Genomic DNA, 72,089 nt, shown 5'->3' with positions numbered 1-72,089 from the left:
AAATCTGTGTCACCAAGCCTTATCCACCACCTTGTTTAAGGAATATCTTTTATTAGAGCACACATCTTATAAGAACATAGTATATATACTATCATCTGAAATATTTCTTTATTTAGAACATTCATTAGGACGATCATTCTCCTTTTCCTAATTCAAAGATCTATAAATGGGCACATTTAAAGAAATTTATATGAAAAGAAAAAGTCTGAGAGCTATTTTTACCAATAAGATAATATATAAACTGAGGGAAAGGAGAAACCATTAACAGAAATACTGAGCATGTTTTGGTTTTGAAATTTTTTTATTGACTATAAATTTTCGTATGCTTTAAAAAATTATATTAGCTGGAGGGATCAAGTTTTAAAGAGTGAGAGAGCGTCAATACCATTAAAAAACTTCCTTTGACCAGACTTCCTTTAAGATGTTTCATATGATATTCCTGCAATTACTCCAATCGCATTATATTGCTTATTTTAAAAACTGGAGATCGTGGTCTGATTGAGTCAAAAGAGGAAGACGTAAAATCCTGGCTACGGAGCTGAGATCCTTTAAAAGTGTACTACTTTCTTATTTCATTTTTAATGTTCAGATCATTTCCTCTTTTAGACTGTAAGTTTAAGGATGCCTAAAGACTGCATAACAAATCCACTCAAAACCAATGAGTAATCTCATAAAATATATAAGCAGTTTGGGTAAGGTATCTTATTCATTTTATATTTCCTTCATGATTCTATAATATATATAAAATATGGTTTATTATCTAAAATTATCTATAAAAGATTTAGATAGGAAAAGAAATTGTAATTGGGTTCCAAAACCTTTCATCTCCAGATCATTAGTAACCAATATCTCAAACTCAAGAGAATTATGTATTTACCATCTACTTATCATATCCTCCAGAAAAGTAGTACTTGTGTGTGACAGAGTCACTGGTGTATCTTAAATTCACTGGTTAACTGAAAAAATATGAACTATTATAAACTTTGGTATCTCCACAAATTAAAGCAGTATGTAACTCAGTTCAAACTACCAAACAGTAACAACAGGTATTGTTGGCTGGCAAAATCAGAGGCCTTTTCCTTTTTACTGTATTTTCAGATGCAATTTGTTCTGGTGTTTGTAGTAAACTATAGCTACCTTTTAGTTTGAAATTTATGTCTATATTGTAAATTCCCATCCTCTTTATTTTATAGAGTTAGATTAATTTTCATCATAAGTAATATGATGACAAAATGTAAACAGAAAAAACACACAAATATTTAAGGAAATTCTAAATTCTATGACTGTTTCAGGTATGAAGAAACTTGCTCCTTCAAAGGTAAATTTGTTCTCCTAAGAGAAGTTATAATACCTCACTGGAGTTTAAATAATTCATTTCCAGTGGGAAAGGACCCAAAATGTTACTTTGGAACAGCTCACATTTAAGTTAATTTAATTATTAACTTCGATACAGTCCAATCTAACTTTGAATCAAAGTCTGTGAAAGACAACAATTAAATACCAAGTGCTAGAATGGGGTGCTCAGTAAGAAAACATGAATTTTCCCTATTTTCAGAAGAAAATTGACATATTCCTAATTTACCACAGACTTTTATAGGAAACAAGAAAAATACAAAAATAGACTACAAGGCAATCAATGTTAATGATTAATATATATCCTCATTCATTATGATTGCATAGAGCCAAGTATGTTATAGGAAAAATTAGAAAGAATATCTACTTAATAGGCCTATTTGTTAATTGAATCACTCTTGCTGATTTCTTAAATTTCATTGCCCTTATGTTGTGACCATATGCATATATATATATATGCAAGAAAACTTAATACAAATGCATGTATCTATACATATGTGAATGTATATATCATGTATATCAAGTTAGTTCTAGCTTTCCTTGAAATTCTCTGAATCCTTTTGAAAATCAGTCCTGCTTTTTCTGAATTTTCTGAAAGGTCATCTTTATTTTGTGCTCTTTTTACACAGAATATAGCAATATAGACTTGACCATGGTTATTAAAAAGTCCCAATTAATTAAAATACACACATACAAACACACATCACCCTTCTTGATCATTTGATAACAGATACTATTTTTATCTGTTTCGTTAGTCTGATGACTTGGAATAAAACATTTAAATGTATTGTATAAATTATTCTTAAACACAAATTACCCACAAATCATGATGCATGAATTTAGAATTAAAGACTCAAATCTCTTATGATTGTGTACACTTCCTCCAAGCATGAATAAGATGAATGTGGCATTCCTGAAGGACATTCATATTAAAAAAATTTATGAGTCATATAAAGTATGACTATATGACTATATGACAGTCATATAGTATCGTGATAAATCTATGCTTATCTTATGTTGTAATTCTTACTAGGACTATGACTGGTTCTTTGTGCTATGTATCCTTGTTATTAGTTCCTTTCTGATTGCTTTTATCTGGAACAGGAATGAGTAAAAGAAATACTTTGCTTTTGTGTTTCTGGATATTTCAAATTAATACGTTGGGCCAGGTGTGGTGGCGCATGCCTGTAATCCCAGCATTTTTGGGGGCCAAGGCAGGCAGATCACTTGGGGTCAGGAGTTTGAGAGCAGCCTGGCAAACATAGTGAAACTTGGTCTCTACTAAAAATACAAAAAAAATTAGCCAGACGTGGTGGCACACGCCCGTAATCCCAGATACTTGGGAGGCTTAAGCACGAGAATCATTTGAAACCAGGAGGTGGAGGTTGCAGTGAGCAGAGATGGTACCATGACACTCCAGCCTGGATGACAGAGTGAGACTATGCTTCAAAATAATAATAATAATAACAACAATAATAATAATAATAATAATAATAATAAATACATGATAGGTGTGCACTGAGATTTAATCAAAGGTGTTTATTGATCTGCTTAAGGCACAATCACTTTTGGAAGCAAAGTGTTGTAATGGATGAACCATAGAAAATATGGAGCAAGCTTTATTGTAGCTCTGCCATATACTGCTAGGTATTGTCATGAACAGTACTTACACTCTCTGAGTATCAGTTTCCTGATGATCCAATTAAATGATACCAGCCATGCAATCAGAGAAAATTGGACAGTAACTACACTTCATATTATTTATTGAGTACTGTGTTATATTATTGACATGAAGTACCCTATTATTTTTTCAAAAAAAATCTTTGAGGGAAAGATATAATTCCATTTTTCCAAATAAGAAAAATGAGATTTGGTGGCAAAGCGAATTGGGGATGGTGGTTTAACCTGTAAGATTGTCAGACTCCAAAACTTTTAAATTTGTATGTGTACTTCCAAGTGTTGCCAGCAAACCCCAAAGTTGGGACTCAGCTTGGGAGGGTACTTGGCTTTGCCAAGAAAGACTTCATGAGTGAGCTAGCAAAGCAAAGTGAAAGTGAGTTTATTAGAGCAACAGAATACAGGAAAATGGATGCTCCAGAAACAGAGTAATAGCAGCAGCAGCCTTCATGGATTGCTGGCTAGCTACATATATATATGTATATATATATGAATGACTATTCCTTGCTTATATGCTAAATAAGGGATGGGTTATACATGAATTTTCTGGAACAGGGACAGGGAGTTTCTGGAACCTAAGGTTCCTCCCCCTTGAAACCATATAAGGTAACTTCTGGGGGTTGTCATGGCATTTGTAAACTGTCATGGCCCTGTAGGAGTTTCTCTTAGCACGCAAATACACTAAAATTAGCATATAATGAGTAGGGAGGGCAACCTGAGGTTGCTTTTGTCACCATCTTGGTTTTAATGAGTTTTGGCCAGTTTCTTTGCTGCATCCTGTTTTAGTCAGCCCCTCTTGTTCAGCAGTGTCTTGTGACCAGAGCTTGGAAAACAAGTCCTCCTGATCTACCTCACAAGCTCTGTGTTCTTAAATACTATGGTAGTCTAACTACTCAATGATGTTAACTAGAATGCACATACTTTTACTATACACCCAAATGCACCATTTTGACAGTGATATTAGATTCATATTTGACTTCTTAACATCTGGGTCCTCTCTTACACCTACCCATCTTAGCGAATTATACTCCATTCATTTGGAGTTTTTTAGTCCCAAACCATAAAGCCAGTCTTTACTCTTCTTCCCTAGCACTCTAACTCCAACTCCAGAGTAAATTCTGCCAATGTACCTATAAAATAACTGGTTAATGTTTTCTCTTATATATTAATGATTTCTCTTATATTAAAAGTATATTAAGTACTTTCCATTATTGTTTTTAGTTTGCATTTAGACTCTGATATAATGCTTTATATTTTGTGATATGAGTCAAATGAGTTAGGTTACTTATAAAAATTCCTTTATTGGCTGGGCGTGGTGGCTCACACCTGTAATCCCAGAATTTTGGGAAGCCAAGGGAGGTGGATCACCTGAGGTCAGGAATTTCAGATCAGCCTCACCAACATGGTGAAACCTCGTCTCTACTAAAAATACAAAAATTAGCAGGGCGTGGTGGTGTGCGTCTGTAGTCCCATCTACTCAGGAGGCTGAGATAAGAGAATTGCTTGAATCCAATAGGTGGGTTGCAGTGAGCCAAGATCACACCACTGCACTCCAGCCTGGGCAACAGAGTGAGACTCTGTCTCAAGAAAAAACAAACAAACAAAAAAACATTCCTTTATCAAGAGTCATTTGTAAAATGATATATTAGGCATGTATGGAAATCAAACTCCTAAATCATAAATAAAATGGTGTATGCACATGGTTTTTGTATTGTGAGTGTTTCTATTGCAAAAACGGCCTTTCTCAAATAGTTTTGTTCTTTTTTTTTGAGACGGAGTCGCACTCAGTTGCCCAGGCTGGAGTGCAGTGGCGCGATCTCGGGTCACTGCAAGCTCTGTCTCCCTGGTTCACGTCATTCTTCTGCCTCAGCCTCTCCAGTGGCTGGGACTACAGGTGCCCACCACTAAGCCCGGCTAATTTTTTTGTAACTCAGATAGGTTTTTTTTTTTCATACCACAAAAGTAATTACATTTCTTATAATGCATTCTACCAAGCTCCAAATATAGTAGGAAAATAGTGTTGTTATAGAAAAGTAATGAAATATTTTTGCAAGCTATTTCTCACCTTGTACTCCATGCATATCAATGCTTTTACTTAAAAGTGTGGAAATACATATTTTGAGATTCTATAAGTGTGACAGAGCTAGGAGAGTATACATTTAAAATTGTGTGTCAACTGTAACAAAGTAGTAACAGCTGCTTGAAGTATTGTGTTGAAAATTCCTGCCTATATTCAAAGTCAGAATGAAGATTACTCTGACTGCTTAGTGCATCTGCCAGAGGTATAGGAGGGGAAACTGGCAGCAAGGCACAGATTCACTATCTGTGAACACGGAAGAACAAAGTTCTGACTTTTCTTTAAAACTCCTGAGTAGCAACTTCCATGAAAGAAGGGGTATATCTTACTCACCTCTGCTTCTAAGGAATTTAGCATACGGCATTGTACATAATATACTCATAATACTACTGAATAACCAAATAAAAGCATATAATAGTAAAAATAATTTACCCATTTAAAAATATGAATTTTAAACAATGTCACAAATGTTTAAAAAATTCATTATAAGATAAAGCAAAATGTGTCAACTAACTTGATTAAGAAATGACAAGCTACTTGTTTCTCCCAATTTGTCCCCATCCCCAAGGGTAACATTATTGTTTATTATCCTTTTATATTTGTTTATATTTGTACCTCTTTTGTTTTTGTTTATAATTGTGTTGCATTTATATGCAAGTTTTGTGTCCTATTTTATAAGTATTTGAAATGCATGTGACTGTTATAATGTGTATCTCTGTATGTTATACTGTTATTCTGGGCCATATGTGGTGGCTCACCACTATAATCTCAACACTTTGGGAGGCCAAAGCAAGACTGCTTGAGGCTAGGAGTTCAAGACCAGCCTGGCAAACATAAAGAGACCCCGCCTCTCTTAAAAAAAAAAAAAAAAAAGAAAAGAAAGAAAAACAAGCAAACAAAAAAATAAACTAACTTTGATGTCTTAAATACATATTCTCTTCCAGAATGTTCCAAATTTTGTTTCCTTTTTAACACTTAAATCTTTAATTTTCTCTGTCCAGCTTTTTATGTGTGAAGTGAATTTAGAATCTGCAATAGCCCAAGTAAACTCACTGCTGCAATTAAAACACACACATACACACACAACTTCAGTGGCTTTGCAAAATAAATGTTTATTTATTCTTCATGGAACAATTTAATGTAGATCAGCAGGGGCTCTACTCCATACACTGATTCAGATATTCAGGGTCCTTTTATTTTGTGGCTATATTATCCTCTGAAGTCCTCAGTATTTTATCCATTCAACTGACAAACAGATGAAGAGAATGAAAAATCACACATGGGAGGGTTTTATGGACCAGGCCTGAAAATGATGTAGGTCACATCTACTCATATTACAGCGGCCAGAATTCAGGCACATGGCTATGCCTAGCTTCAAGAATACTAAGAAATGTAGTCTTCACGTGTGCCTAGTAGGAAACAAACAAACAAACCAAACTTGATAAAAAGTTAGGCATTTTCTGTTATAGAATCAAATTTAGATTTTTTTCTATTAGATACAAGCACAAATTAAAACAGGAAAAACCTCACTCAGTTTAAGAATGCAATCATGTAATTCATTCTAAGGGATGTGTTTCAATAAACAGTGGAATTTCCTCATTCTCTTACAATGATATAGGGAAACCTTACAACTGAATTAAAAAATTATGAAGCTATTACACATTGAAGATAGTACTAGAGTAAGAATTCATCCCTATATAATTATTATACAATTAATGTGGTGTTTTAAAACATTGAAAAAGCTAAATATAGCAGGCCTTTTTAACATAAAATTTAAAGATAAAACATTTCTGATATTGAATGAAACACTAGTGTTTCAATTTCATTCCTAATACCTCTACAAAAGTAAAAATCATATTATATCTATTCCATGCATAGCATAATGTTTTAAATACAAAACGTTATTCTATATAAGATATTTTCCAATATAGCTGCATTATTACTATTTAATTATTACAAAATGTTTAAGTTATCAAGAAGTATAACTGTGCTTTACAAATGTCCTTCAAAGTGAAATCATCTAGACTTTATTCTGAAATAAAAAATAAATTCAGAACCAATATAACATTAATATTTTATACATATTTTGCTTTAATATTGCATTAGAAGCAAATTGGAATCCAAGCCCAGATTACATGTTTTGAATATTAACTGTTGAAGCTTCATGGAAATTTTCAAGAGTTTGTTAAATCTTAAGTAATCATTATTATATTATAAAAGATAAAAAAGTCTGTTAAAAACTAGTATTCTATTAGGTCAATATAAGAAGTTACAAATGCCTCAGAATTAAGATAAATAAAAAATTATTGATAAGCTTACAGGAAAAAAGGACTTTTCGGTTTTAGCATGAACCTTAGAATCATACTTTTCTGTTGAATATTTTTGCTTTAATATAAATACTTTTGTTAGTAGGCAAGGGAGCTACATATTTATATAATCAATAAGCTCCATTGTTTTAAAAGAATGTTTAAGACATGCATTAGGGTGGCTGGCAAGATGGCCAAATACGATGAGCTCTGGTCTGCAGTTCCCAGTGAGATCAACGCAGAAGGTGGGTGATTTCTCCATTTCCAACTGAGGTACCTGGCTCATCTCATTGGGACTGGTTAGAGAGTGGGTGCAGCTGAAAGAGGGTGAGCAAAAGCAGGGTGGGGCATCACCTCACCTGGGAAGCCCAAGGGGTTGGGGAACTCCCTCCCCTAGCCAAGGGAAGCCATGTGGGAATGTGCCATGAGGAAAGGTGCACTCTGGCCCAATTACTATGCTTTTCCCATCCCATGGTCCTCACAACCCACAGACCAAGAGATTTCCTCTGGTGCCTACACCACCAAGGCCCTGGGTTTCAAGCACAAAACTGGGCAGCCCTATGGGCAGACACCGAGCTAGCTGCAGGAGTTTTTTTTTTTTTTTCATACTTTAGTATGAACACCAGTGAGACAGAACTGTCCACTCCTCTGGAAAGGGGGTTGAAGCCAGGGAGACAAGTAGTCTAGCTCAGTGGATCCCACTGCCATGGAGCCCAGCAAGCTAAGATCCACTGGCTTGAAATTCTCTCTTCCAGCACAGCAATCCGAAGTTGACCCGGGATACTCAAGCTTGGTGGGGGAATATCCACCATTACTGTGGCTTGAGTAGGTGGTTTTCCCCTCACAGTATACAAAGAAGGGCATTATATAATGATAAAGGAATTGATGCAACAAGAAGAGCTAACTATCCTAAATATATATGCACCCAATACAGGAGCACCCAGATTCATCAAGCAAGTTCCTAGAGACCTACAGAGGGACTTAGACTCCTACACAATAGTAGTGGGAGACTTTAACACCTCACTGTCAATATTATACAGATCAATGAGACAGAAACTTAAAAAGGATATTAAGGACTTGAACTCAGCTCTGGACCAAGCAGACCTAATAGACATCAACAGAACTCTCCACCCAAAATCAATATAATATACATTACTTTTAGCACCACATCACACTTATTCAAAAATTAATCACACAATTGGAAGTAAAAAACTTTTCAGCAAATGTAGAACAACGGAAATCATAACAAACAGTCTCTCAGACCACAGTGCAATGAAATTGAACGCAGGATTAAGAAACTCACTCAAAACTGCAAAACTACATGGAAACTGAACAGCCTGCTCCGGAATGACTACTGGGTAGTCATACTGGGTACATAACGAAATTAAGGCAGAAATAAATAAATTCTTTGAAACCAATATGAACAATGATACAACATATCAGAATCTCTGGGACACAGCTAAAGCAGTGTTTAGCGGGAAATTTATAGCACTAAATGCCCACAAGAGAAAACAGGAAAGAACTAAAATCGGCAACCTAACATGACAATTAAAGAACTAGAGAAGCAAGAGCAAACAAATTCAAAAGTTAGCAGAAGACAAGAAATAATGAAGATCAGAGCAGAAGTGAATGAGATAGAGACACAAAAAACCCTTCAAAAAATCAATTAATTCAGGAGATGGTTTTTTGAAAAGATCAACAAAATAGATAGACTGCTAGCCTGAATAATACAGAAGAAAAGTGAGAAGAATCAAATAGACACAATAAAAAAATAATAAAGGGGATATCACCACTGATCCCACAGAAATACAAACTACCATCAGAGAATACTATAAAGAGCTCTATGGAAATAATCTAGAAAATCTAGAATAAATGTATACATTCCTAGACACATCACCCTCCCAAGACTAAACCAGAAGAAATCGAATCCCTGAATAGACCAGTAACAAGTTCTGAAATTGAGGCAGTGATGAATAGCCTACCAACCAAAAAAAGTCCAGGACCAGAAAGATTCACAGTCAAATTCTACCAGAGGTACAAAGAGGAGCTGGTACCATTCCTTCTGAAACTATTTCAAACAATAGAAGAAAAAGGACTCCTCCTTAACTCATTTTAAGAGGGCAGCACCATCCTGATGCCAAAACCTGGCAAGACACAACAAAAAAAGGAAAATTTTAGGCCAATATCCCTGATGAACATCAATACGAAAATCTTCAAAAAAAAAAAAAAAATACTGGCAAACCGAATCCAGCAGCACATCAAAAAGATTATCCACCATTATTAAGTCGGTTTCATCTCTGGGATTGAAGGCTGGTTCAACATACACAAATCAATCAACTTAATCCATCACATAAACAGAACCAATGACAATAACCACATGATTATCTCAATAGATGCAGAATAGGCCTTTGAAAAAATTCAACACCTCTTTATGATAAAAACTCTCAATAAAATCGGTGTTGATGGAATGTATCTCAAAATAATAGGAGTTATTTATGACAAACACACAGTCAGTATCATACTGAATGGGCAAAAGCTAAAAGCATTCCCTTTGAAAACCAGCACAAGACAAGGATGCCCTCTCTCACCACTCCTATTTAACATAGTATTGGAAGTTCTGGCCAGGGCAATCAGGCAAGAGAAAGCAATAAATGTATTCCAACAGGAAGAGAGGAAGTCCAATTGTTTGCAGATGACATGCTTGTATATTTAGAAAACCCTATCATCTCTGCCCAAAATCTCCTTAAGCTGATAAGCAACTTCAGCAAAGTCTCAAGATACAAAATCAATGTGCAAAAATCACAAACATTCCTATACACCAATCATAGACAGAGAACCAAATCATGAGTGAACTCCCATTCACAATTGCTACTAAGAGAATAAAATATCTAGGAATACAACTTACAAGGTATGTGAAGGACTTCCTCAAGGAGAGCTACAAACCACTGCTTAAGAAAATTACAGAGGACACAAACAAATGGAAAAACATTCCATGCTCATGGATAGGAAGAATCAATATCATGAAAATGGCCATACTGCCCAAAATGTATTGATTGAATGCTATCTCCATCAAGCTACCATTGACTTTCTTCACAGAATTAGAAAAAACTACTTTGGATTTCATATGGAACCAAAAAAGAGCCCATATAGCCAAGACAATCCTAAGCAAAAAGATCAAAGGTGGAGGCATCACGCTACCTGACTTCAAACTATACTACAAGGGCTACAGTAACCAAAACAACATAGTACTGATACCAAAACAGATATATAGACCAACGGAACAGAACAGAGGCCTCAGAAATAATACCACACATCTACAACCATCTCATCTTTGACAAAACTGACACAAATAAGCAATGGGGAAAGGATTCCCTATTTAATAAACGGTGTTGGGAAAACCGGCTAGCCATATGCAGAAAACTGAAACTGGACCCCTTTCTTACACCTTGTACAAAAATTACCTCAAGGTGGATTAAAGACTTAAATGTAAGAGCTAAAACCATAAAAACCCTAGAAGAAAACCTAGGCAATAACACAGGACATAGGCATGGTCAAAGACTTCATGACTAAAACACCAAAAGCAATGTCAACAGAAGCCAAAATTGATAAATGGGATCTAATTAAACTAAAGAGCTTTTGCACAGCAAAAGAAACTATCATCAGCATGAACAGGCAACCTACAGAATAGGAGAAAATTTTTGCAATCAATCCATCTGACAAAGGGCTAATATCCAGAATCTACAAGGAACTTAAATACATTTACAAGAAAAAAACAAACCCATCAAAAAGTGGGCTAAGGATATGAACAAACACTTCTCAAAAGAAGACTTCTATGCAGACAACAAGTATATGAAAAAAAGCTCATCATCACTGGTCATTAGAGAAATGCCAATCAAAACCACAATGAGATACCGTCTCACACCAATGAGAATGGCAGTCAATAAAAAGTCAGGAAATAGCAGATGCTACAGAGGATGTGGAAAAATAGGAATGCTTTCACATTGTTAATGGGAGTGTACATTAGTTCAACCATTGTGGAAGACAGTGTGGTGATTCCTCAAGCATCTAGAACCAGAAATACAATTTGACCCAGCAAACCAATTACTGAGTATATACCCAAAAGATTATAAGTCATTCTACTATAAAGACACATGCTCATGTATGTTTATTACAGGACTGTTCACAATAGCAAAGACTTAGAACCAATCCAAATGCCCATCGATGATAGACTGGATAAAGAAAATGTGGCATATATACCCCATAGAATACTATACAGCCATAAAAAAGGATGAGTTCATGTCTTTTGCAGGAACATAGATGAAGCTGAAAACCATCATTCTGAGCCAACTAACACGGGAAGAGAAAACCAACCACTGCATGTTCTCACTCATAAGTGGGAGTTGAACAATGAGAACACATAGACACAGGGAGGGAATTAATATCATTACTTTAGCAGATATAACAGCATGAATAAGTATCTTGATTTAGTCTGTGAGATTGTCAGAAATACAATTCTAATAATCAAACAGAGAGACTTAAATGACTATTCTTTAAAATGAAGGTCCCTAGTGTAAAGTTAGCACCAATTTTGATAAGGATATGCTTAATGTAATTAGAGTATCATGTAATGGTAGAATACTTTGTTTTTCAACTAATAAAATATTACTGTATGTGCAACTAATTACTGATACATAATTTTTATCTTCAAATATTGATATATTTTATAATAGAAATTAAAATTATAAAACAATACTAAAAATATGATGCTTTATTAGAACAGATACAGCTAAATTTACAGCAAATGTTCAGTTCCTGATTTGATGACCAAGATACATTTCACAGGTGATACACTGTATAGTAAATACAATACAAGGGTAAATATTTTGAATAGAGATAGACCTGGATTAAATCTAGAGTTCATCTTGTATTTACTGTATGACTGTGGCCTAGTTGCAAATTTTTGTCAAAGCAAAAATTCTTCACCTGTAAAATGAAGATAGATTATAACACCTATCCAGCATAGGGTCGCTGTAAAGAATAAATAAATTATGTAATATGCTTGGTTCAGGCTTGGACATCACAAGTACCAAGTCTGTGTACATTTACATAATACTTGAACATTATTTCAACAAACATTGCTACATCTAGTAACAAGTATGTGGTATATTGATATGAAGGTATATATAGATTATATATGCTATATATATCATGACGGCAGGGAATTCATTAAAATAATAAATTTGTTAGAATTTATCTGTAGTAATAATTATTTTCTTAACAGTGATTACCTGAAGAGTCCATCACTGCTAAAAAATATGACTGTAGTGATTCTATGATACTTCTGCACACATGGAAATCCTCAAAGCTAACAAATCTGCATTATTTTAAAAGATTTTCTAAAACTGATAAAATTATTGTTCCATATCAATAAAAAAATGGAAATTTTGTTTATGTGTTTCTAATAATGGCTTCTAGTTTTGAAGGTAAATCTAGGCAGGAAGACGTGAGAAAGGAAAGTTGTCACTGAATTGTGGTATTATTTCCTGACATTGGTGTACTGTGGAATAGGTATCTATCTATATGGGTTTCTTTCTCTTGTAAATGGTGTTGTTTCTTAACACCACAACTAACATGTCTATTTTACATATCCATATTCATGCTTAATCACACAAATACCTGAAAATTCTATAGATTTGCTATTTACTTCCCTCAGGACAAATTAAATGTCATTTAAAGTTTTCTTCTACATTTCAATGTACAATTTGAACTAAAATTCCATTAGGAACCATTATTTCATATTCCACAGGTTCCATATGCTTTTTTTTTTTTCACATATTTGATGTTGGTCATCACTTTGCTACTCAATCTTATCTTCTCTATGTTCAATGTATGCACAGTCTTTAATTTTGGTTAGTTTTGTGTCAAGTCACTTCACAATTACAGTACCTTTACCATTTTTTACTTCCCATGTGAGATATGAATATAGCATAATAGAGTGGATAAAAGCATTCTCAGGCTATTTTCCTTCTGACATTTACTGACTGGGCAACCCCAGACCAGCTAAATTCTTTGTCTCAGTTTTTCCATCTCTGCCATAAGTATACAAAAATCTCACAAGATTATTGTGAAGTTCACATGAGATATAAATCAAATTAAATATTTTTTGTTGTGAGATGCTCAGTTCTATATTTATTCAATATTAATTATGGTATTATAAAAAATAACTTAAAGGGGTAAAAAAAGTGGAAGGCATCAAGGTTAGGGTTACGAAATGAGTACATGAGAAAGCACACAGGAAAAAGCGGGAGAGAAGACAGAAACAAATAAGAGACTATCTCCCGTAAACATTACATCTTAGCTTTATGGGGAAGAAAAGAGAGAAAAAAATTACTGTTTTTTACGTAAAGGGAATCCTTGGGAAATTTGTCACTGACCTCAGGATGAGAATTGCTGGAAGTTTGATCCCTTAGTACAGTTTAGAGGTCCATTCTTCAGTGCTTAGCTATCTTGCCTTTTCTCACCATAGAACTTATTATTCTATGTAGTAACTTCTTGTTCATTTGTTGGAATTCCCAAAGATCATATGCACTATGTAGATAGGAGATAGAAAATGCTGGATAAAATTTTCTGAATGAATTTTAAGTATAAACACACTCATATATAGGGTTGAAGTTATATTGTTTCTCTGGGCTATGGGCTATCTATGCAATGATGAAAACTCCTCACTCAATCTCAACTTTGCCAAATATTACAAAATTTTACTGTTTACCAGAGTAAAAATAATACAGTTTGAAAGATTTAAGAAAACACTTCAAAAATAAGAAATTTGAGCAGAAAACAAAATTTAGGTGCAGAAATCAACACTTTGCAAGAGAAAGGTAAATATGTAAAGGAAATACCTACTAGTAAATGGGATTAATTCATTTTCTTACATCTGGATGGCTCAAGACAAATTATTGTCTACTTAATGCTGGTCTATGCTTTATGTATATAACAATGGTTACACAAGGAGACTTATTAGAGAAAGAAAAGAGAGTTATGCTAATTAGTAATTTTTTCATCTTTGAGATTTTTCCTATTCACATTTATGAATACTGATGTGAGCTTTTTAACAAAATAGTCAGAAATTGTAATTGCTTGAGTATTTCACTCTTTTTCTGGCCCCTTTCATCTTCCAAATTAATGGACTGTGTTTATCCTTTCCCAACTATCTAACTGCCTATCAAACAAAACAACAACAAAACAGATGGGCGAATAATATAATTCTCAGGAGATTTGTTAATACAGTGAGTTCTCCATATCCGCAGGTTCCACATATGGAGGATCAATCAACCGTGAATCAAAAATTTTCAAGGAAAAAAAAACACAAAGAACTATAAAAAATAATTTAAATTTTGAAAACCAATATAGTATAACAATTATTTGCATAGCATTTGCATTGTATTAGATATTATAAGTAATCTAGAGATTATAGTATATGAAAGAATGTGTGTAGGTTATATGCAAATATTATGCCATTATATATCATTGACTTGAGCATTTAAGGATTTTGATATTTGAGAAGTGTCCTGAAACCAATCCCCTATGGATACTGAGAGACAGCTGATAGGAATGGGATGGTAATATCAAATCATGTGAAATTCCAAAATTTAATAGTGACAACCTGGAAGAGAATATACGGATGCAAATAATTTAGGTAGAATAAAAGTTACATTTTTATATGAGTACGATCTAAATGAATATTTCCCAAACATGGTTTATTTTCACACTCATCTGGGCAGTTATTTAAAATGTCATTCATAGCCTTGGCTTCAATCTCCTGCATTTAAATGTTTGAAATTAGGTTCTAGAATTGATAGATTTAACCAGCTTTAGGTCTTAGACAATTATAAAACTGCCAGCAGATGGACATGTGGGAGCTTTTACTATAAATACTTGGCCAGATATAGATCATAAAACTGAGCTGCAAAGAGTCAACGATACCATGGGGACATTCAAATATCAGTAAAGTACTGTGGTAAAACAAGAAATATATTTGGTCTTTTTTCAGGCTTCCTGGCACAGAGCACCAAAAATCCTTGGAATTTCCTGAGTGATAGAAGTATCTTTTGTTATTTATAATGAGCCTGTTTTGATCATACCTGAGCTTATGCTAATGAGGTGACTTGTGGTAGAATTCTAGGTAGCCTCAGGCTAGGTTCAGTCCCCCAGAAAGATCAAGTGATTAGAAGATTGGAACTTTAAGCCCCACCCAACAACCTCCAGGAAAGCAGGGTGGGGCTGAAGATTAAGCTCTATAAAATCTCCTGAGCAATGAGATTTGATGAGCTTCCAGGTTGGTAAATACATCAGGGTGCTGGGAGGGTGTCTTGCCCTGAGAGAGCATAGAAATTCTATATCCCACTTCCTTCATACCTTGCCTTATGCATCTCTTTTATTCAACTGTTCCTGAGTTGTACACTTCATTATAAACCAGTAAACATAAGAAATGTTTCCCTGAAATCCATGAACTATTCTAGCAAATTATGGAAAATAAGGAGAGGATCATGGGAACTGTGAATTCATAGCCAGTCAAAATTGTGATAAGTATCTTCAGCAGGGGAAGACTTATGAGACTAAGCCCTTAACTTCTGAGATCTGACAGTAACTCCAGGTAGGTAGTGTCAGGATCGAATTGAATTGTAGGACACCCATCTAGTGTCAGAGAACTGGTCAGTATCAAAAAAGCCCAAACTTCTGGTGCCTGAAGTGTTCTGTGTTAGAGTGCAGAGAAACAGTGACTATATGTTCTAAACTTTCTGTAAACTTGGGACACTTTCAGGTACTGAGAGAAAATAGTGATTTTTTTCCCCCTTTGCAAGCCACTTTATATCTCAGAATATTAAAAAAAAGAAACAATGAGAACTGCTAATATAGATTTAAATTAACCAATATAGAGAATCTATTTTGTGAAATGGCAAAGATGTCACTTATGGATAAATTAATTATATCATATGTGGTTATGTGTGCTGTTTGAAGTGCTATTCTCAACACTTATTTTAAGGGAATAAATGAAGTAGTAAAATGTTAATATTCATGTCATTAATATCAGACTTTGGCAAGAATAATTCAATATATTCATAGAAACCACGCTTTAACTCTACATGGGGAAATGTTTTATAGGAAACTTTCAAAAGGTATTTTGACCATGGAATTCTGAATGACCTTGGTAAAAAAGAACAGAGAGTTATCTAGGAAGATCAAAGTGCTTTCTATAAGGTTCTCTGGTAAGCACAGATTAAAAACAAAAATATACGAGAAAAAAGCAAAGAAAGAGAATTAAAGAATACCGCAAGACATTAGCAGGTCTATTTCAGAACAGCAATAGGAACGCTAAATCTCAAAGTGCACTAATATTTTCAAAACCTCTAAAAAAACAAAGTTTGTACTTATGTTGTGAACCAGATTGTGAAAGTTCTCTCCTCAGGTCAAATACTATGATAATAAATAGGTAAAGAGGAAAAGATGATCTTTTTAACCTCAATTTCGTTTTCATTTTTTCTTTCAAATGTAATAATCTTCATATTGGAAGGATGAAATCAAAATGATGAAGAGAAACTAAAATTCCAAATAGTTGAAGAAATATGAACAGAGAAAAGTATAACAAATTCTCCAAATGACTTACTTTTCTGGCTTAGGAAGTATCTAATTTAGGGTGCTGAGTAATTTTGAAGATAAGATCGATGTCAGTAATCTTTGAGGAGCTATTGATAATTGGGGAGCTGCCAGGAGAGTAAAGAAAGGAAAATGTCCCAAGTTTACGAAAAGGTTAGGCAGAGTCTTAAAACTATAGACCGGGGATCTTGACATTTATACTCAGTAAAATATTTGAAGGAAATGGATGGATGATTTTTGAGTACTGGGAAAGGTCATAATTAGCAGCAGTGAGCACGTGTTCACTAAGAATAAGATATGGTAGGCTGTCTTTATTCCTTATTTTTGACATAATGACTAAGTTGGTATTCCAGAGGACTGATATAGACATAGCAAATTTGAATTAGACATAGCGTTTTTAATCTTTTGTACAAGATAGAAACGTGTGAACTGTATGATAATAGCAATAAGCAGGCTCACCACTTGTTTAGTATATTACCTAATGAATATTAATTACTAAAGTAACATCATCTTAGAAAGAAATAGATCTATCCTCTTTTTAAAAAAATTTTTTTTAGCTTTTTTTTAATAACATGAAGAAATGTCAGGTGTTGCAGTCTTAGGTGTTTTTAACTGCATGTCACTAGTCCAAGCAGCAAAGATTTTATATATTTACAAATATAGAAGTGAATTAGCAGTAGACCAAGAACATGTGACATTTATAAGTTTGAAAGACAACTACTTATGAAGTAGACAGCTGCAACTGAGAAAAACAAAGGATCTCTTTATGGTCTAGGAAAGAACTTTAAATCTGGAAACCTTCAGATGTCACAGCTGGTACATCAATGAAAAAGATGCAAAGTGGTCACTACAGTTCAAGTCCAGAGATTAAGCAGAGAATTAGCATCATAGGCGACAACACTTTAGCTTGAAACACTCTTGAGACAGTCGGAAATAAGAACCAGGGCAGCACTGTAACCAAAAACATCCAAATGGAATTAGAAGATCTTTGTACTTCTCTGTAACTTTGTACAGAGCCAAAATAAAATTGCAAAAATCTCAAAGCCCAAATTCAGAATATGCTTAGAAAAAACTTTACCATATCTGAGCTTCTTTTGAAATATGGAATTTCAGGCTTTGGTGAGCTAGAAATTTACATATATTTTATCTATCTACTATCTACCTATCTATCATCTCTATCTCTATCGATCGATCGATCTATCTATCTATCTATCTATCTAATTTTTGTATCTATCATGGTAAAAAAAAACACATAAAATTTGCCATCTGAACCATTTTATACATACAATTAAATAGTGTTAAGTATATTCACATTGTTGTAAAACAGACCTCTAGAACTTTTTCATCTTGCAAATTTGAAACTTTATACCCGTTGAACAACAACTTCCCTTTTTCCTTTCTTTCCAGCCTCTGGTGACAACTATTCTACTTTCTGTTTCTATGCTATATTAAATATATCTCACTTGTAGTATCATACAGTATTTGTCTTCTTGCAACTGGCCTACTTCATTTAGCATAATGTCCCCAATTTTCATCAATGTTGTAGCATATGACAGGATTTCTTATGTTTTAAAACTTAGTAATATTCCATTGTATGTGTATACTGTTTGTACATTCCTCTATTGATGGGCATTTGGGTCACTTCTACATCTTTGCTATTGTGAATATTGTGACTATGAACATGGGAGTGCAAATATCTCTTTGAGATCCTGCTATCAATTTTCTTGGTTATAACCCAGAAGTGGAACTGTTGGATAATATGGTACTTTCATTTTTAATTTTTTGAGGAAGCTCCATACTGTTTTTCGTAACAGTTGTGTTACCAGAAAGGGATCCTGATCCAGACCCCAAGAAAGGGTTCTCAGACCTCACACAAGAAAAAAATGGGGGCAAGATCATAGAGTAAAGTGAAAGCAAGTTTATTAGAGAAGTAAAGAAAAGAAAGAATGATTGGCTACTCCATAGTGGGAGCAGCGGCATTGGCTGCTCTCCTGAGTATACTTACATTTATTTCTTGATTATATGTTGAACAAGGGGTGGATTGCTAATGAGTTTTGGGGGAAAGGGGTGGGAAATTCCTGGAGTGGAGGGTTTGTCCCCTTTTTAGACCATATAGGGTAACTTCCTGATATTGCTATGACATTTGTAAGCTGTCTTAGCTCTCGTGGGAGTGTCTATTGTTAACATGCTAATGCATTATAATTAGCATGTAAAGAGCAGTGAGGACAACCAGAGGTCACTTTTGTCACCATCTTGGATTTGGTGGGTTTTGGCCAGTTTCCTTGCTGCAACCTGTTTTATGATCTTTATGGTCCTACGGTCAGCAAGGTCTCCTATCTCTTATCTCATCCTCTAAGAATGCCTGACCTCCTGGGAACGCAGCTCTGTATGTCTAAGCCTTATTTTACCCAGCCCCTATTCAAGATAAAGTCACTCAGGTTCCAACACCTCTGACAGCTGTACCATTTTACAATCCCACAAGCAGTGCACAAGGATTCTAATTTCTTCATATCCTTGTCAACACTTTTTATTTTCTGTTTTTTTGATAGTAGGTATTCTAAAGGGTGTCAGTATTTTACTGTGGTTTTGCCTTGCATTTCTCTGATGATTAGTGATGTTGAGCATCATTTCAAATGCTTGTTGACAATTTGTATATAATCTTTGGAGAATTGTCTGTTCAAGCCATTTGATCATTTTTAAATTGGTTTATTTTAATTTTGTTAACTTGTAGGAGTTTTTTATCAGATATATGATTTGCAGATATTTCTATCATCCATAGGTTGCATTTTCCCTTTATTAATTGTATCATTTGACTGTTTTAACGTTTGAGGTAATCTCATGTATTTTTGCTTTCATTCCCTATGCTTTTGGGTGTCATATTTAAGAAATCATTGCCATATTGAATGTCATTAAGTTTTTCCCCTATGTTTTCTTCTAGAAGTTTTATAGTTTCAGATCTTTAATAAAGTTTGAATTAATTTCCATATATGTATGATATAAGATTCCAACTTTACATTTTTGCATATGGGTATCCAGTTTTTGCTACACAAGTTTTGAAGAGACAGTTTTTTTTTCCCGTACAGTAGTCGTGGCACTCCTGTTAGTGATCATTTGATTATACATGCTTGAGTTCATTTTTGGACTCTCTATTCTATTCCATCGGTCTATATGTCTGTCTTGACATAAGTACAACACTATTTTGTTTACTAAATCCATATTAGTCAGAGTTCTCAAGAGAAACAGAACCAATAAGCAATATAAGTATATATAATTATTGTAAGAAATCGTCTCAAGTGATTATGAAGGCTGAGAAGTCTTGCATAGTTCCAGCCTGTGGCTAAAAGTCTGAGAATCAGGAAGGCCAATGGTATAAGTTCCATTCTTAAACCTGGCAGGTTGGAGACCCAAGAAGCGCCAATATTTCAATCTGAATTCCAAGATCACAAAAGATCAATGTCTCAGCTCCAAAGTCGAGCAGGAGGAATTTCCTCTTATCATTTTTGTTCTATTCAAGTCTGCAATTGATTGGAAGAGGCCCATCCACATTAGGGAGGGCAATCTGCTTTCATCAGTGTATGGATTCAAATGTTAATCTTATCCAGAAACACCCTCACAGACATAACAAGAATAATGTTTGACCAAATAACCTGAGCACACAATGACCCAGTCAAATTGACATATAGAATGAACTATCATAGTACCTTTGTAATATGTCTGAACTCAGGAAATATGAGCCTTCTTTGTTATTTTTCAAAAATGTTTTTGGCTATTCTGTGTCTCTTGAGATTAGATATAAATTTTAGGATAATATTTTTTCTATTCCTGAAAGGAAAAGGCCATTGACAAAATAGTAGAAATTGTATTGAATCTGTAGATTACTTTGGGTGCTATTGCCACCTAAACAAAATTAAGTCTTCCACTCCATGAAAATGGGAGAGTTTCCATTTGTTTGTGTCTTACTAAAGTTTTTATAGCAATTTGTGTGGTTTTCGTTGTATAAATATTTCACTTTAGTTAATCCGTGTTTTATTATTTTTAATGCTATTATGGATAGAATTATTTTTAAAATTTTATTTCTGTATTTTTTATTGTTTGATACGGAAATACAACTAATTTTTGACTGTCAATTTGTTTTCTGCAGTATTGCTAAATTCATGTATTAGTTCTAGCAACTTTGTGTATATGAGTGTATGTGTGTAACCTTTATAATTTTCTATATATAAGATCACACCATCTATAAACAGAGAGAATTTTACTTCTTCCTTTGCAATTTGAATGACTATATATTTTTCCTTTCTAATTGCTCTGGCTAGGACTTCCAATACTATTGAACAAAAGTGCTGAGAATAGGCATCTTTGTCTCATTTCTGATCTTAGAGAAAAAGCTCTCATTGAGCATGATGGTAGCTGTGTGCTTTTTATAAATGGCCTTCATTGGGTTAAACTAATTTTCTTCTATGTCTATAAAGTAAGTGTTTTTATAATGAAAGGGTTCTTAATTCTGTTATATGCTCTTTCTGCATTAATTGAAATGATCATGTAGGTTTTCACCTTCATTTTATTAATGTGGTATATTACCTTGATTTATTTTTTTGTATTTTGGACAACATCCTTGAATTCAAGGCATAAATCCCCTTTGGCTGTGGTGTATATTCTTTTTTTTGTTTTTTTGTTTGTTTGTTCATTTTTTGAGACAGAGTCTTGCTCTGTTGCCAGGCTGGAGTGCAGTGGTGGCATCTTGGCTCACTGCAAGCTCTGCCTCCAGGGTTCAAGTAATTCCCCCGTGTCAGCCTTCTGAGTAGCTGGGACTGCAGGCACATACAACTACACCAGGCGAATTTTTTGTATTTTAGTAGAGACAGGGTTTCACCATGTTGGCCAGGATGGTCTCAATCTCCTGACCTCGTGATCCACCCGCCTTGGCCTCCCAAAGTGCTGGGATTACAGACATGAACCACCGTGCCCAGCCGGTGTATAATCTTTTTAATGTACTGTTGAATTTGATTTGCTAGTGTCTTGTTGAGAATTTTTGCATCAATATTTATCCAAGATATTGATCTTTTTAGTTTTCTTTTTTTTTGTTGTGTCTTTCTATGGCTTTGGTATTAAGGTAATGCTGATCTCATAGAATGAGCTTGCAAGTATTCTTTATTGTTCAATTTATTGGAAGAGTTTTCAGAGGATTGGTGTTAATTCTTCTTTAATAGTTTAGTAGAATTTTTTCAGTGAAAATATCTCATTCTGATTTTTTTTTTTATTCGGAGGTTTCTGATTACTGTTCCAATCTCCCATATGTATTACTGGTCTATTCAGACTTCCTATTTCTTCATAATTTAGTTTTGACAAGTGTGTGTTTCTAGGAATTTGTCCATTTCTTCTAGGTTATCCAGTTTGTTGGCATATAATTTTTCACTGCATTCTGTTATAATTCTTTTTAATTTTTGTGATATCTGTAGTAATACCCACTCTTTTATTTCTGATTGTGAGTATTTGAGTCTTCACTCTTTTTCCTTAATCTAAGGATTTTTCAGTTTTGCCCATCTTTAAAAAAATTATTAGTTTTTTTATTATTTTTATAGTCTATTCTGTTTATCTTTGCTGTAATCTGTTTTTTATTTCTTCCACTGGATTTTAGGTTTAGTTTGTTGTTCTTTTCCTAGTTTCTTGATTCCTAAAACTAGTTCTTTGATTTGAGGTTTTTCTTATTTTTCATGTATGTAATTATGAGGCAGAAATTTAAAAATAGATATGCATTCATTCACTCCAAGAAAAGTAACAGGCAAGGCAAGGGTTAAAATTAAAAGAACAAGTTTTCCTCTGCCTAGCAAGCTCACTTCAAGGACAGTTACAAGATAATACTCTCCGCTGTCTGGAAAGCCAAGGCCAAAGGAATGGGCTCCAAACACCACCCCATTCCAGAGCAAGGTTGAAGGGAAAAAAGAAGAGAAAGACAAATTATTTTACTGTTACTCCTTTCCCTGGCTTCTTAAACATAACTATGTTTTACAAATATCTGTATTAAGGCAGTTCTTGTTTTTCTTTTGAGGCAGCTACAAGGTCCCTAGCTATGCAAGGCCACAAGTTATGCCAAGTCCACAGTTATGCTGTTGATTACATGACCTGTCACTATATGATTAACTGCTTTTTTGCTTCTGTAAGTTTGCTTATAAAAACCCCGCTCATTCTTTGTTCAATGCTCAGCTTTTTGGATGTGAATCCACTGAGCTGGTGAGTACCTAAAATAAACAATCCTCCAATTCTCCATATTGGTCTCTCCAGTCCTCAGTTTCCCACAATAATTATAGCTATAAGCTTCCTATATCTCATAAGTTTTAGTATGTTGTGCTTTTATTTTAATTTTCAATTTTCTCAAGGTATTTTCTAGTTTCTGTTGTAATTTCTTTGACTCATTGGTGTTTAAGAGGGTGTTAATTTTTACATACTTGTGAATTTTTCTCTTTTCTTCTTGCTGTTTTCCTTGTACTCCTGTTTTCTTGTGCTTTGATGTTTAGTTTCATGTCACTGTGATCAGATAAGATACTTCACATAATTTCAATCTTCTAGAATTGGTAAGGGTTGTTTTTTGTCCTACCGTGTGGTTTATCCTATAGAATGCTTCATGTGCATTTGAGAAGAAAGTATATTCTGTTGTTCTTGGGGAGTGGTCTTTATATATCTGGTAGGTTCAATTGTCTATAATATTATTCAAGTCCTTTATTTCATTATTGATCTTTTGTTTAGTTTTTATTTGATTATTTAATGTAAGGTTTTGAAGTCTCCTACCATTATTGTGCTGTTTTCTATTTCTCTGTTGAATTCTATCAAAGTATGCTTTATATATTTAGGAGTTCTAAGGTTTTGTGCATAAATGTTTACAAATGCTGTGTCTTTTTAGAGAATTGACCCCTTTAACATTATATAATATAATTGTTTCTTGTGACAGCTTTTACTTAAAGTCTATTTTTAAATATTAAGATAGCATCCCCCACTCTGTTTTAATTGTCATTTGCATGGGATATATTTTTTTATACTTTTATTTTCACCCTCCATTGTCCTTAGAGTGTCTTGCAGACAATATATAGTTGGATCCTTCTTTTTAATCCTTTCAGCAAATCTCTGTCTTTTGATCAAGAAATGTAATCTAGTTACATTTAAAGTCATTACAAATAGGGAAGAACTTACTATTGCCTGTTAGTTCGTTGTTTATGTCTTACAGTTTTTCTGTCTCTTCTTTCCTCCCTTGCTGCCTTCCTTTACTTTTAAATGATATTTTGTAGTGAAATGCTTTGATTCCTTTCTCATTTCCTTTCTAGTATATTTTATAAATATATTATTTGTGACTATCATGACAATTATATAAAATATCTTTAAATTATTGTATCCTATTTTAAACTGATAACAACTTAGTTTCAATTGCATACAAAAACTCTATTCCCGTATAGCCTCACCCCCCACTTTGTTATGAATTTTACAAATTGCATCTTTATGTATTATATGCCCATTAACATAGATTTATAATTTTAAAAAATATTTTTGATCATTTTAATTATATGTTTCAAAATTGTAATAATACATCTCATAAGTGCCTATGTATTTACCTTTATCAAATAATCTTATAATTTTGTAGGGCTTTGTGTTGCTGTCTACTGTACTTTCATTTTATTTGGAAAAAAATCCCTTTAGTATTCCTGCAGAACAGGTCTAGGGATAACAAGCTGCCTTTGCTTTTATTTATTCGGAAGTCTTAATTTCTCCATTTTTGAAGAATGGTTTTGCCAGATACAATATTCTTGGTTGATAGTATATTTTTTCTTTTAGCACTTTGTATATGTCATTCTATTTCATTCTAGCATTCAAAGTTTCTGCTGCAAAATACACTGATAATTTCATGAAAACTTCCTATGTGATGGAAGTTTTTTTTATCATTATTTCTTCATATAACCTCTTCTTTCCTCTTTCTTTTCTCCTTCTGGGATTCTCACAATGCATATGTTACTCTATGTCATAATGTCTCTTAAGTCTCGTCTTTTCTTCATTTTTTTTCTTTTGTTCCTCTGACATAATGATTTCAAAAGAACAGTTTGCAGTTTTGCTATGTTTTTCTTCTGCCTGAACAAGTCTGCTGTTAACCCTCTCTATGAATTTTTTTAGTTCACTTACTGTATTTTCTTCAGCTCCAGAGTTTGTTTGGTTCTATCTCACAATTTCTCTCTTTGTTGATATTCTTATTTTGTTCATGCATCATTTTTCTAATTTTATACAGTTGCCTGTCTGTGTTCTCTTTTAGCTCGTTGAACATCTCTTTGAACAATTATTTTAAATTGTTTGTCAAGCAGCTCATAGATCTACCTTTCTTTATGATTCATTTATGGCATTTTGTTTTTTTCCTCTGATTGGGTCACATTTTTCTATTTCTTTTATGCTTTGTAATCTTTTGCTAGGATTTTGGAATTTAGAAAAAGAAATATGTTCCATTATTTGCATATCAGTTTCTTGTATTAGCAGGGTTCTCTAGAGAGACAGAACTAATGGAATATATATATTATATATATAAATATATACACACACACACATCACATCACATACATATAGGAATTTATTAAGTATTAACTCACATGATCACAAGGTCCCTCAATAGGCCACCTACAGGCTGAGGAACAAGTAGAGCCAGTCCGAGTTCCAAAACTGAAGAATTTGGAGTCCAATGTTCGAGGGCAGGAGGCATCCGGCACAGGAGAAAGATGTAGGCTGGGAGGCTAGGCCAGTTTCTCTTTTCACATTTCTTTGCCTGCTTATATTCTAGCCACTCTAGCAGCTGATTAGATTGTGCCCACCCAGATTAAGGGTGGGTCTGCCTTTCCCAGCCCACTAACTCAAATGTTAATCTCTTTTGGCAACATCCTCACTGACACATCCAGGATCAATACTTTGTATCTTTCAATCCAATCAAATTGACACTCAGTATTAACCATCACATTTCCTAAAGAGGAAGAATTTTACCAATGAGCAGAGCAAGTTTCTAGGACTTCTCAAACCCTTTTTATTATCTTGCTTCCCCTAGCCTGTGCCTTTGGAGCTATAGGTCTAATGTTCTTTGTTCTTACCTCTGTTTTTAGTGGCTTTCAGAATCTGATGCTGGATCCATGAACACTCCAAATTAGATAAGATAGAAATCAGTTGTTTTGGCAGTTCCCAGATGGTCTGGAATGTTGGAACTGGGCCACTCTTTTGTTTCAATTCCAAGAGAGAAGCCTAAATATGAGGGTTTTCTTGCCATTGCTCCACTCTATCTTCATAGAGGGAGGGTCATAAATACATGTGCCAAAGGCTAATATATATAACACACACACACACACACACACACACACACACATATACATATGTATATATGTATTTTACCCTTTTACTTGAATTCCTTATTTATTTTACAATGACCTGGGTGATTCTCAACTGCTCTCTAGAGTTCTCATAGAGATATTTTGGTCCGTATATTATTGCTAACTCTGCATCCCTGTGGCAGAAGGAGGTCCTGTAGCTTGCTAGTCTTCCATCTTGCTGACATCTCTTCAGAACTCGAATTTTGAACATCATTCACCAAGAACAAAGCAGGTAGTTATCTGGTCCTGTTTAGGCTACTCTAGTGAAATTTTATCTAGAGCATTACATTTATTTCGAGACAGTACATATTAAGACCTACAGAGAATAACTAGACCATGTTTAAATTAGAGAATGCAGAATTATAAAAGGGTTAAAAATTATGTGATGTAAAAGCAGAGAAAAAGAGCTTGGAACATCAATAGAAATCAGAAAGTAATGGCTTATGTGATAAGATTTGATTATCTGCATCTTTGAACCTTAGTAACTAGTGCATACTAGGTCTCAACAAGTATTACTCTAAAAAGTCATAATATTATGGATTAGTAATATATAATATTACCTTCAACCAGTTGAAATAATGTGTCTGTTCCATTGTCACAAATTAGCATTTGCATATGTGTGTGTAGGACAATGTAACTACCTGATTTTATATCTAAGAATACTAAGAAAGCAGAGAGGCTGAGCAGGTTGCCTGTATCACTTAGCAAATAAAAAAAATTTAGAATTTGAATTTTGAAACTAATTCCATCCTGCAAAATAGAACTAAGCACATCCTCCTAATCTCTTTCATTTATTAAAAATATATATATATAAAATTTGTTCCACATGTGGTATTGAGAAGCTGAGAAACTAGGATGTAATAAAGGCTATTTATATCACAGAATACGACAAAAACTACAAATCAGTGCTTTTTCATTTTAAAGATCCTGAGCTAGCACACCAGTAAATATGTGCCTTAGAAATGATAGAGACATGGAACATGTTTGATTACATTTAAAACTGCTAGTATCCCAATCAGATATTTGAAGGAAAAACTCTATTAAATGCTTTCTATTGACTTGTTCAATTTTTCTATTGAGAATCTAGATAAATCATATTGAAGAGTGGTCCTAGTGGTTAATAAGATCTAATTTTTATATTATAAATTGCAATGGCAACTATGTTTGCCACTAATTGAGGTCCCATTAGATTTTAGGTACTCAATTTACATGTGCTATTATTTTCTTGCATATTTATTTTCATGTATTTATTTATTTTATTTGCTCAACAAATATTTTTCAAGGCCAAATAGCTGAGAAAGATTTTATGTGCACAAAGTGCTCACCACTGGTGAAGAAAATATTAAAAAGTTACAAGAAATCTTTTCAGTACCCCTAGTAACCAGGTGCTAGTGTACCCATCTTAACAAATGAGAAAAATAAAGCCAAGTAATTTGAACAAGAATCTAGTATTAATTAGTGGTATAATTTAGATTCAAATTCAAATATAGATGACTTTCAAGTTACACCTTTCTAATTTACAAACTATTTTTGAAAATGTTTATTATGGCCTTCCAAAAGCTACTAATTTTTCTAATAAATGGAAGCTATTTAGAGTAATTTGAAGTGCCTGATTAAAATATTTCAGAGTAATTCACCAATGTAAAGACAATGATGATTTTAAAATAAAATATGAATAAAATTTGGATTTAAAAATTAAATACTGTAGCTCTTTCTATAGAGAATATTTGAACATTTTGAAATATTCATCTGAATTTCACATATTAACCCCATGAATATCATTGATTTGCCCTTATTTTTGTCAACTTACATACTTTGTTTTTATTCTGAAAAATTTAGTCTTCTTCCATAAAATGCAAAAAAGTCATCCACATAAAGGTGGATGACTACTTGTGGTTAGGAAGAAGCAGGATTTGAACTATATCTTTCTCAAGTCGAGGATAGCAATATGGGAAATGCTTCTCTTTAATGAACATAAGTATGCACCAGATTAGCATTACACTATTTGTAGTTACACACTTGGTCATAAGAAAATGAGTAACCTTGGACTAGTTATTTGCACACTAGGCTTTTCATATTTTATTTGCAGAAAGAGAGAATTGGATTAGATCATTTGTTTTCAACTGATTTCTTAGAAGTATTTATTATGATGCCTAATGTATTAACTCAGTATTTTAAAACATTTTTTATTTACTATCTATGAAGAGGTAATACATTTATTAGGAGATGATTTATGATTGTTTCTCAGCCTTTTGGCTAAGATCAAGTGTAGTATCTATTCTATCCAGTTTAATACTTGATATGTCCTCTATTTGAGGATGCAATATTAAATGAATTTTTGGAACTCAGAGATGGAATAGGAGCTTGTTCAATCCACTTCACATATTGACCTGGCCTATCAATAGTCTCAGAAATGGTACCTCCAAGAGGAATTTTTAAAAATGCATTATTTACTTACTTTTAAACGTAACAAAGTACTGCATAGTATTAAATGAGACCTTTTGATCTGAAATGTAGCTATTAGTTACTACAGTCTAGCTAAATGGAAAGAATCAGCATTTTATTTGGCTTACTGTGGGTAAGTCTCCTTTCTTTGGTCATTTGTTCTACTAAGGTATTTCAAAAATGAGTTGAGATCTCTTGGAGACCATTAAATCCCAGGCAGGAATCCATCACAAATAATGACTGTGAAACTTCTTTTGAATTTTTGAAATCCCGTGAGCCTTTTTCCTTTCTCATTTGAGCACTGAAATAAGAATTTCACATTGTTTTCCTGACTATGAAAGAAATACAGTCCTAGGATTCTTCTGGTAACAGTTAAATTAAGCCAACATTATTTATTTTGTGTTTTTTTTTGTGCATTACAGAAAGCCAAGTAAACAATAAATTTTTTTTGAGGTCTTTTTCTTTCAGTTGATATCTTAATCAGAAATTTTCATTTTCTCTATCACTATTATAGTAGATAGTGAACATTTTAGTATTGCTCAAGAGTCCTTTTCTATGAATATACAGTAATTATTGTCTCATTGATTGTGAGCTCTGGAGTAGGTAAAAAAATGTTTATTTTAGTGTCAAAAAGAAGATTAAAATGCAGAATGGTTACTTTTTATAAGGCAAAATAATGAAAAGCATACCAATGGCTACCAGAAAGTTATTTTTTAAAATAAATTGTTTAATATTAATGAATTTTTTATAGCAATTTATTATTTTTGCTCTTGTGGAAAAGTCATGACTTCTGAATTTATGATGAATTTTTATTATTAGTCTTTTACAAATTCCTCACATTTCATGAATTCCAGATAATACAATACTATTAATTACAGATAATAGAATAGAAACACATACTATTTTATACACAGAGACACATACTCACACATATAGTTATATTTCACCTAATTTCAATAATAATAATTTGCCTCAATAAATGCTTTACAATGTCTAATGATCTAATTTAATGATCATGGCAATTTTATTCATGTTCGTAGTGGAAAGTCTGGAAGCTCAAGTGACTTCAACAAGGTAAACTTAATTAATAGAAGATTTGCTTTTGTAACTTAAATATTCTATTTACAAATTCAATCTTGACTCATCAATTTACTGATTAATCTATTCTATGACTATTTAATGAGACATGTGTAGCAATAAGGACCCACAGAGTTTCTCCTTCATGAGAATATACATTGTAGGGTAGGAACAAGACAATAGCCAGTGAACAAACAAACCAGGAGTTTTCAAAGTGGTATGAAGTAGTATAAAAGAAAAGAGTAGAGTAACAAGATAGAGACTGATGGATTTAAGTGGGAAAGTTGACATCTTTATAGACACACTTGTCAAGGATGATGCCTTTACAGAAATAATATTTTAATTTAGAAATAAAGAATGAGAAGGGGAAAGTAATCTCTAGTGCTAAGTGAAGCTATTCTTTGCAGAATAAATATGAAGGTCAAAATTTCTGAGGTAGGAAACAGTTGAACCAGTGTAATTTACAGGAAGAGTTTGGTTCTATAAGAAAGAGATATAAAGAAAGCTTTATTCTAATAAATAATGGATAGGGCAGAGAGAAAAATGGTTGGAAAGACATTTAGGAGGCAGATCATGCAGTCTTGTGAGTAGTTGGATATAGGGGAAGAGTTTAATGGAATCTACAATCATGCTGGGATGGACCCTTCAGTTTTAATCAGTGTATTGGAATGGACTCAGATCCCTTATGACTAGGAATGAAAAATCTAATGATCTATCTTCCAACTATGTAAAATTGTAGGTGTTTCTCTCATTTTTATTACAATCAGATCCAATTAGATTATAACAAAAAATAGTACAAGACACAAACTGAATGGATTTGCATGAACATGTGAGTGTGTGTGTGTTTAAATCCTTATTATCTTATCCCTCTAGGAGAAGGCAAATTACTTTAATCAATTTTTAATAAAATTTATGGAAAAAATATGTTATATCTCTACATAGCAGCAAGTGTCATGGTTCTTATTTTAAAAAAACACAGTTCTTATATTTAAATATTTTTTCTTTCCTAAATTTAGGGATTAAAATCAGAAACAGTACACTAAGACAACTCAAGCATTTTATGAACTAAATATATATTCCTTATATATTTTGCCTATAGAAGATCATGAAAGATGATACACAGTGCTCAGTAAAGCTGATGAATTTCACCATGAGAGTAGTCCTCAGACTATTTGAATTCAGAACTCATCAACTCTTCAAAAAAAAAATATTCCAAATATTTTGTGTATGTCAGTCATATCTATAAATACTCATATTATATATTAAAACTCTGAATTTTAAAAATATCTCGGTTAATTTATTTGGGGAGTAACAATAATAAGCCCATAACACATTAACATAAATAACATTTTTATTGAAAAAATCTATGTTTTCCAAGCCAAAACAACATTTCAGAGAAGAATAGCATTGTTTATATATTTTCAAATCTTTTAAATATCTTTTTAAATAGAATTTGCACATCTATTTCTACATTCAATCTATTGTCATATATTGTGTGGTTGCCATATGTGAAAGAAATCACACAGATAAGTAGTTGGAAAAGAGAGTAATATTTTAATAGTCTTTTAGATAATTGTGGATATTCTTTTTTGGCATGACACCAAAACCAAGTTGTAGTTTCTTAAAGGTTAGCTGCAGTGTGGAATCTGAAAGTATCCTAATAAACTTTTCTTATTCTGTCTCATTAAAATCCACTGGTTTATCTTAAACTTTAAATGCGTCTTTACCCATGAATTATGCTATACTATTATGCGCTGGTTATTTGGAAAATAATGGTTGACTGAGTTTTGCAGATCCCTCAAATGTTGACACATTTCTTTATATGATATTTTAAAAACAGCATTAATGGTATCTCCTGGCTTATCAGAAAAGTCATTACAAATTAGGAAACTGTCAGGCACTGAGTTTTACACACCATTACTTTTGCTCTGTCAGTGAAAATAAGAACAAGTAAAAAAGGCAAATAACATCTTAGTATTATTAATAAAATAGTTTTGACATTGCAGATCCCCTGAAAGTGTCTCGAAGATCCCCATGGGTCTGCAGAGCACATTTTGATAAGTGCTGCTTTATGACACAGGCCAAGATAAGCTTAGATTTTATTTTTAGAGCATTTTGAAGCTTTTGAAAAATTTTAAGCAGAGGAGTAATATGATCTTGTTTAAGATTTAAAAAAAGAATTTTGGCTACTAAGTGGAAAAGGATTTTTGGGGGGAGTAAGAAGGAAAATAGGAGAGATATAAATTAGAAGGAATCATATGTAATATAAGAAAAGAGTTAATGGTGACTTCGAGTAGAATGGTAACAGTGGAAATGGAGGGAAAATGACAGAAAATTTTGAAGACAGAACCATGGACTTGCCAATAGATTAAATCTGAGATACTTTAAGCTATGGTGACAGTTACTTATAGAAGAGGCTTAGGAGAGGAATAAAATGTTTTGAAGAACAACAAAAGTTCTTTTTTTATATAATATTAATTATAAAAATATTTCATTAACTGTGCTGAGGGGAAAATAGTATATATTAATTATAAAAATATTTAATTCACTGTGTTGAGGGGAAAATGGTATCTTCTAAATATTGCTCTTGTGTCCTGCAACTTTACTAAACACTCTGCATTAGTGTTAGTAGCTTTTTAATGGATTTTTAGGAATTTCTATATTCCAAATAATGTTTGAAGATACAGACAGTTATATTTCATCTTTTTTACTATGAATATCTTTTTTACTTCTTGCCTTATCTCATTTGCAAGGGGAAGCCATCTCTCTGTATTTTTTGCTTTTTTACTGATGCATAATATTTATACATACTTATGGGGTACATGTGACATTGTTTATTTATAGACTGTGTAACAATGAAGTCATGGTGTTTGGGTTGTCCATCACCTTGACTATTTATTATTTCTATATTTGGGAACATTTCAAGTCCTCTCTCATAGCTATTTTGAAATACACAATTTATTGTTGTTGACTATACTCACTCTACTCTGCTATCAAACATTAGAATTTATTTTCTATGTAATGTATGTTTGTACTCATTAACCCTTTACCACCCACTCTTCATAGATACTCTCCTCACTAATCCACATACCTTTCCTAGCTTCTGGTATGTATCAGTCTACTTTCTACCTCCATGAGAACAACTATTTACGCTTCCACACATGAGTGAGACCATATAGTATTAGTCTTTCTGTGCCTGGATTATTTCACTTAACACAATGACCATCAGTTCCATCCCTGTTGCTGCAAATGACATAATGTCATTCCTTTTATGGCCAAATAATATTCCACTATGTGTATACATACCACATTTTCTTTATCTGTTTGTCTAATCAACTTGGGTTGATTCCATCTCTTCTCTATTGTGAATAGTCCTGCAATAAAGAGAGGTATGTAGGCATTTCTTTGATATACTAATTCCTTTTCCTTTGGATAAATACACAGTAGTAGGATTGCTAGAACATATGGTAATGCTATTTTTATGTTTTGAGAATTATCCATACTGTTTTCCATAGTGGCAGAGCTAATTTACATGCCCACCAATAGTGTATGACAGACCCTTTTCCCTGTATCCTCACCAGCCATCTGATATTTTGCCTTTTTAATAATAGCTGTTGTAACTGGAGTCAGATGATATTTCATTATGGTTTTGATTTGGATTTCTCTGATGATTAGTTATACTGAACATTTTTTATATACCTGTTGGCCTCTTATATGTCTTCTTTTGAGGAATGTATGTTTATGCTTTTTCACCATTTTTTAATGGGATTATTATTATTATTATTATTATTGAGATGTCTGAGTTACTTGTATATTCTGGATATTAGTTCCTTGTCAGATGAATAGTTTGCAATTATTTCCTTGCATTAAAGAGGTTGTCTCTTCACCTTGTTGATTGTCATTTTTGCTGTTCAACTTTCTAGCTTAATACAATCCCATTTCTCTATTTTTATTTTTGCTCCCTGTACTTTTGAGGTGTCTTAACCATAAAATCTTTGCCTAGACCAATGTGTTGGAGTGTTTATACCATTTTCTTCTTTTATAGTTTCTGGTCTTACATTTAAGTCTTTGATCCATCTTCAGGTGATTGTTGTATATGGTAAGATATAGGGGTCTGGTTTCATTCTTCTGCATATGGATATCCAGTTTTCCCAGCATTATTTATTGAGGAAGGTATTATTTCCCCAAAGTATGTTCTTGACACGTTTGTCAAAAATAAGTTGGCAGCAAATATGTGGATTTATTTCTGGGTTATCTTTTCTGTTCCATTGGTCTATATGATTGATTTCATACCAATACCATGATGTTTTGTTTACTATAGTCTTGTACTATATTTTGAAGACAGGGAGTCTGATGCATCCAACTTTGTTCTTTTTGCTCAGGATTGCTTGGGCTGTTTGGACTCTTTTTTGATTCCATACAAATTTTAGGATTGTTTATTCTATTTCTGTGAAAAGAGGTGTTGGCATTTTGATAATATTTGCATTGAGTCTGTAGATCACTTTGAGCAGTATAGTCAATTTAATATTAATTCTTTCAGTCTGTGATTATGGGATGTCTTTTTATTTGTTTGTTTCCTCTTTAATTTTTTTATCAATGTTTTATAGTTGTTTTGTAGAGTTCTTTCACCTGGCTGGCTAAATTTATTCCTAGCAATAAATATTTTTTAATCTATTATAAATGAGTTAGCCTTCTCATTTCTTTCTCAGCTAGTTCATTATGGGTGTGCATAAATAAATACTACTAATTTTCATGTTTACTTTTATCCTGCATCTTTACTGAATTTATTTATCAGATCTAAGAGCATTTTGGTGGAGTCTTTATGTTCTCCTAGGTATAAGATCATATCATCTGCAAAGAGAGATAACTTTACTTCCTCTTTTTGAATTTAGATGCCTTTTATTTCCTTCTCTTGGCTGATTGTTCTAGGTAAGACCTCCAGAGGATTCCTATGTTGAATAAGATTGATGAAAGTAGAAATCCTTTTCCTATTTCAGTTATTAGAGGGAAGGATTTCAGCTTTTCCCCATTCAGTATTATGTTAACTGTGGGTTTGTCATATATGGCCTTTATTACACTGAGATATGTTCCTTCATTGCCTAGTTTGTTGAGAGTTTTTAATCTTAAAGAAATTTTGAATTTTATAAAATGCTTTCTCTACATTTATTGAAATGATCATGTAGTTTTTGTCTTTCATACCGTTGATATGATGTGTCACATTTATTGATGTGTATATGTTGAACCACCCTTGCATTCCAAGGAGGAATCCAACCTGATCATGATGTATCAACTTTTTTATATGCTGTTGTATTAAAGTTTGTTAGTATATTGTTGAGAATTATTGCATCTGTGTTCATCAGGTGTTTTGGCCTGTTTTCTTTCTTTCCTGTGTTTTTAGCTAGTATTACTGTCAAAGTATGTTGGTCTCATAGAATGAACTAGTGAGAATGGTGTCCTGTTGAGTTTTTTGGACTATTTTGAGGAGAATTTGTTCTTAGTTATTTGAAAGTCATCCAGTCCTGAACTTTTCTTTGTGGATAATGTTTTATTACTGATTCAATATAATTACTTGTTATTGGTCTGTTTAGGTTTTCTATTTCTTCCTGATTCAATCTTGGTAGGTGGTATTTGTCTAGGAATTTATTTCCAGTAGGTTTTCCAGTTTGTTACTGTATAGTTGTTTAGAGTGATCTCTGACGGCATTTTTTTTTGTTTTTTTTTTTAGACAGAGTCTTGTTCTGTCATCCAGGGTGAGTACAGTGGCACGATCTCGGCTCACTGTAACCTCTGCCTCCTGGGTTCAAGCGATTCTCCTGCCTCAGCCTCCCAAGTAGCTGCGACTACAGGAGCATGCCACCATGCCTGGTTAATTTTTTTGTATTTTTAGTAGAGATGGGTTTTCACCATGTTAGCCAGGATGGTCTCTATTTCCTCACCTCATGATCCGCTCGCCTCAGCCTCACAAAGTCCTGGGATTACGGGCGTGAGCCACCACGCCTGGCCGGCCTTTTGTGTTTCTCTGCTACCTTTGAAATGTTTCCTTTTTCATTTCTGATTATGTTTATTTGTGTCTACTCTCTTTTTCTTCGTTATTCTAGCTAGAAGTTTATTGAATTTATTTTCCAAAAAAAGCTACTTTTTATTTTGTTGAGATATATATATATATTTTTTTTTTCTATTTCATTTAGTTCTCTGATATTTGTTATTTCTTACTTTCTACTAATTTTTGGATTGATCTGTTCTTGCTTCTCTGGTTTCTTGAGGTGCATCGTTATATTGCTATTTGAAATATTTCTACTTTTTTGATGTAAGCATTTGTTGCTTTTCTTTTAGCAATGACTCTGTTGTATCCCATAGGTTTTACGTTTTGTTTAGATTTTCAGTTTTTTCCAGACATTTTTTTATTTCTAGCTTAATTTCTGTCTTGACCCAGTGGTTATTTGGGACTATGCTATTTAATATCCATGATTGTGTACAGTTTCCCAAGTTCCTCTTGTTATTGGTTTTTAGTTTTATTCTATTGTGGTCTGAGAAAATACTTGATATGATTTTGGTTTCTTTTCAATTTGTTGATAATTGTTTTGTATCCTAACCTATGGTCTATCCTGGAGAATTCTTACGTACTAATTAGAAAAATTGGTATTCTGTAGCTGTTAAATGAAATATTCTGTAAATATCTCTTTGGTCCACTTGGTCCAATGTCCAATTTAAATCCAATATTTCTTTGTCAATTTTAGATGATCTGTCTAATGCTGAGACTGAAGTGTTGACATCTACAACTATCACAGTATTGAAGTCTATCTCTCCTTTAACATTTAATATTGTTAGCTTTATATATTTGGGTGTGCTCCAGTGTTGGGAGCACACATGTTTAGAACGGTTACATCCTCTTGCTGAATTAATCCATTTATTATTAAATAAAGGCCTTCTTTGCCTCTTTTTGTAGTTTTTGACTTACAGTTTGTTTTATCTAAGAAAAGTGTAGCTACTTTGACTCGCTTTTGGTTTTTGTTTGTATGGAATATATTTTTATGTCCCTTTACTTTCAGTCTGTATGTGTCTTTACAGGTGAGGTGAGCTTCTTGTAGGCATCATATAATTAGGTCAAGTTTTCTTATCCATTCAGCCGCTCTGTATCTTTCAAGTGGAAAGATTAATCTGTTACTTTTAAGATTATCATTGATATGTGAGAGCTTATTCCTATTATTTTAATAGGAATTGATTTCTGATATTAAAATAATTAATATCATTATTTTAATTGACTTCTGGTTGTTTTGTATATTTTCTGTTCCTTTTTCTCTCCCTTATTATTTATCATTGTGGTTCAGTGGTTTCCAGTACTCGTAACATTTGATTCCTTTCTCTCCCTTATCTGTGTGTTTGCTTTAGTAGTGGACTTTATACATTGATGTATTTTCATAATTGTAGCTATCATCCTTTTGCTTCCAGGTGTAGGACTCCCTTAAGGACTTTTAGTAGGGCTGGCCTACTGGTGATAATTTTTTTCCACTTTTGCTTGTCTGGTAGAAACTTCATTTCTTGTTCATTTATAAAATATTACATTATTTGGTATATTATTCTTTATGGCAGTTTGTTTCTTTCAGCACTTTGAATATATGATCCTATTTTTCTACTAGAGTACAAGGCTTTTGCTGAGAAGTCCACTCTTGGTATCACGGGGGTTCTCTTATAAGTGACTAGTTACTTTTATTTTGCTATTTATAGAATGCTGTATTTGTCTTTGACTTTTGATCATTCGACTATAATGTGCCATGTAGAAGACCTTTCTGAATTGCTTAGAAATCTCTAAGTTTCCTGTATGTGGATGCCTAAATCTTTTGTTAGACTTTGGAAGTTTCTAGCTATTATTTTATTAAGTAGGAGCTTTTAAATCTTTTTTTTTTTTTTTTTTTTTTTGTCTTCACACTCTGGGACACCAAAAAATTTGAAAATTTGGTAATTTTATGATGTTCCATATGTTGTGTAGACTTTGTTTATTTTTTAAATTCTTTTTTCTTTATGTTTGTTTGGCTGGATTATTTCAAAAGACCTGTCTTCAATTCCTGAATTAATTTTTTTCTCCTTGATCTAGTCTATTGTTGGAACTTTTAAATGTATTTTGTATTTCATTTAATAAATTCTTTAGTTACAAAATTTTGGGGGGGTTTCTATCTCTTTGGTAAATGTCTCATTTATATCCCAAATTGTTCTGATTTATTTATATTCTTTTTTCTGTATTCTCTTGTATCTCATCAAGCTTCTTTAATATCATTATTTTAAATTCCTTTCCTGGAACCTTATAAATCTCTTTTTCATTAGAATCTGTTGCTGGAGCATTATTGTGTTCCTTTAGAGGTGTCATATTGTCTTGTTTTTTTACATTTCTTATGTCATGTTGATATGTGTGCATCTGATGTAACAGTTGCTTCTTCCATTTTTTTTTTTTTATTTGTTATAGTGGAGGAGAACTTTTTTCCTGAAGATATATCTATGCTATAGATATATCTAATTGATATCTATAGCATAGATATAGATTTGAAAGAGTGCTTTGGCTTTGATTCAGGGTATATGAAGTAATTTAATCTCTGCATTATTTCTTCAGCCCTAAACAGTGTCAGTGTTGTCTTTGGTTTTCTTGGTGGTGTAGGGTGTTGTTGTAGTGAAGGCTGTGGTAAAGTTTCGATGGAGACAGGAACTAGATCTACATAGACTGTATCTTTGGGTCCCAGTGGTGGCAGTGGTAGGCTAAGCATGCCTGTCCCCAGGGTGGCGTGTGCTGGCGCCAGTGTTATTGGTTCTAGGTGGGCTGATTCTTGGTCTTCCAGGCAGCTTGCTCAGGTGCCAGTACTAGCAGTGGTGTACCTGCTGGGTGGGCACATTTTCAGGCCAATGGGAAGCAAGCATAGCATGAGCGATGGCAGCAGCAATGGCAGGAAAAGCCTCTGGCTCTCAAGTGGTCCATTCTGGTCTTTGCAGTAGCTGTAATAGGTTGAGTAGGCCAGTATCCAGGCCCACCAGTAACACATGAGGGTGTGTACCAGATGTGGTGGTAGTGGCAAGTTGGGAAGGCCCAAATTCAGTCCCCCAGGAGCAGTGCCAAGGTAAATTTGTGGTAGACTCAATTGGGTAGTTCCCAAGCCCCCAGACGCCATGCTTGGGCCCTGACTAGGGGCAATGCTGGGCTGGGTAGACCTTTCCTTTGGCCTTCTGATGGTAGATACAGGCGCTGGCTGTGGCGGGCAGGGAGAGGATGATCTCCCAGGCCTCCAGTGGAATGTTCTGGTAGAGGCAGCAACAGCTGTATTGCAGCCCTGCTACTGAGGAGGGTCGGGCTGCTTTTAGCACCAACAGTCATACGTAAGTGGCCGGGTAGCGTGCAATTCACTCATGTTTTGGCCCGGTGATGGCAGCCCACGGCAGTTGTGTCTGTAGGCAGGGGAGTTTGTCCTTGGGGCATGTGAAAATGCATGACTGCTTCACTGTAGGCAGTGGAGTAATTGCCAGTGATCTGTACTTCAGCCCTGGCAGCAACAGCTACCTTTGGTGGTGACTGGACATGGGGAGTATCAGTGGGACTGCATGGATATGAAGATGCAGGAGCTGCTGGGCCACTAAGCAGGATGCAGTATGGTGGGGGCTGGGATCTCAATATGACACCTGCTGTGGCTGCTTAGGATTAGGGGTGTGTGGGGCCTGTCTGGAACAATGCTGTCTTTTAGTCTCCAGGCAGCTTCCTTTGTTAGTCTAGGGCTGTGATAGTCTAGGGGCTCTCCTGTGGCTAGGGTTGAAGAAATCTGCAGTAGTCATGTAGGCTTCTGGGATACTCTTACTTACCATTTTCCTTCATTGAGTCTCCAAACTCCCAGCTGATCCTGGCAGAGCAGGGTGCCTCATTTACATCTCCTTCCCTGCCTTAGGTGTTCTCTGTCACTTCTCTGTTGGATTCCAATTTTCTCTCTTAGATGATCTATTTGAAATGTGATTATTTCCTTGCTATTTTGGCTCTTCTCTGTGGAGAAAGCAAGTACCAGGTGCCTGCAATCAGCCACTCGAAGCTCTTCTCCAGGTAAAGCCCTGTTACCTGGAATTTTTTATGTTAAAATGTTTTTAACTCAATTCACTTTTTAAAATAGTTATAATGAAAAAAATAGTTACAATGCAGTTTCCATCTTTCAAGAAGTTTACGCATTTTATCTAAGATGTTGGATTTACGGGCCTAGCACTGTTCGTACTATTCCTTGATTATCTATTAAATGCCCATAGGATCTATAGTGATGCCTGCTCCTTTATTTGTTATATCTGTAATATATTTTCATTCAGTTTTTCCTTTGTCAGGCTGGTTAAGAATGTATCATGTTTTCTGATCTTTACAATGAACCAGGTTTTGGTTTCACTAATTTTTAAATTGTTTTTCTGTTGTTAATTATACCAATTTCTACTTTTGTCTTTATTTCCTTCCTTCTCCTTGCTTTGGATTTAACTTGCTCTTTTTTTTTTTTTTTCCTTGCTTCTTAATATTGGAGTTTCTGTTATTCATGTGACATATTTCATCTTTTCTTTATAAACTATATATTTCCCTTAGCTACATCCTCCTAATTTTTTTATACTGTGCTTTCATTTTTATTTAATATAAATATTTTCTAATTTCCCTTAATATATTCTTTTAGACTGATGGACTATTTAGAAATTTGTTGCCTAATTTACAAATATTATTAGTTTGCAAGGGCTTTCATAACAGATCGGGTGACTTAAAAAACAGAAGTTTATTTCTTATAGTTCTGGAGGTTTCAAGTCAAGATAAAGGTGTCAGCAGGTTTAGTTTCTTCTGTGGCTTCTCCCCGTTGTCTGCAGATGACTGGCTTCTTTCTGTGTTCTTGCATGATCTTTTCTGCATACGCATGCCTGGTGTCTCTGTCTGTCTTAATCTTCTCTTCTCATAAGGACATCAATCAGATTGAATTAGGACCCAACCTAATGACTTCATTTTAACTTCATTCCCTCCATAAAGACTCTATCTCCAAATATAGTCACATTTTGAAGTATTGGTGGTTGAGGCTTCAACACATGAATTTTTAGAAGATACAGTTCAACTCATAACGCAAATATTTGGTGATTTTAAATGTATACATATTTCTGTTATTGATTTTTTTATATAAATTCTGCAGTGTGATTTGTATGTTTGTATGATTTTAATTATTTTAATTTTGTTAAAGTTTACTTTATCCCCAGAATATTCTCTTTCTTAGTGAATGTTCCATGTGCACTTGAAATAAATGTCTATCCTGTTATTGTTAGGTGGAGTGCTCTATAATTTTTTTTTTTTTTTTTTTTTTTTGGAGTCTTGCGCTGTTGTCCAAGCTGGAATGCAGTGGCATGATCTTGGCTCACTGCAACCTCTGCCTCCTGGGTTCAAGTGATTCTCTTGCCTCAGCCACCTGAGTAGCTGGGATTACAGGCGCACGCCACCACGCCCAGCTAATTTTTGAATTTTTAGCAGAGACAGGGTTTCACCATGTTGGCCAGACTGGTCTCGAATTCCTAACTTCAGATGGTCTGCCTGCCTTGGCATCCCAAAGTGCTGGGATTACAGGCATGAGCACTGCACCCGGCCAAATGTTAATTAGGTCAATTTGGTTGATAGTGGTATTCAGCTTTTCTATAGCCTTGGTGATTTTCTGACCAGTTGTACTATCATTTACTGAGTGAAAAGTATACAAGTGTCTGACTATAATTGTAGAGTTGTCTATTTCTTTTAACAGTTCTATCAGATTTTGCATCTTGTATTTAGAAGCTCTCTTGATAGGTGCATATACATTTAAGATTGTTATATCTTCTTGGAAAGTTAACCTTTTGCGATTACATAATGTTTTCCTTTATCCCTGATGATATCCCTTGTTTTAAAGTCTCTGATATTGATATAGCTATTCCTGTTGGGTATGTTTTTTTTTGCTGTTGTTGTTGCCATGGTTACATTCAGTGCATCACAAGTGTTCAATTTCTCTGTCTTATTTTATGTTTAGAATGGGGGCTAGTTTGCCAGAGGATTATTTTTAATAACTACTCCACTTTCAGCTCTAGGTCTTCCTTTTGTGGACATGCCTCAGAGAGTGTCTCTCCCTGCTCTCAGATAGCCTGCTGTTACATGCCATTCAGTGCTTGCTTGCCTGGTGGTGAGAGTGGGAAGAGAATGTTCTCTGCTCTTCTATTTTCAGTTTGTGGCAGTCTGAGGCATCCATTGTTTCCCTGGGTGTCGGGTATAGGGCATTCTCATTTGTGCTATCCTGTTCACTATAGTAGTAGACTTCTAATGGTCTGGTTTCAGGGTAAATGTATGCTCTACTGCAAGGGTAAAAAATATATATATATATATTTATATATATATATTTTTTCCTTTCCTTTTTCCTTCCCTTAGCTTCAGTTGGTCTTCATAGTGTCCAAAGGGCAACAAAGTTTTCTGCTCTTTCCAGGTGGTTGAAGGCTTTTGCTTTTTTAGAGAGATAGAGAAGATGGATTTGGGCAGAGCTTTTTGCATTTGTTGTAGTGATTGATGCTCCCTTCCCCAATCCTGCATTACAAGGAACATTTTCTCAGAACTCTTGTCCTGTCCTTGTTCTTTCTTGTGAGTATCTAGTGATGTATGTAGAGAAGAGCTGTGAGTGAGTGTGAATATTTCTTGTGTCTGCAGCTACTAGGGCTTCTATATTTTTATGCTAGCCACTTTAGCAATGTATTAAAAAAATTAGGTAAAATGTTACCCAATTTTATGGTGTCCAGCATCATCTGTCACTGGTGAACAAGTGGTCACATTATGTCTCTCCTTTGATACATCTGTATTTCTTTAGGTTAGTTAACTTTTAACCTCAGCTCTCTGAGGAGCTTAAGAAAAGCTCTGAACTTACTTTCTTGCCATTAGTTTTGTTGTATGGAAGGGAGTGATAATCTTTCCAGTTTTCATCTTAAGCAGATGCCAAACATCTCAAGATCTACTCTTAAAAATTCAAAATGGGCCGGGTGCAGTAGCTCACGCCTGTAATTCCAGCACTTTAGGAGGTCAAGGTGGGCGGATCACATAAGGTCAGGAGTTCAAGACCAGCCTGGCCAACATAGTGAAATCCCGACTCTACTAAAAATGCAACAATTAGCCGGGTATGGTGGCAGGTGCCTGTAATCCCAGCTACTCGGGAGACTGAGGCAGGAGAATCGCTTGAACTTGGGAGGTGGAGGTTGCAGGGAGCTGAGATCGCGCCATTACACTCCAGCCTGGGGGACAAGAGCGAGACTTCGTCTCAAAAAAAAAAAAAAAAAAAAAAAAAAAAAAAAAAAAAAAAAAAAAAATTCAAAATGGAAAGTGATATTGAATTTACTTTAGATTTGAAACTATCCTATCCTACTTTGAGTCTAAAAATATGCCTGAACTATTAAATATAGCTTTGGATTTTAATAGGGTCTTTATGACATCAAGATGCTTTAAGATGTTTCTTTGATGTAAAACTTTTAGGAAAATAGTCAAACACACTTAAACTCCAATGTTTAGTGTTGTTTTCAAAGATAGCCATCACAGAAATTTGTTACAAGTATTCCATTTTTAATTTTTAGAATGCCAAGATAAATTAGCCTATTTTTATGTACATTATTTCTTCCTTAAAATAGTTCCAGAAAATATTGACTTCCTTTGACATAAACTTCATAACATACCAATAGGTTGAGTTGTTTATGCACTGAAGAACCCTATTGTTGAATATAATCCTAGGAAATTTGCCAACTATGAAATAGAGATGATTTGGCTTACAGGTCATCTTTTAAAGTCTCTACAGGGAGTTAGTCAATCAGCCAATACTTCAAAAGAAAGACCACTTATAATAACATATAATATACTTTAGTCATTTCCATTATTTCGTCTTTAAGTTCTTTCAAGGATCAGTCCAATTTCAATTACTCATTGATCATTTTTCCCATTTGACTTACAATGTTTATATACATGAGTCTTGAACAATGTGGGGGTTAGGAATGCCAACACCCCATGCTGTCAAAAATCCATGTATAACTTTGACTCTCCAAAAATTTTCAACTCTTCAAAAACTTAATTATTAACAGTTTAATGTTGATCAGAAGCCTTACTTGCAACTGAAACAGTAAACACATTTTGTATGTTATATGTATTTTATAGTATATTCTTATAATAAAGGAAGCTAGAGAAAAGAAAATGTTATTAATAAAATCAGAAGGAAGATAAAATATATTTACTGTACATTAAGTGGAAGCAGATCTTCATAAAGGTCTTCATCTTTGCCGTCTTAATGTTGAGTAGGCTGAGAAAAAGGAGGAAGAGGAAGGGTTAGTCTTGTTCTTTTGGGGTGGCAGAAGCAGAGGAAAATCTACATGTAAATGGACCAACATAGTTCAAATTCATATTGTTTAAGGGTCAAGTATATGTTTACCATCAGTTAATTTAATTACATTGGTTGCTTATCTCAAAAGAAAATTTGAGCTTGACTCACTTCATAAAATCTTTGTGGAATAATGGAAATTAAAATTTTTTTCTTGTAGTAGTATTTTTTAAAAACATAATTATTGACAGACCCTGGCTTTAATTATATTCTAAAAATCATTTATTATCAGTGTTAATATCCCTTCTAGAAAAATCCTTATTAAGTAGCAACAATGATTTATTGAATAGCTAAAAAATATTATGCACTTTAATGAACAGTGGATTTGCAATGATTTTTACTTCTATTTTTAGCTTTCATTTTTATTGCACCTGACCTGTTATTTATCATTTTATTTATTTGTTAATTAGCCTAGTTAAAAATGTCCTTTGGGAGGAACCACTTCTAGTAATAGTGCAATAGGAAATTCAGAACAATACTGACATTGAAAACACCTAGAACAGCTAGAAAAATAAAGCTTTTGAAGACACTGGAAAGTTAAGAAGCTAATAAGGAAATATGGGGTCAAGATATAAAAGAGTTGGAGAGAAAAGAAACCTAGAGAGGTGAGCCCATCATTTTAGAAGGCTCTTACTTAGGAGATTTTTTACTTAGGGGATTTTTCTGATTACTGCAGAGGTGGCTGAAGGGTTGAGAAGCTGAACAAAGCTTTGACAGCCTTATGGAGCCTGAGGACAGAAACTGGAATCCAAGGCCCTCAGGCTTTATGTTAGGTCATAAAGGTCTACAAGATAGGAGTAAGGGTTAATCAGAAATAGTTTAGTCATTTCAGGGACTAAAGCACAGTTTCTGCTCATCTCCTTGGAATTGGATTATGTGATATGAAATTCCAAGTGCCTGTAGCCATCCGCAAGTACAAAAGTATATTCTCTCTGAAGGAAAGTATAATCATTCCAGGCCTCAAATTATTTCTACGATATTATAAACCTTGGCACTCTGTCAAAGTAACAAGGTATATAATAAGACTACATGATGTAGAACCAAGGAAAACAATAGAAATAGAAATACAGTCTAAGCTATCACAGTAAATGAAATAATGAGACACAGAATTTGAAATGGCTGAGCTTGATATAATTAAGGATTTCAAGACAAGGTTGAGAATTTTGACTGACAACTAAAATGTACAGAAATAAGACAGATGAAAATTCAGGAATTAAAATAATCAGTAAACAAATTTACAATTATGAATGTGTTTAACATTACATTAGACACAGATGCAGACAGAATCACATATGTATAGAGCAGAAAAAAGTATCTGGAAGAAGCATGGAAAAAGTAAAGGATGAAAAATGCTTTTAAAAAGAGCAGGAAATATATAAATAGTATGTTCAGAAGACCATGCACAGATGTAACAGGAGTTTCAGAAGGAAAGAGTAAAGCAAATAGGCAGAATCAATGTTTGAAAAGATAATGCTGTTGAGAATTTTCTGACACTGATGAAATACATCAAGCTTCAGATTTAAGAATCACTGTGGATCCCATGCAAAATAAATACAAAGAAAATAAGAGCAAAATTGCAAAAAAGCAATTATAGAGAGAACATTTTAAAACCATTTACTGACAAAAAATATATTACTTTAAAAAGAGCAAAAATAAGCTTGAGTTCTGTTTTCTCAACAACAAAAAAATAAAAATCAGAATATACAGAAATCATATCCTTAAAGTATTAAAATACATTGGAAACTCTTTAATATGTTAAAGTTGTACATGGATGTATATACCTATAGGAAGAGTCATGAGACAAAAAGAGATCATGGCAAATCAATGTCATAGGGGGCAGGCGTAGAGGGAAGCCGAGACGCCATAAGGGAGATTTCATGTGGCCTGTGAGACAGAAAAGGAATAGCAGGTTCCTAGATTCTAGGAGGTTCTATTATGCGCTCTATTTTTTTCTTTAAACATATTTATAGACTATTTGTTCGAAACAAAAGAGCTACACTGGAAGAAAGTTAAAACAGGAGTCAAAACTGTCAAAAATTAAAATTGAAATTAGTTGCCTAAAGATTATGAGAAACACTTGGGATGCTGCTCTGTAATGATTATTTCTTTTCATAAGGTTAAATGGTAATAATATACTGTGGTTATGGTTTTTAAGCAAATTTTAAGATGTCTGTGCTCCTTCCATAAGAAAGGCTAAGCATCTCAGAGAAGACAGAAAAACACAGTGTGTCTGCAGATGTTTTACCTGAAAATGTTTCTCTTTTGGTTTTGAAAGCATGCTTCCTTGATATTTGTTCTCCTATAACAGAATACGAAACTATTGCTCCTCAAAGTCTTAAAAGTTTTGCTGAATCTCACCATTGTTGCAGTATCTACTAAAAAAAAAAAAAAAAAAAAAAAAAACAACAAAAAAAAACCCTGCAAGTGTTCAGTGTTCAGTGCCCCTTGAAATGGTGTCCCACTTTGGCCTTCAGAGGTGGAGTGGCAGGGAGTGGGTAACACTAGGATTCCTACTCCTTTCATTAGTAGTGACAGCTGTATGGCTCAAAAACTTTTGGAAAATTAAATGATCACATTTACATGTAGTTGGCTAGAAGCACTGCAGTAACTATTTGGGCTTTGTTACATCATCTGAATGAAAAAAAGAAAGGCAGGATAAAACCTGCCTTTAGTTTTTCACCCTTCAATTAAAAAACATATTAATGTATGGTCTGGTTCAGAGACAGAGGCAGTCCCTAATTTGGTAAATATGACTAGCTGTTTTTGGCATTTGCTGAAAGGATTTACAATCAAACGGGAAAGAGAAGTTGCAGGCAGTGGTTCTCAAAGTGTGGTCTAGTAAATTTCATTTTCTCAGCATAATTATATTTTTATTAGAAATGAATTTTAATATTAAAATGTAGGAAGTTTTCTAGGACCTTGACTTTTTTTATTATGAATTGACATAATAACTGCACATATTCATGAGGTACAGTGTGCTATTTTCATACATGTACACAATGCATAATGATCAAATCAGATTAATTACCATATCCCTCCTCTCAAACATTTATAATTTCTTTCTGTTGGGAACAGTCAGAATTCTTTCTTCCAGCTATTTAAAAATATCCAATAAATTGTTGTTAACTATATTCACTCTATGGGGCTATAGAACCCTAGAAATTATTTCTACTGTCTAGCTCTAATTTTATATTCATTAAGCAACTTTTCTTTATTTTTCTCCCCTTTCTACCCTTCTCGCCTTCTAGTAACCACCATTTTACTCTCTACTTCTATGAGACCAGCATTTTTAGCTTTCATGTGTATGTGAGAATATGTGGTATTCGTCTTTCTGGTCCTGGCTTATTTCACTTAATATAATGTCCTCCAGATTCATCTGTGTTTCCATTAATAAAATCATTTCATTCTTTGTTATGAATGAATAATATTTCATTGCATATATATATATATACTGCATTTTATTTTGTTTGTTTTTATTCCAGTACCATACTGTTTTGGTTTCTACAGCTTTGCAGTATATTTTGAAGTCAAATAGTGTGATGTCCCAGCTCTGTTATTTTTGTTCAAAATTACTTTGGCTAATCAGGGTCTTATATGGTTTCACACAAATTCTATATATTTTTTTCTATTTCTGTAAAGAAGGTCACTTATATTTAATTGCAAGATTGCTTTGGGTCATTTTAACAATACTATTTTTTCCAATCTCTAAACATAGTATGTCTTTCTATATTTTGGTATCCTCTTCAATTTCTCTTGTCAGTGTTTTATAGCTTTTCTTGTAGAGATCTATCATGCTGCTGATTAATTCTCAGGTATATTGTTTATTTACTTATTTATTGTTGCTATTGTAAATGAGATTGTTTTCTTGTTTTTTTTTTCCACCTATAAGAAATTTTCATAATAACACTAGAGATGATTTACCTTTTCTTCACTAGTTTTCCAGCAAATACACAGTGAGTTTGTCAGGTCCTGTGCAATGTGTGATGATATCACAGCAGATTGAGTGCTGAACAGATATGAGAATCCAGGTGTCTTCTATTAAGCCAGGTATTAAATTTAAAAATCTAAAAAATAAACATGTAATTAAAATTTAAAAAATGAGAATATAGCTACTTTTTAAAACAAAGTATATCATTTATAATAATATAAACTGAGCTTATTATGGTTATTTTAAAATAAATTAAGAAATAAATACCTTTAAATGCATGCTTTTATTTTTAATAGAGTGTTCATCAGTAAATATAACTCACAAAAACAAAAATTCATTGCAGTGCTCCATAATTTTTTACAGTGTGCAGAGGGTTTGAGACCAAAACATTTTAAAACCTCCATATTAAATACTCCTCAATATAATAACAAGTCCTTTTGTTTTTCATACATTTTTATTAAAAAATATGTAGGCTTCATATTTACTTTAACAATCTTTTCAGGTTTCTTTAAGCAATTAAGGGTATTTAATGCTAGTTAATATTTTCAAATTAAACACATGATTTTGGTTGTTTCTAATCTTAAACCCATTTTGCTCATTATTATTGCAAAAAAAAAAAAAAATGCTCACTATATGTCATACTTTCTGCCAGTACTTACAGTCACCAAACACAGGTCATGGTACACCATTTTCTAATAATTAGGATGTAGTAATTTTTATTGGCCAAAGTCTTTTTTAGATTTATTTAAGGACAATGTAATGAATATTTGCTTTATATGTTTTGTAGGCACTGTAGATAATAAAATAAATAATATAATGATGGAGGACATAATGTTTCGTTTGGTAGGAAATGATGTGTAAAATTGCCAAAAAAATAAGCAATTTCTAAAGAAAAATATTGTGCCTTGAGTTTAAGACTTTTAAAAAAATATATAAAGTAAGATTGGTGTTTAGTATAATCAATAAAGTTCTCAAAGGAATGATTGGGGCCTTGAAGGAAGTGTAAGATTTGAACAAGTTAAATAAAGCTATGAATGCTTATCATTTAAGAAAATAGTAAGATCGAAAGTACAAACAGCATAAAGAATGGAAATAGCAGGGTAAGGACAACCAACATCATCCAAACTTGGGAAAAAAATCAAAGAAAAATTCCAATTTGTGAGTTCGTAAAAAGAGAAGTAAATACACAAGTGAGGAATATAAAAAAATTAAAAAAAAAAAATGTCACGTTTGAAAACATTGTAATGCATAGAAAATGAAATGTAATAATTTATTTATTTCACAAATATCTGTTGAGTGTCTAACATGGTTAGACCCAATGTTAGGTGCTTAGGATCCAGTGAAGAGTAAGGTACAATATCTTTCCTGAGCAAGCTCATTTGGTAATGGGTCCGTATCATGAACAGGAATTAGGCAATAAAACGTGGAATAATTGAAGCTATCAAGGGAAAATTCTTGGCTAAATGTAGACATTCTTTATTTTTAATTTTGTTATAATATTATAGCTTTCCCTATTTTTAAAATTATTAGACCATTATGGGTTTTATCATTTTATTAGATATGAAATTTTGCCAACAAAGATTACATAGTATAGCTAATACTTGTTATAGGTTTTATGCCACATTTCATCATTTTCTCAATGCAGTGAACACCTCCATTATTCATAACTCACTAGTGTATAGTTTGTAGTCTGAGTCATTTTTTGTGTAGTTTTATTCTTTCATATAAACAATTAACAATTATTTGCTGACTGAGTGCTATGTTTAGGCAAAATTTTAAGCTGGGCTTTAGGCCGGGCGCTGTGGCTCAAGCCTGTAATCCCAGCACTTTGGGAGGCCGAGACGGGCGGATCACGAGGTCAGGAGATCGAGACCATCCTGGCTAACCCGGTGAAACCCCGTCTCTACTAAAAAATACAAAAACCTAGCCAGGCGAGGTGACAGGCGCCTGTAGTCCCAGCTACTCGGGAGGCTGAGGCAGGAGAATGGCGTAAACCCGGGAGGCGGAGCTTGCAGTGAGCTGAGATCCGGCCACTGCACTCCAGCCTGAGTGACTTCGTCTCAAAAAACAGAAAAACAAAACAAACAAACAAAAAAGCTGGGCTTTGAAGAGCAAAGAGCATATGGAGAGACATAAGTGGCAGGAAAAGAGAGAATAAAGGTTTTATAAGTGGAAGAAAAGTGAAAAATTCCAAGAAATAAACAAGGTGATAAACCTGTTTAACACAAAGGGAAAATAATATCATGAATTATGAGGAAATATATGGATAGAGTTGGGCATACTCTGGGAAGCCTTAAACATTATAAGAAAAATTTGAACCTGAGCCAGTGTGTAATAGAAAACTATCAGAACATTTTGTACTAGTAGAAATGACATGATTATATTGGCATTTCGGGAAAACTTGTAAGATGTCTCACCCATTGTATTTCTTAACTAACTATTCTCTAAGAAAAATAAAACAACAGAAATTAAAATGGTAACAATACAATCATTATTTTATGTATTCTGCTGAAGACTTACTGTCCCACAATGCCATCAAAAGTATTAACTGGGAAGCTCCATTTGTTTTTGAATCTTCAGGTTGGTTACTATTATAAATTTCATAGTATATATGGTAATAATATATACTGTAATATACATGTTATGTTTTATAACATAATATATAAATATATATTACAATATATATAGTAGACAACAATTTTCTACCATATATATAATATACATAATGTTTAGTAGACATTTTTGAAGACAATAGTAGCCAACCTGGAGATTCAAAAACATAATCTATATATATAGAAGACAAATGTATGTATTATAAATATATATGTAATATATAATATATATAAGTTCAACATATATAGTAAAATTATAACTGGAAAATCTATGTATACACACATATATATTTCAACTATACATATGTATTTTCCATGATCTTACAATCTATATCTTTCTAACACTTACGACAGTTTTGTTCGTCTAATAAGTTTCAATACCAAGAACTATGGGGAACTGGGATAGACATTTACCTCAAAGTATGTTTTAGTTTGTAGGCATTGTAGATATGTAAATAACTAACAAATTACAAGGCGATATATAAATACAAAATAATGTGTCTTGAATTTAAATATTTTTAATGCAAGGGCAATGTTGATGTTTAGTGTAATTTTTCTTTTTTTTTTTTTTTTTTTCCTGAGATGGAGTCTGGCTCTGTCGCCCAGGCTGGAGTGCAGTGGCCGGATCTCAGCTCACTGCAAGCTCCGCCTCCCGGGTTTACGCCATTCTCCTGCCGAGTAGCTGGGACTACAGGCGCCCGCCACCTCGCCTGGCTAGTTTTTTGTATTTTTTAGTGGAGGCGGGGTTTCACCATGTTAGCCAGGATGGTCTCGATCTCCTGACCTCGTGATCCGCCCGTCTCGGCCTCCCAAAGTGCTGGGATTACAGGCTTGAGCCACCGTGCCCGGCCAGTGTAATTACTCTTTAAAGTTACTAGAAAAGTGAGTTGGGCCTAAAGCTATGTTAGCAATAGAAGGACCTATTCTAAGGTCTTAGAATTTATAAAATACGTTTCTTCTCATCTTTTAATGTAGAGTTATTTTCTGCATAAATGAAAGTATTTGCTTATTTTGAAATGCTTCTATTTGGATAAGAATTCAACATATATAGATTATTTAGGAAAAGTATAAAATGGTTTTTAATGGTTAATTACTTTAGAATAGATTTGCTCAGTTCTGCCAAATATCTTAAACAAGTACTATTACCTGACCTTACCCAAGCTGCCAAAACTTGTCCACACCAGACATCCTAATCATTTCCATCTGATGCTGGATTCAGCTTCAAAATTTACACAATATGAAGATCTACCTTGTCTCTTGCAATCCATGATAATTGGCATCTTCTTTCTAAATTAGATAATATATTGATAATACGTAAAGTCCTAACATTCTTTCATGCAAGTTGAAAATTATGGTTGGAAAATCTATGTACTTAGATATACTGATGCTGTATGTGTTTATTCCAGTTTACTGGCCTATATTAATTCGAGAAATAGAAAAGAAACAGCTTGAATACTTTTTTAAACTTTTAGTACCTTTCATTTCTTTAAGTTGTAAACCAATAAAGATGATCTGTTTTAAAAAGCATTGCCTAAGTAAACTCAACTCAATGTTTAATGGTACTGTGAAAGAAATTGAAATCATTCCCCTAACTGATATGGTAAAATGTATAATTTATGAGCTTTTCATATCGATCTTTTAAAATACTTTTCTAGATAGTTTCAAAGTACATATTTGCATTTTTATTACTGACTTTAAATATGTGGTATTAAAACATAAAACAATAAATGACAAACATAGAGACAAAAACTCATGATATTCCCTGAAATTATAAAATTTCATATATATTCCATACGTCTTAAATTTATATATTAGTCAGCATTCTTCAGGAAAGCATGCACACACACACACACACCACACCACAAACACACACAATGGTCCTTCAGAAGTTCATGGAAAATGTGTATTATCAAAAAGCTATCATGAATTTCAACTTTTTTTACGCAAATATAGACTCATACTAATTTATTATAACATGTCTGTACAGAAGAGAATCTAGTTGGAGGCGTTAAGAAAGATAAGATTAATTTGAAAAGAGCCCCCATCAGAGTAACCTAAATTCTGTTAAAATTGACACAAGAATGTGGTAAACATTCAAATTTGTGCTGAAGTTGAGGTGGAAAAATGATGAAATCATTGATCCTTTACGAAAAGTTTATGGGGACAATGCACCAAAGAAATCAACAGTTTACAAACAGGTAACTTGCTTTCAGAAGAAAGAGAAGGAACGAGGCAATATTGAAGATGAAGCCTGTCATGGCAGACCATCCACATCAATTTGTGAGAAAAACATTCATCTTGTTCACGACCTAATTAAAGAGGACCAACAATTAACAGCAACACAATAGTCAACGCCAAAGACATCACAGTTACTTCAGCTAACAAAACTTTGACTGAAAAATTAAAGTAAACTTTCCACTCAATAAATGCATGCCAAACTGTTGGGCCCAGATCAGCTGCAGATAAGATCAGAAATTTCACTGGAAATTTTACACAATTGGGATCAAAATGCTGAAGTGTTTTATCAAATAAATTGTAACCACAGATGAAGCATGTCTTAATCAGTATGATCCGGAAGACAAAACACAATCAAAGCAGTGGCTACCATGATGTGGAAGTGATCCAGTCAAAGCAAAAGCAGACCTGGGAAGAGCAGAGGTCATGGCAACATTTTGTGGGGATGCTCAAGACATTTTGGTGGTTGACTTTCTGGAGAGCCAAAGAATGATAACATCTACTTATTATGAGAGTGTTTTAAGAAAGTTAGCCAAGCTTTGGCATGAAAGAGAGACCTTCTTCACCTCGGCAATACTCCTACTCATTTCCCTCATCAAGTAGGGGCAATTTTGTGAGAGTTTTTATGAGGAATCATTAGCATGCACCTTACAGTCTTTATTTTTCTCTAACTTCTTTTTGTCTCCTAATCTTAAAAAATATTTAAGATATTAAAGAGAACCCATTTTTTCTCTAGTTAATAATTTTAAAAAGACTACATTGACATGGTTAAATTCCCAAGTCCCTTAGTACTTTATGGATAGACAAAATGGCTGGTACCATTGTGTATAAAAACGTCTTGAACTCCTGACTCAGGTGATCCACCCACCTCAGCTTCCCGAAGTGCTGAGAGTACAGGCATGAGCCACCACACCCGGCCAGTCTGACCAACATGCTGAAACCCCATCTCTACTAAAAATAGAAAAATTAGCTGGGAGTGGTAGAGGGCACCTGTAATCCCAGCTACTTGGGAAGCTGAGGACAATCACTTGAAGCTGAGAGGCGAACGTTGCACTGAGCCGAGATGGCACCTTTGCATTATTGCACTCCAGCCTGGGTGACAGAGCAGGCCTTCGTTTTAAAAAAAATAAAATATAAAAGTCTTGACCTTGATTCTGAGAAATAAATTTTGTGTTTCAAATTTTATCTTTTAATTCTATTTTTTCTATGAACTTTTCAAAGTCTTCCTTGTATATTTGTAGATTTATCTTAAAAAGTCAACTCATGATATTGTGGAAACTGCCAAGGCTGAGATCTGTAGAAAATTCAGAGGGCAGGAGCTAATGCTGCAGTGTTGAGGCAAAATTTCTTCTTCTCTGGAAAACCCAAATATTTGTTCTTAAGGATTGGATGAGGTCCCACTCAACTTATCAAGGACAATCTCCTTTACTTAAAGTCAACTGATTGTAAATTACAACCACGCATACAAAATATCTTCACAGCAAAACCTAGATTAGTGTTTGATTAAGTAACTGCATACTATAGCCTAGCCAAATTGGTGAAACTAACCATCACAATAAATGCATGTTCCTCTGTATGAATAAGTGAGAAAATAGGAAAAGAACAAAACATAAAGCATAAGGAACAGAAAACCAAATACTGCATGTTCTCACTTATAAGTGGGAGTTAAGCATTGAGTATACATGAACATAAAGATGAAAGCAATAGATACTGGGCATGAGGCTACTAGAAGGGAGAAAGTAGGAGTGGGGTGAGAGTTGAAAAACTACCTATGAGGTACTATACCCGCCACCTGGGTGATGGAATCATTCATACACCAAACATCAGCAACACACAATTTACCCACGTAACAAAATTGTATATGTATCTTCTGCACCTAAAATACAATTTGAGAAAAAAATCTTAAATATGAAATGCATAAAGCACACATAATTATTCTTAATGAAATGCTTGATATTCATTTTAATTAATAGAATAGGTATTTAGTATAATTAATGCAAAATTCAAGTTCACATTAGACACAAGATCAAAATACAGATTGAACATTTACATTTTACTGGTCATGGAGTCTCTGGGATTTGTCCATAATATTATCTCAAAGACTTTATAATCTATAAGAAGACAGGTGTGTAGATTACCTTCTGCATCAAGTGGCAAATTTGGAAGGGCACAGAAACAACAACATTTCAAATAATATGTACGGTATCTGTGTTTTTAAGATTAATACGCAATACGGTCAAGATATACTATGGATGAAAAAGATTTTCCAAGACTTTCATTTTTTAAAGAATACCTTAACAATTCCCATGACATAAATTTAGCTCTTTCACAATTTATTATACTTATTTCCTTATCAAAACAGAAAAACAATATTTTTTTAACCAAAGAAAAACATATTCTAAATATATTGTCAGCTTGTGAAAGGCTCATCAGGAAAGACAGTTTTGCTCAGAGAGGATGGAGCAGAAAACGCTGCCAACAGCCGAATCACATTTCTTTTCTCCCTTTTTTGGTCTTCATTCTATTGACAGAATCTGTGACAAGAGCCTGAACAGTTTTGTTGTTTCCAGATTGAAGGGCTTGTATTTGTAGCAGTCGCATCTTTTGTTAGAGGTAAGCACTAGCACAAAGTTGACGGAGGACACCATTATCCACTGATATTCTTAAGATCATATTACCTAGATAATCTTCTTGTCTTTCTTCTCCCAAACTCTTGCGTTGGATCCAGGAAAAGAAAGAGGTGCTGAATTACTCTATTTGTTTTGTACGGAGCTGTAATTCAACCCTCATTCTCCTTCATTATTTTTTCAAACCATCAGGGCTAATTGACAGCAAGCCTTTATATCTAGATTTGTTCCCATTAGAAGTCCTTGCGTCCTTGACTACACAGGTAAGGTAAGAACTTTAATTACTGCCATAATTAGATGTATTTTAGGCAGCTGTGCTTTGGCTTAACCAAAGGGAAATCTCAGAAATGAGCTCTCTCCAACATTGATAGGGATGCTGTCCTTCGTGTTATTTTCTTAACAATAAAAAACTTGGCAAATAGGGAAAATAATAGTTACAGTTTGAGGGAATTGTAATCCTTTCCCAATTCTAACCACCGTACTCACTTTATCCCTAGTTGATTTTGTAAAATAAAATTTCATTTATTATCATTACAGAACACTGATATCTGTAAGGAAAATACTATAAAACACACCAGGAAGCTCTGAAAAATTCATAACCTGTTGTACTAATAAAACACCAAAAAGAAAGAAATAAATTTTTAATGAAGCAAAATGAGAACTTAATTGATTATATATCATGTATTATAACCACTTAGTTTCTGTTGAGAACACATACATATACATCATATGTATATCTGTATGTGTATATGTATGTATATATATGCATATGTATGTGTATGTGTATATATATGCAGATATATATATTACACACATACACTCCTGTATATATACTTTTAAAAAAGAATTATCTTCTCGATTCAAAATTATTCCTTCAGAATTCAAAAGGCATTGCTCTAATTTGTTCTATCATCTGCTGAAGAAAAGTCTAATGTCAATTTGATCTTATTTCTCTGTAAATTTCTTGACTTTTCACTTTCTTATTACATGTAAGTATATATAAACATAAGATATATTTTAATGTTTTATTCTGAAGTTTCACAAGTGTATTTTGTACCTATTATTATTGCATAACAAATTATAGTACCAAATTACCGCATAACAAATTATAGTACCAAATATTTTGTTCTGGTTACTTACTGATGCATAAAACATCATGCTAAAATTTAGTGACTTAAAAAACAGCTATCATTTGTTTGTGTACAAATCTGCATTTTGGCAGGGTTTAGCATGGATGGTTAACTTCTGATGTACACAGCATCACTTGAAGTGGCTTAACTGGGTCTGAGGATCCACTTCTAAAGTGGCCTCCTTCATAGCTGGCAATTTGTATTAGTTGTCACCTGTGAACCCAGTGGGGGCTGTTGGCCAGAGACTTCTGATTGTCTCCACATGGGCCTGTCCATGGGATTGCTTTGATTTCCCACAGAGTGGCAGCTGCCTCCTCCAAGCATGTGATCCAAGAAGCATAAAGTAGCAACTGCAAGCCTTTCAAGGTCAAGGCCTGGAAACTGGCAAAGCTTCAGTTCTAACATATTCTATAGGTCAAGTAGTCACAGAGCTTTCCCAGATTAAAGGCAAGGAAACACAGGCCTTTTTTTAATTAGAGATGATCCAAAAAAGCAAAAGACTTGCAATGAACTTTAATGTACTATAGTCCAAACTCTGACCACAAATTATTTACACGCTTTTCATGTACAAAATCCTGCCCGCTCCCAAGATCCTAAATACATTAGCACAGTATGATACTGACCTGAGGTTTAGTTTACCATCACCTAAACCAGGTCTAGATACAGATGGTGCTCCTAGAGTGTGATTTTTCTCTCTGTTGACCTGTGAAGTAAATAGACAAGTTTCCTGCCCCCGACATTTCCAACACATTATGGTGAAACAGGCGTCAAATAATCACAATGGGCACTTTTCTTTAAAAGGAGAAAGAACAGGAGACATGTAGAATTCAGTTGCCAATAGAAACTGAAATTCAGGGAGAGACATATCATATTCTTGATTAAAACCCAAATCTGCTTCCTGAGAAGGAATATACTTAGCTTCTGGCTGTGTTTTCTGAAGACTTGATTCAGCTCTCTGAGTCCTACCTTTCCCATAATAAATGGATTGTTTTAGCTGAGAAGTGTTCTCAGTCTTTTTCCTGCCCAAAGAAGTTTGGGAATACAACACCTTTTTTAAAAATTTGGACTGTCTCTTTCTCTTTCAAATGAAGCTGACACAGTATCTTTAAACTTTTTCATTTTTTTAACTTCTATTTTATGTTTTATTCTTTTTGAATTCCTATACATTAAATATTAGACACCCATTCTTGAGAATTTATGTGTTTAATATTTTCTGGGTTTTTTTAAACAGTTCTGCTATTTTTACCCACATTTGGCCATATATTATTAATTTTATAGTTAACCCATTATTTTGAAATTTCAGGTATTTGTTTTTCATAAATTTCAAAAACACACTTAGTGTCTTCTAATTTTTCTATTTGAAGCATCTTATTCTTGCTTTTGTAGGTGTGCTGTATTCTTCAATCTCTTTGAGACTATACCAGGTTTTTAATAAGTTCTCTTCTTTTCCTGAATTATCTCTGTTTCTCTGGGGTAAGCTGCTCTTTTTTACATTTTCTTTTATCAAGGGAAATTATTATCCTTCACTGACCATTCATATTTACAGAATTCAAGTTTTAATTGATTTCTCTGGGCAACTAGTGTGGGTTTCCTTTATTACGGTGTATGTAGGATGGCTATTCGCTGTAAGTATCTCCTCTGAAATGGAAATGGAAGGCTTCCTGGAAAGTCTGCATATAATAGAAGCATATCGATGAGCAGGAATGAAAATAGTTTTCCTCTGTGACACTAACTCACATACTAGCAGACTTAGTTTTTTCTAGACAATACATTCAGATGCGTGTTAGTGAGATTTTAATGAATTATCTTCCAGTAACTGCAGAGGGAACTCACAGGCAGTTTCTAGACCCCTGGTTCTCAAACTTTAGTTTGAATTAGAATTATCTGGAAGGTTATCTGGCATGCCAATACAAAGTAGCCATATGTACTTGAGAGTGTTTGACTCAGTATGTCTGGGCACGGTCTAGGAATTTGTCTTTTAATAAGTTCTCAGCCGGTTGCATGCTATGGATCCATACTTCGATAACCATTGCTCCAGAGAGACTTTCAATTAATTTCTCCCTACTTCAATCTATTCTTCCATCCCATCTTCCTGTATTTGCTGTGCTGCCTTCCCTTATTCTTGTTCTATTATTAGTGTGTGTAACAAACCACCCAGTGGCTTAAAGCAACAATAATTATTAATATTCTGCTTGCTAAACTCCTATTTCGGTGGGGCTCGGTAGTGATAACTCATCCTTAATTCTCTTAGTATTAGCTGCAGCAGTTTGAAGGCTGGGGGCTGAAATAATCTGAAATTTCATTTTCTCACATTTCTGGTATTTAAGACCCTATATGAGGCTATTGGCAAAAAATACCACATCTTTTCCATATGGCCTGACACATTCCTCAGTACGTGGTGGCTGGATTTCAAGGGTAATTATCCAAGAGAGCCAGATGGAGGTCATATTACCTTTTATGATTCAGCCTTAGAGGTCATGCACAGTCACTTCTGCTGCATTCTATTTATGCAAGTAACTACAAAGTCCTTCACAGATTCAAAAGAAGGAGGAAAAACCTTCTTTTCTTTTTTATTTTGTAAACTTTTTTAGTGGAGTAATGGCAAGACTCTAGAAGAGTGTGTAGGAAAAGAAATGTTGCAGTAATTACTGCTATAAATTTCCATCTATTATTATCCTTACTCCAAGCACAATTCACTTCATCATCACATGCAAAATATTGATACAATCACACCTTTTCCCCCAATGAAATCCAATATCTCATCCATTATAGCATCAGTTTTATGCTCGAGGACCAGGATTTTATCCAGGTCTAGGTGTGAATAAATTTTCTCATGTGTGTTTCCCTTGGTAAAATTTGTTAAGTATAGTTCTCAATCTATAGGCCAGTGAATTAAAAGGCATATTTTCTTTGACTTTGATATAGTCAACAAACAGTGATGGGTGGGCCATAAGATAACCGCTGTACATACTGCTATTCAAAAAAGGAGAAAGTGGGAGGCACACAATATTCAAAGTTTCATAATTATTCTGGGATCCATTCAGGCACATATTTGAGCTCATTGATTAAGTCTCAGCACCACTGCCTGGGAATGATTCTGCATAGTTTCACTGTCACTTTTAGGCTCTGGGCAGTACTCTCAGAGTCATCCTTTCTTTTCCATAAACAATGACTATTGTTTTGCTGTTGAATAGTTTTATCAACTTGCTTTATGTTAACAGTGATTCAAGGATCTAAAAATTACTTTTCATTTTGTAATGTCACTGTCTCTCTTTGTCTAAGCTGGTGATGTTTCCAACCACACAATTCCTATTAAAAACTCAGTGGGTTTTCCATGAATCTTGTTGTTTATCTAGCCAAGTTATACCCAACAATCTTTTTGAGGTAAACCATCCTCATTTGGCTTCTTATAAGCCTTCTCATATACAACACCCTTAAAATTTTTAGCCCTACTGTTTAATAGAGAAGATCTGTTAGACTTTAAGAAGGCTTTAGCTGATTAAGTGAATTGCTCAGGCAATCCTTAAGTCTTCTGAAGTATTAAGAATAATGCTATTTCCCACCTTGGATTTGAAATTTACTCAGAAGTTCTTTGTCATTTGAGAACCTCAGATAAACTAAGAATATGAAGCATTTTTATTTTTGAACTCAGTAAGACCTGGCTGCTTTATAACTCCTTTCAATCTCACTTAAATGAAAACATTTTAGCTAACCTGTTTCTTTCCCCCTCTCATTTTATCAAAGTCAGTAGGAAGAAACAAGGTGACAATATAAGTATTCTACCTAGAACTCTCCTTAGCTATGTCATCCAGTTCATTAGGTATATTTTCTATCTTCCACATTACCACAGACAAGGTGTGGTTACATTTTTTGCCACTATGTAACAAGTGTCTCCTTTTCTCCAGGTTTCAGTAATCTTTTCCTCACTATCTTTAAGCCATCACCAACAGCCTTCTAGAGGGCCATCAACAATTCGCTAATAATCTTCTTCATGGTCCCATAGTTTTTGCTAATACCTTCCTCAAAGCTCTACAGCTTCCACCTGCTAGCTGACCCCAAAACCACGTTTTACATTTGTTATAATAGCACACTACCCAATTAACAAAATTAGTTACCTATTGCTACCTAAAAACGACCCCAACAGTTGGTGACTTAAAAGAAAAGTAACGTTAATTTTGATCATGATATCACAACTTGCTGAAGGTTTTACAGGGATAGCTCACCTCTGCTCCATTTGGCATCAGCTGGGCAACAGTTAAGAATAGAATCATATGAAGACGTTTGCATTTATATATCCCCCAGTTGATACTGGCTGTCAGTTGAGACTTTAATGGGGTTGGTGACTGGAATATCTACTCCACGGGATGTCTCCAGGTGGCTTGGGTTTCCTCACAACATTAGGTCTGGATTCTGTGGACGAGCATCCCAAGAAGAGAGCCAGGCAAAGTCCATATCACCCTTCACAACATCTCTCAGGAGTCACATATCATCTTTTCAGCCATATTATACACATCCATACAGTGAAACAGGTCCACCCAATTTCCAGGGAAGAAAAAGAGATTCTGCTGTTTCGTGAGGGAATAGCAAGGTTCTTCAGTAGCATGTGGAGTTGGAAATATTGCTGTGGTCACTTTTGGAAAATACAATTTTCCACACCTCTCTTTCATCTATTGATATGCTTTCACCTATTTTCCATGTTTCAGAATTTTGTGTAATTTCTTATTTTCTCATTTATATCTAATTTTTATTTGCTTTTCTGGGTTTATATATTTAACCATTTCTTTGCTGACATTACAGTTGAGTTTCATGAGAAAAGGTAAGCAAATGCATGACTGAGACCATTTTTTAAAACTGGAATCATTGGCTAGGCGCGGTGGCTCACGTCTGTAATCCCAGCTCTTGGGGAGGCTGAGGCAGGAGGATCATGAGGTCAAGACATTGAGACCATCCTAGCCAGCATGGTGAAACTCCATCTCTGCTAAAAATACAATTAGCTGAGCATGGTGCTGTGTGCCTGTAGTCCCAACTACTCGGGAGACTAGGGCAGGAGGATCTCTTGAACCCGGGAGTCAGAGGTTGCAGTGAACCGAGATCACACCACTGCACTCCAGCCTGGCAACAGAGTGAGACTCTGTCTCAAAAAAAAAAAATAAAATAAAATAAAATAAAAAATAATAAAACGGAAATCATCATCTTAATTTTTTTTTTGTAAATAGCTATATTAATGTTTTTGAGTAAGAATCCCTTGAACTGAATTGCCTTTAATCATTACAATTGTATATTGAGGTTGAAAATTACATTACAGTATTGTGTCAATTAAATACTGCTAGTTGTGCCCTAGGTAACATTAGCAGCAAACAAGACTTAAATAATATGAATTAACAAGTCATATATGGACAATAAATTGATATTATCTAAAATAAAAGAATTCTTACTAATTTTTTAACCAATAACAATAAATCATTTAAAGCCATACAGTAACAACGGGGGCCATAATTATAAACAAATGTGAAAGATCCTAATGAGAGACATTTTAATCATGTCCTGAACCATCCTCTCTTGAATTTTGATAGTATTTCTTAAATATTCTGATTCAAATTAACTTCTTTTGATATGTTTAAATTTGTTCCTCAGTCCCTGGGGGCACTTCAGTGTATGCTAGGGTAAAGTAAATACATTCGATTCAGATTAAAATCTTTCATTTTTAGAATTATAGGATTACTTGGAATTTACCACAGAAAACTTGAACACCATACTTCCAGCATAATCTTGAACCCTACATAAATTTAGGAAATAAAGACAGAGGACCAATTTGATCTATCTCCTACACTAGAACTCTAACCCTTTGCAGGCTATCTGGCGATTACACTTTTTAAAAGGTAATTTTTACACCATCATGCAAAACCACATATCAATTTTTAATTTCTAACCAAATTAACACTTATTACACAATAAAAATGTCTTTATTTTAAAATATACAGTAAAATAAATTAAATAAATTTAAATTACTTACGATTTTACTTAAAAAACATGGTAATATTTTATTAATTTCCTTCTATCTCATTACTTTTCTGTTCTTCGTCTACCTTCCCCTTCCCTGCTTTTTGCATTTCTTTCAGCTTTCCTCTATCATTATCATACACAGCATTTATTTTTTGTCTTCTTAACAGGCACTGAGCTAGAATGCCATTATTTAAAAATTTATTATATAGAGTTAGATATGAAAGTATGCTACATCTATGTTTACATAATTTTATATGTTTAAACATAAAATTCATGTGTTCATCTTGTATTTCAAATATTTATTATCACAGTTACACATCTCTTAGGGGAAGCATATTTTTTGGACTCAATTAGCATAGCCTTTTAGCTGGAGATTTTGGTGTTGGAAATTATAGTCTGGGGTGCTGGTAATGTGAGCTCACGTGAGCTCTCTGAATATTACTAAGCCCCTCCAAGTCTAAAGGGAAAAGAGTAAATCATGATGTCTATTCGAAGACATTTCATAAGTGAATATCTTTCTGATTAAGAAGTCCATTCAATTTAAACACATTTAAAGTGTCACTTATGACTTATGAAAGAGCAGACACAATTCTACAGGGATATGGGTTCCACCAGAGATTTTTATATTAAAGGAATGTTTGCTTCAAAATATGATCTATATTATTTAAAAGTTCTCCTTCAACTGCATTTCAGCCCTGACTTCAAATAATCATACACACTGTTTTCTGACTTCTTAACAGCACCAAGACACCATCAAAAACCAGTGTACTTGAACAAGTTTAGCTGCTTAGTAAAAACATTATCTCCAGAAAAAAAAAGAACTGGGACAGGGACAACCATATACAAGACTTTTATTGTTGTAGGATGATTTTTTTCACACTTCAGCTATTAAAGGAGAATCTCAAATCGCAAAAGGTGTATATTTCAAAGCTTCTTTCAAAGAGAGAGATTCCTTTCTACTACAGTTACCTGAATGAGAAATAAATTGTAAAGGCTAACTGACCAATAAATGGATTTTAAAGGTGCAATTTAGTTGGACTTTCCACCTTTTTCATTTGAATCCTGTTTTGATGACCATTTTTCAGAAGCTTTCAAATGTTTACAATTTATCATAAGGGTCTTCTGTTACACAGCACAGTATCTCCTTCCAGCGGGCACATCCCAGCACGACTCCAGCATTTATAAAGAGGGGATGACTCCTAATAGCCTAGTTTTTCAACTGCGAGTGGAATCAAGGCTAATTGCAACAAACCACCTCAGTTTAGCAAAACTAGAAGTCTCCTGGCCAGACAAATCCATTAGGATTTTATTGGGTCCTAAAAAGAGTTATGTGATTCCCTAGGATCCAATCCTTGTCAATCAGGCATGTTAAATTGGATTCTTGAATAGGGAAATCCCTTAGGGAGAGTGGATGTTATCTAGATCAGATGCAGTGATTTTTTCGACTCTGCGCTCACTAGGTTCTGTTCTCTCTTTAGTGAACCAATAAAACCATAATAAGTATTGATTAACCCATTACTGAGCATTATCCACTGGCTTCTGCCTGGCTGTATTTAAACACTACATTGTACTTTCACAGTGCCACTGTACAGACACTTGCCTTGCTGTGGCTCTCTTGCCAAAATGGTGCCAAGCGTATTTATTTTTAGTGCAAACCAAATATTCCAATTACACTACCTCTGTCAGCTTCCAAGGTGTTCTGCTAGTTTTCTAAAGAAAGAAAATTATGCAATTGCTTTTGGTACAGTTGACTATACAATAATTCAAGTGTTTGAATATTTTGAAATCTGAGATACTGTTTTCTACTACGAAAAAACATAAAAACCTTATCACAAGACCTAAGTCAGTTAGCCTGTTCATTAAAAAAAACAAAAACAAAACAAAACTGCTTTTTAAATTAGTCTTGCATGTGTAATCTTTGAACAAATTATGTAATCTTCTAATCATTTATGATGTCAGTAGAGGGAGTTTTCATTAGCCCACAGCTGATTTCATTAACTACTGGAAATGTCATAACATTCAGGAGGCAGCAAAATCATAGTCTGTCTTACGTTGTGAAGTTTTAGTGGACGTGTTTAAGATTCCCCTGTAAATTGACTGTTCATGAGTGAAGGTAAAATTTCTGGCAAGGCTGGTCTATAATATTTTCAGAATTTCCTTGTAAGCAATAGCTTATTCATGGCTCTCGGCTTTTCTTTCTGCAGACTGCTTAATACTTAGAAATGCAAAGATCAACCAGACAAATTAAGTGTGATTAGAGGGGACAAGGTCATGTGCTGAATGGAGATAGGTCAATCTCAGGCATCAGAGCAAAAAAAAAATAAAAAAATAAATAGAAAGTAAAAATTCACATTCACGTTAATTATTATGCTTTTAGTACCTATTTTGTTTCATATTTATTCTGACCACATATGCAGTTTTTACAAAAAAATGTGCTTTGATAAATTGATATATATTTATGTTATTTTGGAGTTTATAGTTTGCAAGTCTATATTACCTTTTGTGTTCATTACAGAATAGTCATTTGATCAAGTGATTTTCAATACATTGTCAAAATAAATTACATTCACTTCATTAGATGTACAGGAAGTGTAGCCAAAGCAGGGACAAGTATTAATTTAGGACTCTGCAGAAACTGACACTCCATCTTATGACCCTGAGGCTGTATTATTCAAGATACCTAGTGATGGAAGGAAGTCTGTCTCCATAGCAATTACCTAAATCTTTTATCAGTCATTTCTGGAAAGAAAATTAGAGCAATTGTGTCAGGATGGTCATATGGGCAGAAATTGCACACTCATTCAAACCACTTATGTCTCTGACTTTGTCCTTGCTTGATGGCTGCTTTTGTTTACTACTCTGTGTTTGAAAGCTTGATTGGGCATGAGCAGATGTGCCAAACTGGAACCACAAAAGGTCGGCCTTTTGTTTTCTTCTCATTTCTTTTTTTCTTCCTTCATTACTTCATTTCTCTTTCTCTCCTTCTCTTTCCTTTCCTTCTTCTCTTTTTCTTTCTTAGCAAAACTATTAAATCTTACTACTTTTGTCTCTTCAGCAAATTAGATGTCGTTAATAATGTGAAGAAACTCAATTAGAAATAGTTGAAATACATTGCAGCGGTCCTTCCTCCTTATCATTTATTTATTAAATTTGGTTATTGTTAAACTTAGTAATATTTAGTTATTATTAAACTAAACTTGGTAATATTTAACAGTTAGGTGATTGCCAACTTGGGAAAAGTGCAAAAAATATATCCTTTTTCTTATATTTTATGACACATGAATATTAATTGATTAGATAATTGATATCACACCAATATAATTGTTAGTGAGAAGGTCCATTGCCTAGATATGATTTAATTGGTCTAGAAGTTTTAAAAATATTCAAGCCACTTAATAACCATAGAAGAATTTTAGTTGCGCTGTGGAAAAAGCTTCAAAAATCCCTCTGAACGTTTAGGTTTTTGCACCATTGGAGTTTGAAATAAAAATAAAAAGCTTAACTCTTGATCAATAAGAGTTGTAGTTTTCTTTGAGTGGTATGAACAACGCAGTTTAAGCTTTCCCTTCAAGTTCCTTGTTCAGGAAAATTTACAATTAATGGCTTTCTACAACAGCAAAGATATCCCCTTCTTCATGGCTCAGCTAGGGACCTGCCAGACTAATCTATTCCCAGTGGGCTGGCCATGGTCCTTTACTCTATCTGTCTTAGCATATTGATTTCTGAGCTGTCTTATTGGTTCCTAACATAATTATAGCAGGAGTGGGTCTCTTAGTACAGCTAATACATTTACACTATGGCATCTAGGGGAGCTTATTATAACGGCATCCGGTAGTGCTGCTATAGTTAAGGGTCAGTTTCTATTTCCATTATAAACTCCATTTTTCAGGGAGTATATATCTTAGCAGTTTTAATTTATTTAAAGGAAAAAAAAGAAAAAAAAAAAAAAAAAGAAAGAAAAACCCTGGCTTTGTGTCATCCAAGTTCCACATATTTCTGCTCTTAAAAGTTAATAAAACTGAAGTCTCTATCCTTGCCATACTTTTGACATTTTCAGGAAAATACATGATATTTTCTATTCTTATGGGATCTTTGACTTAGTAACTAATTCGACACATAGTTCAATTGCGGTATCCACAGAAGTGGTTTTAATACCCTAAACACTTTATGAATAGCATATATTATTATGTTTTTATCTATGAAAAAGTGTGATGACTTTCAGCTTCCAAAGACTAAGGAAATATGTTTATCCACCTAACAGATAGAGATTTGAGAGAAATAATATTTCTTGAAATAGAAAAACTACTATCTAGATGATCTTTTATTGAAATGTTCATAATAGAAAATTCTTTCTAAATATGATAGTATAATATGTAAAGAAATACATGTACCTCATGTAGGACAATTTTGTTCACTTAGCAAAATTTAAGATATAAAAAAGGATTTTAAACAATTGACTAATAAAAATATGGTTTGTATTTTTGTACATTTAAAAAATATAAAGTTGTCTTGTCTCTAAACCAGCAACAGTAAATTTAGAGTTACTTAGGCTTCCTAGCCATAGATGACTCACTCAATTCATAGATGTATATTTGAGACTTCAAACAGTAATAACCTATAACTAAATATTTCACTGTGGTTTTGTGTCCTAGCATCTTAGAATTCAATATGAATTCTAGAACATATGAAAATTTATATGCTTGATTATGTGTATTTTTTTTCTTACCATTCCTAGAAAGTGATAGAAGATGGTGCTAAAGGCTCCAAGTGAAATTTGTGGAAAAGTTAACTCACAGCATTTCAATTGTCCATGTCTAGACGTATGCTATACAAGCTCTAGTTCAGTTATGGAAAAATGAAATTCATATAATAGCCACACTGGTATTATAATTATTCCTATTTTTAATATTTAATAATAGTATAATAAATTGATTGTATCGCATTAAATATGCATTTAAATTTATATATAATTACCATATATAATAAATTTTATATAATATATGTAGGTAGATGAGCTTTTATGGTAAATCAAAATTTACTTCTCTAAGGAAAACAAACTTGCAATCTGAAAATTCATTTCTAAATTGGATTGCATTTTTTCATTATAAACAAAATGTAATAAGCAAGTTTTAACACTTTCAGTATAATATCTTGAATATCAACACTTGTATGTTTTCCTGCTGTAATACTGGATTTCATCTGATATTTTTGGAATGTGGTTTGATTCATCCATTTTACATATTTTTATGGAATGCATTGTGCTAAGCACAGATTGGAGAAAGATTAAAAAATAAAATTAAAAAAAATATCCCCAGTCTATAAAAACTTGAAAGGAAAAAAAATGTTGTAAATGTCATAGTCAAGGTAAGTAAAAAATATTGAGGGATCTGAAGCTGAGAAGAGATAGTGATAATTCTAACAAAGAATCAAGGGAGGCTTTACAGAGAACATTATACTGGAAATATGTTTTCAAAGATGGGTAGAAGATTTCACCATATGCTAAGTAGCTTAGAATTATTCTGATGGATTGACTATGTCTTTATTTACCTGTCTTATAACCTTACTTGTATAGGAGGCTATTTTCAGTGTAAGACTATGGCAACATCTATTCTTTTTCTCATTCTCATTTGTTTCTTTTAATTTATGGTAGACTCAGAAATCAAGTAACATATGTCAAGACTAAGCAAGAAGCAAAAATTAATTAGTAACTCTCTAATTAATGTCTCTATAATCCATGATATTCAGGTACTTTAATTACTGTACTTTACAGTATCTATATTAGATGCTCTGAGCACCTCTTTGCTTAATGACTGCTGCATTCCAGTTACAGAAGGTTGCTAAATATTTAGTTCAAGTAGGTAAAGTTGACATTTAAATGAGGATTATTACACATTATATAAGTGCAGCAGATCAAATCTATGTTCACCTCTTTCTAGAAGATATCACAGCTAGACTGTGGTTAGTTGTACCGATGTGACTGCCAGCTAGTCAATAAAATGTGAGAGAGGGGAATAGGTGCCACTTCCAGGTGATGGCTTTTAAGGTGTGAGAATACTTCCATGCTCTCTTTGATCTCCAGGTTAGAAAACATGGCCCTGGTGGGTGGTGGAGTCACAGAATGGAAGGTACTTGAAGGTTCTGAATCATCAAGTTGAGAAGAGCCATGCTTCCTAAGCTTACAACTTCACCAACCAGGATACCCATATGGACTGTTATATGAAGGAAAAACAAACTTTTTTAATCCACTTAATTGGAGGGAGGTTACTGTAATCCAGACCATCTAAAAGAGTACAATATGTTGCATGCATGTTTGACTATATATGGAACTCTATATACATATTAATTACTGGTTCTAATTTTACAGATTGTGTATATTACATTCCAATTTCCAATACTTCAACTTTTAGTTTTTTAAAATGTATTTTTGACAGCTGCTTTTTGTTTTATTTTACTTTCATTTTATTTTTTTCAGAGAAATCCTGGGTAAGTTGACTAATGTAATGACTGTATGGGATGCGAGGCTGCTAATGAGTTTTTCACTGATTTGACAAACTCAGTTCAAATAATCAATAGCAGCTTTCGACAGGACTTGTTCAAATTTCTGACCAAATGGACTGGTAGTTTTGTATCTGGCTGATGAAATATCACTATTTCCTGTTATCAATTATACTCTTTAGATCAGTATAAACATACAGATTCATACCATTTGAAAATCAAAGAAATTAACTAAAGATTAAGCTCTCAACATGTGAATTTGAAGTTTATAAACTACATCAAATTAGAATAAACTTTAAAGACTTAGAATTTCAGCCAGCCCTCTTGAGTCACTTAGATTCTGCCCGAATATTTCACAAAATATTATGGTTGGATACTTCATATTAAAAATAAACTTTAACTTGACATTTAAGTTTTTTTTTTAAAAACCATTTTGTGGGTTCTATAGGAAGCATGGAATTGCAGTGGCACAGGAATTTTACAAATAATGAGGTGAAAACAGCTTAACCAAACTTTTTAAATCTTCAAAAGGATTCTACTCTGGTTTATAATAGACGTGCCTACAGATTCTCAATCACAGCAAGATGGCTGGGCACTGCATTTCATATTCACAAAATAGGCTTTTTCTTGGTAAAGATGGTTTTACATGCCCTGTCATAACAAAGAAGGATTGCCAACTATTTATTTCAGTGTTCCTAATTGTTGTCAGAATGTGACCTAAAATCTGACACAGAATTTTTCAAAGTCAGGCTCCCACCCGGCATGTACATTTATCAACGTTTATTCCACACTCACCTATGCAGCAGCACTTGTGAAGGTCTGTTTTTATTTAATTCTCAAGATTTTATTGTTAATGGGAAAACTGTCTCATAAATTAGGGAAGTGCTCAATTACAAGCCTGACAGAGATTGATTTTGGTTCTGCTGTTGGTCACTACCAGCAAGTGAAGGCCACAGAAACCACAACTCCAGCTAATGCTGGAGTCACCTCCGAGGTGCTCACTGAACAAGTGTTCATTAAGATGTGAGAACTATTGGCAGCATATCTGGGTGTTGTTTGTGTTTATAGCAATAATCTATATGAGTATCTCCTCACTATTTAGTTACATACACTCATGTGACAGAATAATGTAACTTTCAATTTTTTGCATATATTAATAGGTTTTTAAAAAGCCAACAGAACAACCTAAAGGCTTTAGCTATCACATATTTAAAAAGACAATATATTCCAAAGGTCTGAAATTGTAGCTGTCACATTGGAAATCCACAAAATAAAATGACTCACAAACTGAAAGACAATATGCACAAATTGCAAACTTAAAAAAATATCCAACTTGGACAGCTAAATGTCAAGAATTCTTTTCTGAAACTCATTAAAAAATAAGATTCAATCAAGTAGAATTATAAGAGAATTCTAATATGAAATATTCTAATAAAGGAATGCTTTGGTTCTAATCCTTTGAGATAAAAATTATGGTAGAGTTTTAGAAAATAATTTTTCCTTGGCTTTAGGATAGATAATCCATTTGAATAAAGTTTCTATTGCTTTTTTTGTTTAAATTTTCAGAATTGCTACATGATAATAAAGGACTGATTTGATGTGCTTGGAAAAATAAAAGTATATTTCCTGCCTCAAGAAATGGATAAGGAAAGTGGCATTTTAAAGTGAGCATAAAATATACCAAAACTATGATTTTTAGAGAAACTATGTTTACTTTAATTGCTAGGAAGACCCATTCCTATTATTCCAGCATGGTGTAGCTAGTTTAACAGCCTCTTTCCTTTACAGTTTTAATGTTACATTTTGATTATTAAACAAGGTTTTTTTTTTCTTAGTTTTTGACCGCAGATTACTTGTTTTCATAATTAAATAAGGCAGAATAAGTATAAAAGTTAAGTGTCTTAATTGTGAGGCTTATTCAAGATATTATTGGGAAGGTACACAAAACACTCCCTAAGTCTGATGTTTTGCTTTCCAGGATAAAAAAGGATACATAAACATTTGTATGTATTATATCATTTTAGTATTCTGATCTCTACTTAGCTATCATCAGAAAGCTTCATATTTGAGTATACATACAATTAAAGAAATGGCATATACAAGATATTCTCTTTCTCCTTACCAATTTACTACTAAGTCAGTTAAACATTTATTTATTCTCAACAATTTTATTGCAGAATTTGAAATAGAAATGTAAATACTTCAAACTTTTTTCCCAAAATTGTATTTTGGTTATTTTTCTGCTTTACATTGTTTTCAAAGTCACCTAATGGCTAGCCTGGAATATACATTGACTCCAACAGTGTTTTACAAACATGCCTCATGAAATAGCACATTTGTTAGAAGCCGCGGATGAATATCACTATAGTTATTAAATTACTGTTCTTTAAAAAACATTAGACAAATAACAGGAAATCACGCTGTGCAGCAGGATAATATAATAAGGATTCAATTATAAGAGTTATGAACAATAAGTGAGCCTCTAAATGGCAAAGTTGAAAATGGCCTTTGATTGTAACTTAACATTTTCATGGTTTTGAACTTAAATCACTGTGTTTTCAGTGGAAAAAAAAATAGTGTGTTTATCTATATGGAATATATAATTTTCTATAAACCTATAGAGTAATAGCATTTGAAGAAAATTACTTTGCAGTTTAATTTAATGAACGCTATTTACACTTCCATTTCAGTCTCTAGTAACCAAAC

At 33.7% G+C, this 72,089-nt stretch overlaps 1 non-coding gene across 1 annotated transcript; it reads left to right on the top strand.

Moving 5' to 3' along the window:
• The first annotated feature begins 28,680 nt into the window (after positions 1–28,680).
• LOC123575432 (U2 spliceosomal RNA) lies at positions 28,681–28,871 on the top strand. Its single transcript, XR_006700716.1, has one exon. It is a non-coding gene; the product is annotated as a U2 spliceosomal RNA (small nuclear RNA).
• The last annotated feature ends 43,218 nt before the right edge of the window (positions 28,872–72,089 follow it).

Source organism: Macaca fascicularis, chromosome 8, assembly GCF_037993035.2.
Source record: "Macaca fascicularis isolate 582-1 chromosome 8, T2T-MFA8v1.1".
Classification (NCBI taxonomy): Eukaryota; Metazoa; Chordata; class Mammalia; order Primates; family Cercopithecidae; genus Macaca; species Macaca fascicularis.
Note: the sequence above shows the minus strand (reverse complement) of the source record. Positions and strands in the feature narration are given on the sequence as shown.